The sequence below is a fragment of the Pinus tabuliformis genome, chromosome J, assembly GCF_031772625.1.
Source record: "Pinus tabuliformis cultivar Carrire ecotype Pingquan chromosome J, CPIR1, whole genome shotgun sequence".
Classification (NCBI taxonomy): Eukaryota; Viridiplantae; Streptophyta; class Pinopsida; order Pinales; family Pinaceae; genus Pinus; species Pinus tabuliformis.
In genome coordinates, this window is record NC_142295.1 from 956250682 (window position 1) to 956322770 (window position 72089).

The 72089-nt window shown below is 39.3% G+C and overlaps 1 protein-coding gene across 1 annotated transcript; it reads left to right on the top strand.

Moving 5' to 3' along the window:
• Positions 1-22248: 22248 nt before the first annotated feature.
• On the top strand, positions 22249-23264 carry LOC149229994 (uncharacterized). Its single transcript, XM_089378806.1, has one exon. The coding sequence runs from the start codon at positions 22446-22448 to the stop codon at positions 22812-22814; it is 369 nt and encodes a 122-aa protein (XP_089234932.1). The 5' UTR covers positions 22249-22445; the 3' UTR covers positions 22815-23264.
• Positions 23265-72089: the final 48825 nt, after the last annotated feature.

Genomic DNA, 72089 nt, shown 5'->3' on the forward strand with positions numbered 1-72089 from the left:
ATGACAAAGCTTCTAAAAAAGGAGCAAAGAGGTGTAATTGCACAATTATGTTCGCTAGATGTTTCCACATTGGAATCATCTATTTCTCCAGATCTCCAAAAAGTCCTGGACAATCATTCCAAGGTATTTGAGACTCCCAAAGGTCTCCCACCTATGCGTGATCATGATCATGCTATTCATCTGATTCCAGGAAGTGTTCCTCCAAACATCAGGCCGTACAGATATCCCTATGTCCAAAAAAGTGAAATTGAACGTATGGTTGCAGAAATGCTAGAGGCTGGTATAATTCAACCAAGTCAAAGTTCTTTCTCAGCTCCAGTAGTATTGGTGCACAAGAAGGATGGATCATGGCGCATGTGTCCGGATTATAGGGAGCTCAACAAGCTCACTATTAAAGATAAGTTCCCCATTCCTGTTATTGATGAATTACTGGATGAATTGCATGGATCAATTTACTTCACCAAGTTGGATCTTCGTTCGGGATATCATCAAATCAGAATGAAGATTGAAGACATTCCGAAAACGGCATTTAGAACTCATGAGGGTCATTATGAATTTTTGGTCATGCCTTTTGGCCTTACCAATGCACCTTCAACATTTCAAGGTTTGATGAATTCAATTTTCAAACCATTCCTTAGAAAATTTGTGTTAGTATTTTTTGATGATATACTAATCTACAGCAAGTCTTGGAAGGATCATGTTGAACATGTTGACAGGGTGCTACAACTATTGGAGGAGAAACAATTATATGCAAAAAGATCCAAATGTTTCTTTGGAGTCCAGGAGGTGGAATATTTGGGTCATATTGTATCTCATGAAGGAGTTAAGGTAGACCCTAGCAAAATTAAAGCCATTAAGGAATGGAAAATCCCCACATCCATAAAGCATCTGCGAGGATTTCTTGGGTTGACAGGGTATTATCGCAAGTTTGTTAAGAATTATGGGAGAATAGCAGCACCTCTAACAACATTATTGAAGAAAGATTCATTTTCATGGACTCCGGAAGCAACAAAGGCCTTTGAACATCTTAAAGAGGCAATGTGCCAAGCACCGGTCTTAGCTACACCGGACTTCACAAAAACCTTTATTGTGGAATGTGATGCTTCAGGAAATGGAATTGGTGTTGTTCTAATGCAAGATGAAAGACCCATTGCTTTTGAAAGTCGTCCAATCAAGGGAAAGTTTTTAAGAAAAGCTATTTATGAGAAGGAAATGTTGGCAATACTCCATGCACTTAAGAAATGGCGACCCTACCTAATGGGAAGACACTTCAAGGTAAAAACGGATCATGATAGCCTTAAATACTTTTTAGAACAAAGATTATCCTCTGAAGAGCAACAAAAGTGGGTCACAAAGATGTTGGGTTATGACTTTGAAATCATCTACAAAAAAGGGAAGCAAAATGTGGTGGCAGATGCACTCTCAAGAAAGGATGAGGATGTGGAAGCATTGTTGTGTGCCATTTCTATTATCCAACCAGATTGGATAAACGAAGCAAGGGAGGAATGGAAGAATGACGAAGAAGTGTGGGCACTTATTCGAAAGCTACAACAAGATTCCAGTACTTCTGATACATTTAGCTGGCAAAATGATTCGTTATGGTACAAAGATCGCTTATACCTCTGTAAGAATTCCCAGCTAAAACAAAAGATTCTTATGGAATTGCACACTTCTCCCTTAGGAGGGCACTCAGGATTTTTAAAAACTTACCACAGGGTTAAGAAGGAATTTTTTTGGGATGGCCTTAAATCAGATATTCAAAAGTTTGTGGCGGAATGTTTGGTTTGCCAGCAAAATAAAGTTGAAACAATTAAGACACCGGGTCTATTACAACCTTTATCCATTCCAAGCCAACGTTGGGAGGAGGTTTCAATGGATTTTATCACAGGTTTACCCAAGTCTGAGGGAAAGAGTGTCATCATGGTGGTAGTTGACAGACTTACCAAGTATGCACACTTTTGTGCATTATCACATCCATTTAAAGCCAGTACAGTTTCTACTGCATTTATGGAAACAGTTCAAAAGCTACATGGAAACCCAAAGATTATTGTAAGTGACAGAGATCCCATTTTCACTGGAAATTTTTGGACAGAATTATTTTCTTGTCTTGGTACTCAGTTAGCTCATAGCTCATCTTATCATCCTCAATCTGATGGGCAAACTGAGATAGTAAACAAATGTTTGGAAGGATATCTTCGTTGCTTTGTATCTGATAAACAGACACAATGGGTCAAATGGTTGCCTCTGGCTGAATGGTGGTATAACACTTCCTTCCATACAGCAACAAAAATGACCCCATTTATGGCACTTTATGGGTATCAACCACCATCCATCACATCATATTTAAGAGAAAATTCTAAGGTTCAGGCAGTGGAACATCACATCGAACATCAACAACAAGTCCTCCAACTCTTAAAGGATAACCTCGTGTTGGCACAAAATAGAATGAAACAACAGGCAGATCAACATCGCAGTGAAAGAAGTTTTGATGTAGGTGATTGGGTATTCCTACGGCTACAACCATATAAGCAAATGTCCCTAAAGCAAGCTAAGAAGGATAATAAATTATCACCAAAGTATTATGGTCCGTACAAGGTGTTGCAAAAGATTGGTACTATGGCATACAAATTGGAGCTTCCTGCAGCTTCTCGATTGCACCCAGTTTTCCATGTTTCATGTTTAAAGAAGGTTATAGGTGACAAGCTCCCAATTCAAACAATATTGCCAGAACTTGACGAGGAAGGAAAAATTATATTGGAACCGGAAGCAGTCACAGAAACAAGAACTCGACAGCTACGAAATCGATCAATTTCAGAGTATCTTATCAAGTGGAAGAACTTATCCGCTGAAGATTCCACATGGGAGGATGAGAATTTTATGCAGAAGTATCCAGAACTACTCAAGCGTTGAGGACAACACTTTTTTGAAGGAGAGGGGCATGTTGGGTCCCTATAATACTAGTGATTACCCCATTACTATTGTAGTTATACCCCTTATTTATATTTTTGTGCCCCTATTACCCCCATATTGTTATTTCTGTGCCCCATAGAATCCCTCTATTGTTATTTTTGTGGCTTTATATTATTATTGTTAGGTCGACTGGATTATATTGTGACTCCTTAGACTCCTATATATAGAAAGGAGGTTTTGTCATTTGTTTCATCGAAGAATTGTTCATTTATGTAATGTAAAGGAGGTTGCCCCCTCGAAGAGGCTGAATTCTAAGGCGTTGATCTATCTTTTCTATCTTTTCTTGAGCTGGTTTCATAACACATTATGTTCCCCTAAGTATGGACTTCATGTGCCTTGAAGACATCTCCTGCAGAATATCCTTAAAAAGTCCCCTTTTTCCATTAGCGCAGATCCACAGTGTATCACCCGCGCCAATGGGGGAAATTCTCCAAAGAGGGCGTGCCAGTTGGCACTCTGCCTCAGAGTCTTACCCGCGCCAACCAAGTTTGGAAAAATTTTTTAACAAACGCACGCCCGGAAGTTTTTTCCTTTCGACTCAAGAGGCTTTTCAAGGATAATGCCAATCTCATAGATGTCGAGATTCATCGTATCTCTATCCATAATAGCTTTTCAAGGATAATGCTTATCCCATGGATGTCTGGATTCATTATATCTCTTCCTCCTCCTCCATCTATAAAAGCTTGTTCTGGTGCATTTGACAAGCTAGTTTTGAGGATAGGGAGAATGATATTGTCAGAAGTCTGAGAGATTGTTGTAAGAGTCTTCTTTGCATTCATAATCAAAGAGAGAGAGAGGCTTGTTCCCGATCCCGACAAGCTTTGCAAGACATATGTAGCTGATCACCCAGCCAAAGGAGGATTTGACGTCAGAACTATGGTTGTATACTCCTTTGTTGATTATCAATAATAGATGACTATCATTATGGTTCCATTCTTGTCGTTCATTGTGATGATGTTTGAGTTATATCTTTTCTGACCGATATATAATTGCATTTATTGGATTTTATGCTTGTATCCGTGTCGTTCTTTGCATGTGCAGGTGTCCATTCACGGAGATCGTGAGGATCGTGACCGGCCGAAGCAAAGGAACGGGAGTGTCAACTCTTCTACAACACTAGCGTTGGAATCCAAGTAGGTTCTCATAATCCGCCTTTGATTTGCAATTAGGAACTTGCGTGATAGCATTGTTTGATTGTTGCTAGACCCATTTTGGGCTAGTGGGATCGCCTCTGTCCGCAGAGGGGATTTACCTCTCTAACACTTCTCAATTTTAGTTCAAGGACTAACTAAAATTGGAATCCATCTCAAAATGCTATTTATAGCAATGTTATTTTTAGCACTTCCATTTTTCATTCCTTGTTGCTATGTCCAACACTGGTACTCGAACTGCTATTTATAGCAATGTTATTTTTAGGATTTCTATTTTTAGCATTTCTTGTTGCCATTTTTAACATTTGTCAATATATTTGCTACATGTTCGTCAGTGGAGATTAACCGTAGCTTCACGATCCCATCCTGCACAAGCTTCAAATGTAGTGATACTTGATATTAATGTGCTTTGTACTTGCATGGAAAACCAAGTCCTCTTTCAACCTTATTCAACTTTAGTTGTCACAACATATAATGGTAGAATCCAAAGGTCCTTCAAAAAAATTGCAAGCAACTTCCGTAGCCAAACTACTTCTCGACCAACTTCATTGGTTGTTATATATTCATATTTAGCACTACTCAATGCAATTGAGTCTTTTTTTATACTCATCCATGAAACCATAGAGGATCCCAAATAAAAACATCCACCTATAGTACTGTTTGGATCTACATCACTGCCTAACCAATCAGAATTTGTGTAGCCCAATAACTGAATCTTATTTCCTATGGTGTATCTCAAAAATGATGTATAATTCCATGAAGATATCTCAAAATGTGTTTTCCTGCCATCTAATGATCATGCCTTGGCTCCATCTCAAATTGGCTAAGAATGTTTACTACAAAACATATATATGGTCGGGTGTTTGCAAGATACATCAAGAAACCAATCAACTATCGGTAGGAAGTTGGATTAACAAAACTTGAGTTTGAACTTTTTAACTTCTTCAAATTGGTGATCATAGGAGTTGTCATCGATTGACTATCCATCATACCAAATTTATGTAAAATCTTGATCACATATTTTCCTTGACCAAGATAAATCTCACCAAGTTTTTGCCACACTTCGAGTCCCAAGTAATAGTGCATTAGTCCAAGATCTTTCTTATCGGATTCAAGTACTAGTTCATTCTTGCATTTACAAATATGATGTTCCAAGTGTATTATTAGTAAGTCATCCACATAAAGTAATATGATTATGGGTTCATTCTTTACCGCCTAGATGTAGAGATTTGGATCTGCAGTACTTTTGATGAAACCAAGTCTTGGTAGATAAGCATCCTTTATGGCATACCATGCTCTAGGGGCTTGTTTCAAGCCATGTAGAGCCTTATTTAACCTACAAACATGTTGTTTCCTTGCCATGTACTTTGAATCCTTGAGGTTGCTCCATGAAGACTTCTTCATTAATCGTCCCATTTAGAAAGGATGTCTTTATGTCCATTTAATCAATGTTTGATCCCCTAGTAGATGCAACAGAAATGAGGGATCTAATGGTTGCGTATTCGACCATTGGAGCAAAACTTTATTTGTAATAAATTCCTTCTTGTTGAGAGAATCCTCTTGCCACAAATCTTGCTTTATATTTGTTAATACTCCCATCAACTACATGCTTGATTTTGTACACCCACTTGGAAGTCACAACTAATTTTCCTTTTGGTCTAGGAAGAATTTCCCAAACATCATTCTTCATTATAGATTAGTATTCTTCTAACATTGCATTTTTCCATACTTGATATTTAACTGCTTTTTCATAAGAGGTAGGTTATGCTTCAATGAGTTTGGTCATGTATGTTGCATAGCTTGAATATCACTTGGGTTTCTTCTGAATGTCCATTTTGTTGTTGCATGTCCTCCAGCTTCTTCTAGAGTTGATCTTAACCAATCTAGTCTTTTCCAAGTTTTTGGAATGATGACTAGTTGTACTAGTTCATTTGGTCCTTCTGGTTCTTCATGATGATTAATTGTAGGTTCTGGAGGATTTTCTTGCCTTGAATTTTCTTCATTGGGAAATATAAGTTATTCTTCTTCTTCAGAGTCAATGAGGGTATCCTTGTACTTCTTGTATGCAATGCTTTCATCAAATGTAACATCTTTACTTACTTCAATTCAATGTTCTTCCTTCATGTAGACTCTATATCCTTTGGATGAGGTGCTATACCCAACAAAGATACCTTTCATACCTGCCAGGTCCAACTTCTTCCTTTTGTCCTTTGGAACGTGAATGTAAACATGACACCCGAAATTTTTGAGGTGATCAACATTCAAATTCTTTCTTGTAAATGTTTCAAATAGGGTTATGTTGTCAAGAATTCATTGAGGAATTCTATTTTGCATGTAGAATGTTGTCACAAAGACTTTTCCCTATAAGAATTTGGGAAGGTCTTGGTCATGTAGCATTACTCTCACACATACTTCAATGGATCAATTCTTCCTTTCAACCACACCATTCTGTTGAGGATTTTAAGGAATAATTAGCTCCGTCTTAAATTCCTGCTTCTTTATAAAAGGCCACAAGTTCTTTAGAAGTATATTCCCCACCATTATCTAATCTTCGGGTTTTGACCTTCTTTTCCGTCATATTTTCCACTTCTGCCTTGAAATCTTGGAACTTCTCGAATACTTCATCTTTAAACTTTAAGATATATATCCAAGCTTTCTGGAATAATAATCAATAAATGTTACATAGTATTGATGACCACCAAGGGAATTTTCTGACATGGATCCACAAACATCAAATGGTATTAGGTCCAATATTTCCTTGGATATTGTGTCACTATTAGTGAATGGTTTCTTCACATTCTTACCAAGGGCACATCCCTTACAAACTCCTTCTTTTTCTTCTTTTAATTGGGTTATACCAATAACCATTTGATTCAATGACGACAATACTTTGTAATCGAGATGACCATACATTTTGTGCCATAGACGAGGATTGATGTTTAAATGTATTAGAGCTTGAGGAGGAGGAGTTAGAAGTCTATACAACCTCCCCTCATGAATCCCAATAGTCCTTACATTTTATATACTAGATCCCTTTGCCCAAATAATAACTTTGCCATCAACAAATGCTACCTTATCTCCTTTATCTCTTAAGCAAGAAATAGAAAGCAAATTCTTTTTCAAATTTGGAACATGGAGGATGTTGTTCAAATGAATGTTACCACTGGATTCCAGCTATAAGGAGGTAGATCCAATCCCTTTGACCGAGTAGCTATTCTTGTCTCCAAGTTCAACTGTGTGAGAAGAGTTTCCTTTTCATAGAGTGTTGAGAAATGAACTTGATGATGCATCCTTTAATGGATTCAAAGAGATTCCTAAGAGTCTTGAGACCTTCCTTCATGTATCTTTCCATTGGAAAGGGGGAGAGATGATAGCTGCAACAAGAATGTCTTCAAACAAGAGTGCCAAAAAGATGTGATCTTTAAGCTTCCTTCCTTCACCTTAGCTTTGATACCATGTTGAGAAACCAAATGCAAGTGGATAATGATGATTTCTCTTAAGTTGATAATTACTTGTGAATGTGTGTAGACTTCTTTTTAAATATTGTATTCTCTTCATCAAGCAATTGCCAAAAACATAAAGATCACAAATAGACAAAGGACACCAAAAAATAGGCTCCAAGCTAGGGAAAAAACCCCACAAGGGGGAAAACCCAAAATCATCTTCTTATAGAATCAGATCAAAGTGAGATATCCAAGAACCAAGACCAAGACCAATATTGTCACAAAGTTCCCAAGTCAACTCTCCTCCAAGTCTCCTCAAACAAATTCAAAGTCAACAAAGTCAATGTTGGTCAAAATTTGTCAAATATGTTCAAATCACATAATTTCGAACCTATAGTTTGGACTTGAAGTTTCAAACCTGTAATTTCATAGAGCCGCCTTAGAACCTTCGCATGTGTGAACAAACAAGCTATGAAATCCAAATTTTTCTTTCTCCTTTGAATTCTCTCTCTCTCCCCTTTGACTTCGCTCCTTTTTCTTGTATTTTGGCACACAAATTGATGTGATGAGTGAGTGAGTGAATGAGGTCGAATTACCTTGTATTTATAATTGTCTAGGAGGGTCAAATGGTTGCCACATAGACTAACTTATCCAATGAGGGGCCAACTTGGTCTTGTGTTGACTTTTTGACTTGTCGACTCAAGACAAAAATAAATTTCCTTTTCTTACAAAAAGTCCAAATGGGACTTTGACTCAATTACATTTCTTTGACTCATAATAAATTCTATTTTGACTCAATTGACCCTATAAGCATGAAGAACATGCTTTGACTAGAAATAAAATAATAATGATGAATATAATAAATAAATATAATAAGTACATCAATGATATATTTGTATCACATTATGAAGACTGACACTAATTACATGATTTTCAACACGACCAAGGCTACCCCTTTGCTCTACTAGGATGCCACTACACATTGGCAACAAACTCCTTCCCTCAATGGTTTTTATTCCAACCAGGTTAAGACTGCAACTGCTGACAATTGGCTAGGAATTACCATCCATGACTAAATCACATAAGCTTAAAAATCCTCGAAGTAGAAGATAAAGCACAACGTGCTTGGAACCTCGCCAATCACTGACTCCAACTTCTAGTCGAGGCCTTGTGGATTCCAGACCAGACTTCCATAAACCCAATAAATAGACCATACAATATAATCCCCCCCTAACCAAGCAAAAAGATTGTCCTAAGAAGGTCACATGGACAATCAAAGATGTTTACCAGAATACCAAAAATGGAAAACTAATGTTGAAATGCCCCTTCAGCTATCGAATCCTGTGTGTTTCTTTCCTTTACAAAATTCTTCCAGCGACACAACAAACCCCAACTCTTCACCTCTTGAGGATCCCAAACCTGACACAATTTGACCCCTGTAGCACCACCCGTAATTCTCCAATTTCCCTCAAAAATCAGAAATGCAGAGAACCAAAGAGGAAGGGGAATGCACATGTTGACAACCAATGCATACTCTTCACATTCAAATCCCCCCTCCCAACCGCCCATAACCAAGCTTGCACTCTTCCAACCTACACTCGCCAACCTGCTAATAAACCTTTCATTTGACACCTCGAAGGTTCCATGCACAAGTACATGCTGTCAACTTGCCATTTCTAACTCATATCAATGCATTGGAGGGAATAATTCCCCTCCCCTATCCTCCTTATGCATGCATTCTTCCACCCCTATGGGGGATGATAAATATGTTATTTACTTGAGTATAAGTTATTTTCAAAATTTTTATTTTTGAATGGTTTTCATGTGAAGCTTAAGAATAAAAATTCACCACACAAATATCAAAAGTCATGCATGAATATTGCAAGCATATCCATAAATTATGGCATAAAATATGCAAGGCAATTATCCACATGAAATTATATTGTGCATGCAATAAGACCTTCAAGTTATGGTCCAATCAAATGTTTGAAATTTTTTATTTATTTTTTAACAATATTGAAAAGCAAATGTTTATTTTTCAAAGTTAAACATTATAATTTACATTGGTCAATGCTAAACTAATAGTAATCAACAAACATATCGATTGTTAGAGTCATGTCTTAGCAGGGACTAATAATTATTCCATAACCACATTGAAATTTAATTAATAAGCACATAAAAACTTAATACTTACTATAAACTTACAATATAACAAGCTTCTTAACCAATGATATCCACCTCCACTTTACCATGGATATTATTAACTTGTAAATATGTTTTGTTACAATACCATGACTTATCAATACCACATGCCCAAAAATCATAACTCATTTCACAATAAAAAATTAAAATGTAAAATATATTAGACATTACATATGTCATTGATTACATAGAGTGACAATTCTCGATCATATGAAGAGAGAGAGGGGGGAGGGGGAAGGAGAGAAAGAAAGAGGGATACATAGATATGGAGGGTGGAGAGAGAGGATGAGAGAGAGAGGGAGATAGTGACAGAGTTGGAGGGTAGAGAGAGAGAGAGAGAGAGAGATGGAGTTGGAGGGGGCGATAGAGAGAGAGGGGGAAGGATAAACATAAAGAGATAGATGTGGAGAGAGAAAATGAGTGACAAGGGAGAGGTGGAGAGAGAGTGAGTAGAGGAGAGGAGGGAAGAGAGAGAGAAGGAGAGGAGAGAGAGACATGGAGATGGATGAGGGAGAAAACATGAGAGAGAGAAGGAGTTAGGGAGGGATATAGTGAAAAAGTTGGAGAGAGAGAGAGAGTGATGGGGGGAGACAAAGGGAGGTGGGAGAGAAAGGGAGAGAGAGGAATTGATAGAGAGAAGGAGAGAGGGAGGGAAAAAGAAATACGTAGAGAGCAAGGTGTAGAGAGAGAGGGTGACAAGGGAGAGATGGAGAGAGAGTGAGAGAGAGAGTAAGAGCCGGAAGGAAGAGAGAAGGAGAGAGAGATAGGGAGATATGGATTCAACCTAGATATGGTATGTGTGCACATTAAAATCATCATAGATCCATCTTAACCTTGGATATATCAAGCATCGAGAGGGATCAAATCTCTCCAGGTGCAAACCTATTTTTTGAGGGCAAAACTTGAGGAAAGGTTTGCACCTTGAGATATTTGACCCATCTCAGCTCTTGATAGATCCAGGATTAAGATGGATTTAGGTTGGTTTAATTGAGCGACACATAAATGTTTACAAATCCTTTGTCTTATAAATTGAACATATTAATATTAATTGAACATATTGAGCCGACAAATAAAAATGTTTACATACTTTCTTACATTGCACCTATACATTTCCCATATACTGGAGCGCCTCTTGACCCAACAACTTAATATTATGGTTCTTAAAAATCTCTATCAAATTATAGACAAAATTAACTAAAAAAACTGTTTCGAAACTGACCATTTTATCTATTAATTAGACTACTCAATTACTAATTAACTAAGAGATAATTACAATTTCGACCTAATTACACCGAAGGTGTTCTTGTGGAGCGTGGAGGAGAGAAAGAGAGAGGGATACATAGATATGGAGGGTGGAGAGAGAGGAGGAGAGAGAGAGGGAGATAGTGACAAAGTTGGAGGGTAGAGAGAGAGAGAGAGAGAGAGATGGGGGGAGAGACAAAGGGAGGTGGGAGAGAGAAGAAGCAGGAGAGAAAGGACTTGGGAGAGAGGGAGGGAGAGAGAGAGAGATGGAGTTGGAGGGGGCGAGAGAGAGAGAGAGGGAAGGATAGACATAGAGATAATTAATTAGACTACTCAATTAATAATTAACTAAGAGATAATTACAATTTCGACCTAATTACACCGAAGGTGTTCCTATGATGGGTTTCGTTGGGCAGATTTAGCCAATCACATCTTTCGATTTTTGTCCTCCTCTGCCTAATCATTTTTTACCACATGGTGTCACTCAGATTCGAGTCTCCGCTTTTGTGGACTCTTCGTAGTTGTCGGGGTAGAATTTCTAAATTAAATATATTAAATTGTGTAAGAGCATATAGTCTTCTAGCAAATCTCTCATTGCCAGTTGGAAAAAGTTCCAACGCGTAGAATCCACGATAAATAGTTATGCTGAAGGTGTCATGTGATTTTATTCGCAGACGGACTATCTCAATATAGATTCTCCCAAGTTGTGCATTTCTCTGCCTTCACCAGGGTTGGATTGAAGGATCTAGTTGGTAATCTTTGTGGGTGTTTTGTAAGTGAGAGAAGTGTGAAAAATGGTTGTGAAGAAGATGGTGAAGGATGTGTTTGTGGTTGGGCTTGTAGTTATAATGATGAATGTGTGGGCTGTTGTGAGTGTTGAAGGTGCCATAACATGCAACCAAGTAGTGAGTGTTATGACTCCATGTGCTACTTACCTCATAGGAAATGCAACAACCCCTGCTGCCATTTGTTGTCCTTCCATTTGTGGGTTGGATTCACAAGTGAAAGCTACCCCTGACAGTCACGCTGTTTGTAGCTTCCTCAAGACCCAAGCAAAGTCGTATGAGGTCAAGTTGGGGAAGGCTGCCAATATCCCATGTCTTTGCGAGGTGACCGACCTCAACATGCCTATCAACCTAATGTTTTTTTTTTTATCGGTAAAACTAGCTACTTATATATTAATATGTACAGCAAAATAATTTACATCTTGATATGCTGGCTGCCCATGGCCACAGGCGTAACCATGGGTGACATTGACCGTTTCATGGAATTGCCGCGCAGGGCAATGTTGACAAAAGAAACAAAATACTTGACCCTGAGAGCTATTCTAAAAACACTTTGATGGCCTGCCCAGGGGCATCTAACACCATAATTATAGCCCGAGACACACTGTGACAGAAATTGACAAAGACTCGAAACATTACCACGCGCCTGCTGCGTTAGTGGAAACCGCCCGCAGGACTTGGCTCCTAGACACAAGATTAACATAACAGAAACATGAGATTGAAAATTAACCTGACACCCGAACCCAGCATGAAAGGACTCGACCTGAGCAAATAAGACAAGAACAGGAGAGCGATGGTGTGATTTAATCCTTGGTCTCTTCCTCCATACTTCTGCTGCCTCCGTCTCCTTCAGCCTCGCTATCTCCCGTGGCTGGTGTGCTTTGCGAAGGGGATGACAGAATGTGATATGGAGATTGGGGGTGAGGCGGCAGATAAGCACCTCCAGAAGTGCCCACAGCAGTGGATGACTCCCCCAACACAGCTTTTCCTTTACCCTTCTTCGAGGGGGCTCCCATCGTTGACGACTCCCCCAGAGGGAGTTTCCCCTTCTCCTGCCCTGCGACTTTCCCCATAAGAACCAGCGAAGACCCATTATCATCCACCTCAGGAGAATTGGTGAAAAGCACAGAGATGTGTGCGTTGACCCCTGCAGAGCCCTCAGAGCTGCCCAGCGAAAACACAACCGAACCAAAAGCTGGAAGACTGGGTGCCATCTCAACAGAATTACCAACTTCCAGAATTTGCCTTGCAGGAATTGGGTTGGCACCCCCCCGGCGATGGCAATAAACACAACAGCAGTGATGCTGTAAGTTTGCTGCGGGTGGGCGGGGGAATTGGCCATTCCCACTTCCCCTCCTGCACGGCATTCTTTCCCGAACCATCGTGACTCCAACTCCCCTAAACAGTAGGCGAACACCCTCCGTCTCTTGCCACTTCCTCGATACAGCCAGACAGAGCTCCGGAGAGCGTATACACAGGCAAAGGTGCTCAGGGGGGGACCTGATTTCACCCCTGCACTTCGCCACTCTAATGAAACATGAACAATAGACGCTCCCTGAACCACAATGCAATTCCTTTGCCGGCCAGCATTCATATTTATTCTCTTGCCCATCTCTTGATAAGATAACCACATTGAATGCCTTACGCAGGCCTGCCATCGTCCTCAGCTGCTCCATTAAGGATGCTCTGGGGCGGCTCGCTTGAACCAGAAATCCGCCGGCTTGAGTATTTAATACCCTCGTCCTCTTCACGTGGCATAGAGTGCTTGTCATGTGGCACCATGCCGTCAACCTTCAAGGCACCCGCATCCGGGAACTGAGCCTCTGCAAAGATGAGGTTTTGACACTCCTGTAACTGCTGTCTGTTAGTTATGATACTTGTATCCCCTGATAGGAGCGGCTTATTCGTTTCGGTTCCTATGTTGGCCAGGAGGTCCGCAACTTTGTTGCCCTCCCGTTTAGTATGAGTGAAGGAGATGGCTCTAAAATTGTTGATCCTCTGTGCTACCTCATTCATCCTTGCCTCAAGCCTCCAACTTGGCGCCACTTTTCTCGCATTCGAGCCGTTCTGTAGTCTGGTGGCTAAGTTGATCAGAATCTGGGAGTCCCCTTCGACAATCAAGGATTGAAGATTGAGAGTCTCTGCTTGCACCAAACCTTGCAAAAGGCCTTCCAACTCTGCGGAATTGTTGGTGTCCCACCCAAGATTTCCAAAATAGATCCTAATGGCTTGGCCTGTAGAATCTCGAATTAGTCCGCCGTAACCAGCTACCCCGGGGTTCCCTTTGGAGGCCCCATCGAAGTTTATCTTGAAGGTATTTTTGGGGGGAGCTTTCCACTGACTGTCGTCCCTGATGGTTGGGGAGGGAGAGTTGCTATTGAGAGAGTCAGGGGAGAGTTGTAGCTGCCAGTTGCCTAATATGTTGCGCTCGTTGTCAGTGGAGGGGAAGTCTTCCTTGGTCCAGTTCTGAAGAGCCATAGTTTCCTGAATGTTTTTATGAATTCTTCTCCAGATTTCTTCTGATGGTGAATGCTTATTTCTGAAGATTCGCTGGTTGCGTTCCTTCCAGATGTTCCAGAGAATTATGCCCGGTAAAATGATCCATAGATGGTTTAGGATCTTGCAGTTGAAGGGCTGCATTGGCCAGAGTCTTAAGGAATTGACTATATCGTCCTCTCCCTTACATCTTTTTTGGCATCGGAAGCTGGCCTTGTCCCATAGACACTTGGCCAAAGGGCAGGTATCCAGGAGATGGTTGAGAGTTTCTTCATTCTGAGCGCAATTCATACATATTGAAGGGCCACTAAAATTCCGTTTCCGGAGCTTATCCCAGGTGAGAATTTTTTTGTGACTTACCAACCACAGAAAGCAGGCAATCTTTGGCCAAGGTCCCAGCTTCCAGATCTTGCTCCACACAGGGTCAGGGGGAAAGGGAAAGTGACACAACAACCTGTAAGCTTCTGAAGTGGAGTAAGCCCCTTTAGGCAAGTAGCCCCATCTAAGAATATCCCTTCCATTATCTTGCCTTATCCTTCTTTTATTAAGTTCAGTAGTGAGTTCCTCTTGCCGCTGAGCGCCTTGGTGGTGGAGAATCAGGTCACTTCCCTTCCATTTCCGAAAATTGTGCTCCATCTCTGTGGCCCAGAATTGATGAACTGTTTTATGAAGTTGGTTTGGTTCATCAGGGATGAGGTCCGGGTGCAGATTGTCTTGAAGTTTGGGCTGCTGGTTCCAGGCATCAGTCCAAAAACGAGCTGAACGGCCATTCCTAATTTCCCAAAAGCTATGCTTTTGAATTAGCTGATAGTGTTGCTTCGCCGCATTCCATATGGTGGAACCCTTTTCAGTGGGGATGAAGCGAATGAGCTCCTCTTGGGGGCGGCCTTCTGCATATTTGGCTGTCCAGACTTTCCCCCAAGGCTTTTCTGGGCAGGTGATCCATTGCCACCATATCTTGGCGTTCATTATAGAGTTGCTGTGTTCAGGATCCCGCAATCCTATGCCGCCCTTATCCTTGGGCATGCAGGCAGTGGACCACTTGACTAATGCCCATTTACGGTTAGTGGCAGCGCTGCTCCAGAGGAAATTTCGCTGCAGATTTCTGATGCTTTTTAGCACCCATTTGGGCGCTGCTAAAATAGAAAACAAATACAGAGGCATAGCCTGCAAGACAGATTTAATGAGGACAATTCGTCCAGCCAAGTTAAGGGATCTGTAAGTCCATTGAGAGAGACGATTTTCCAGCTTCTCGAGCAGGGATCGCCAAGCTGGGAGTTTAAGGGCGGAGGCTGAGAGGGGAGCACCTAAGTATTTAGAGGGCAGAGAGGCTACAGGGAAGCCCAAAATGCGGGAGACGGCAGTTTTGACTGAGGATGGCGTGTGAAAAAAGTAAATCTGCGATTTTGCGTTGTTTATACACATTCCAGAGGCTTCCGAGAAGGCTTGAAGGAGGGATTTGAGGCGACGGGCTTCTTGGACCGAGGGGTATCCAAAAAGCATTGTGTCGTCCACAAACTGATGATGGGAGGTGGCTGGGGAATTATGAACAGAGATGCCTTTTATCTGATGCGAGTGGAGAGCATGCTTGATGAGCCTTCCCAGTCCTTCCGCCATTAGAACGAAAAGGAAGGGGGAGAGGGGGTCGCCTTGGCGAATACCTCTAGAAGGATTGAAGGGACGGGAGGGGAAGCCATTGACAAGAATAGAGAAATGTGTGGAGGTGATCATATTCATGATCCAACGAATCCAGGGGGCGCAGAAGCCAAAGGCCTTTAGCATCTCCTGTATATAATTCCAATTTAATTTGTCAAATGCCTTGGAGAGGTCAAGCTTGAGAAGCATACCTGATTGCTTTGAGTGCTTGAGGGAGTGTATAATTTCGTGAGAAAGCAGAATGCCGTCCATAATATGCCGCCCCTCCACATACCCTGACTGTTCCGGGGAGATGAGCCCGGGGAGAAGAGGTTTCAGGCGATTTGCTATCACTTTTGAAATGACTTTGTATATAACATTGCAAAGCGCAATGGGCCTGAATTTGTCCGGAGTGATGGAATCCTCCTCCTTGGGAATGAGCGTTATGAAGGTAGCATTGAGTGAGGGCAAGAGCCAGCGCGTTGCCCTGGATTCTTCAACTATCTGCCAGACCTCCTCCCTTAACATATCCCAGAAGGCGTGAAAGAAGGTGGTGGAGAAGCCGTCTGGTCCTGGGGCCTTGCCTTCCTTTAGCTGCCTCATTGCATCGTCTACTTCCTGAGGTAGAATGGGCCGCATGAGGTGCTCGTTTTGCTCCTCTGAGATAAGTTTTGGTATATGGTCCGTGATTTTGCTGATGGCCCTTCGCCTATCTTCTTTTTCGTCCTTATGAATCTGCTTGAAATGGTTCAGGAGTACCTCTTCAACCCCCTCATGCGTTTCCACTTTCTCTCCTGACGGTTTTTGGATGAAAGGGATTTTGTTGTGGATTCTTCTTTGCACCGTAGTTTTGTGAAAGAATTTAGTGTTGCGCTCTCCCTCCTTTAACCATCTGACCCGTGACTTTTGTTTCCAATAAATCTCCTCCTGCTTTCTTCTGTTGTCCAGCTGACTATGTATATGGCGTTCCTGTTCCAAGCTGGCATCAGTGTGCCCTTCCTTTATAACCTGTTGGTGAAGAGTCTCCAGGTCCTGAGTGAGCTTTTGCTGGTCCTGGAAGATGTTGCCGAAGGTTTCCTTGTTCCATCGTTTTAGATGGTCTTTAAGAAAGCGAAGCTTTTGTTGAAATTGATACATCTTGGAACCTTCGGGGGGAATGAAGGTGTCCCAGATGGATTTCACAAAATTTTTGAAGGAGGGATGCGTGAGCCAAAAACCTTCAAAACGAAAGGGACGTTTGAGAGTGTTACCTGGCCGTTGCCATTGAAGGGCGATTGGCCAATGGTCCGATCCCGAGTGAGCAAGGATTGCTGCAGAGAAATCCCCGCCTAGGTGGACTGCATTGTCCGAAAGGAGGAATCGATCCAGCTTTGAGGCGATTTGATATTTGCCTGATCTTCGATTACTCCATGTGAAGGTACCGTTACAGAAAGGCATGTCGATAAGAGAGGAGGCTTGAATGAAGTTCCGGAAGTGACAGTCTTCTGGCTCCAATCTGCTCCTGCCTCCTAGCTTCTCATTCGTCTTCGTAATCATGTTGAAGTCCCCTGCCACCATCCAAAGCGGGTGTCTTCTACTGTTACTGAGGGCTTCTATTGTATCAAGAAGCGCTATCTTGCTTCCTGCTTCTTGTGGGAAGTAAACATTTGACAGATTACCATAGACATTGGTACCCAAGATGTGAAACGTTGCCTGGATGAGGTGATGTGAAGCATGGAAGTCTGAGAGGGATACCGCTTGCGAGTTCCAAGCAATCGCCAGGCCCCCAGAAGCACCTGAGGCATCAACAGCTACCGATCGACAACCGGGCCAGGCTTTTGAGAGAATGCTGCCTAGCGTTTCACTGTTGCACTTTGTTTCTTGGAGAAAGCACATTTGTGGTTTTTCCATTCTAATCATATGTTTGATCATCCTGAGTTTTCCGGGGCTGTTGAGCCCTCTTACATTCCATGAAACTAGCTTCATCATTAACAATTGATGGAGGGTTTGAAGTACTTTGTAAGCTGAGCACATCTACCTGAATCTACCAGGATCTTACCTATCTCTATTGTCCTTTGCAGATCTGTTTTTCTGCCTCTTTTCTTAGGATTCTTCAAGTGCTGACTTCCATCCCATTGGCTGTCAGGTTGTATTCCCAGTTGACTTTGGTAATAGGCTCGAGAGATAACCATTTCGAGCTTGTTGAGCGTGAGTTCTGGTATCTTGTCAAAAGCTTGTTTTTTACACGCTATTTCCAGCTCTATAATGTCTAATCCATGCAGATCGAAACTCTCTGGTTCCTCTTCCATTTTTTGCACCTGATCTCCTTCTGCCTCAGGGTTTTCAAGGTTCTGAGGGCGCTCCCGCTCCGCTTCGTCTTCCATTGCTTTACCGGTGGCAGAGGATTCTTTCCTACTCCGCTGGTGCGAGGAGGGGGATAGGACATGCGAGGGGAAATGGGGGGGTTAGATCTGGAAGGAGAAGACGAGGAGGACGGATTATTTGGCTGGGTCATGGATTCATGCAAGGGGTTCTCTGGATCTTTGCCCAAAATGTCAAAACTGTTCTTGGTTACTGGGCCATGGGGCTTGGAGACTTGGGTGTGAGGCCCATTGGGGGGTTTTTTGTGAGGGCGCCTTCTGCTGGTGACTTTTGTGAAGCCGTCCTGAGCAGAGGAATCAGAAGAGCTAGGGTTACTGGATTGGGCATTTTGGGGACAGTCTCTAAATAAATGCCCTAGGGAGTGGCATTTACGACATCTGAAAGGAACATGCTCGTAATCAAGAGGCTGGATACACTCCTCATCCCGATGGGAGAGAGTGACTGAGTCAGGAAGGGCTTCGTTGAGGCGGATAAACACACAGATACGGGCATAGGAAATGTACTTGCGGGTCTTGGTTTCATCGGATGATCTGATATATTCTCCCACCCCATCTCCTATCCTTTTGAGAGAGTCCTCCTCCCAGTATTCATCTGGGAGGGAGTATAACCTGATCCAGACAGGTGCCAGGGTTAGGTCTTCTTTGTTTGGGTTGAATCGAGGGATCCAATCCCTCAGATAGAGCCCAGCCGCGTTAAAGAAGTAAGGTCCTCCCACTAGAATACGGTGCTTGTCCTCCAGGCAATAGAAGATGGCTGTGAAGAAACCTTTTGGTCCCAGCTGGAGCGTGACATCCCCTTTCGGTTTCCATTTCGCCTTTATCCATCCGGATAGGGCTTTCTCCGTGGGCCAGAACCCTATGAACTTCCCTATGAGGGCATGATCTTGCATGAACTGTATTCTTGCTTCTATTTTGTCTCCTGGTAGTTCTATGCGTGGTCTTTCCTTGGCCACCGGTCTGCAAGTGGAAGAGATTACCTTCTGCCCTTTTTCAGGCATGTCAGAACCATTCTGATCGTTCCTCTCCCCCCTTTCATCATTTTCGTTACCCGTGGTATCCTTTCGAATATTATTTCGTGTGTGCAGAATCTCACTATCCACAGATCCGAAGACAACCCCATGCTCCGGATCGAGCTGTGACGGGGAGGGCACTGACGCCCCCCCCAGCGGATGAGCCATATTAAGGGCCTGGTGCAGCGCAGTTTCGCACACCTGGAAAGAGTCTGTTACTGCGCCGAAGAGCTTAGCTGAAGCGCAGACGGCGCCGTTGAAGAAAGACTCTGAACGCTAGCAAACCCTAGCCCGAAATCCCCCAGCGTCAAGTTCTCGGAAACACTATGTCCACTGTGATTGACCCACATGGAAATCTTCTTGATGAGTTTGTTATAGGCTACTTCACCTATCAACCTAATGTTGATTGTTCTAAGGTTCACTAATAAACTTTGATGACAATGGAATTTGGGTTGGTTATCATAGTTCTATACTATTAGGTATAGGTGGTGACTGTAGTTAGTTTATGAACTAATGTGTTTTGTAACGATGGAATCTGGGCTAGTTTTCTTAGTTCTATAATATTAGGTATAGGTGGTGACCGTAGTTATACTATGAACGAATGTGTTTTGTGATTATCGTAGCAATGATGCACTGTTTTCTGTGTATTAGTTACTTATGTGAGCACCCACATTCTGTGCTTTTGTAATGCATTTGAATAAATAAATGATGATGCCAGCCGGTTTTAGTAGTGATTATTGTTGCACTCAATATAGATTCTCTTGTCGACCCAAATGTTTCCAGCCTCTATACATATAGCCAGACTGACCTTTCAAAGTTGCTAATGACATTGAGCAATGCAAGATACCTTTCTCTCTCTGTTAAATTTTAAATACACTTGTGAATTGACAAGTCAATGAGAGCTTACAAAGAACCCAAAGAAGCATATTGAGTGCAATGCTCTGAAAGATTGATATACACATCAAGTTTCTGTTCTACAATTTGCTTCACAATGGGATCAAGGTGAAATTACAATGTTAGCTCATTGTGCTCGTATTGTAGGGAAATGCTCACTTAACCTGGTCAAAATCACATAAATTTGTCACAAGTACACTTGCAAAAGGTCCATGTGCATCTTCTCAGGTTCAAAATCCTAGGCTTCCTCAGAACTCAATTACTTCTTCAAAGGGAGTCTCAAAGGTTGCAACAAAAAATGGCATGGATACGATTGGAAAGCAGAAGAATAATCACCATCAAGATTCCCAGATTGAAGGCACAAAAGTCACATCTCCTGCTTCAAATGGTTCACTTCCTTTATCAGCTAACCATGTGACTGCTCAGTCAAATTGCATTGTTCCACAACCCTTTTCCCTTGCAACTAATAAGAGATCTTCCACTGGAGTGCAAACTTCTGATGGTAATGCAGCTAGACGCATGAGCACAACTAGTGCCACATCCTCCTCAACTACCAAAAAGCAACAGGTAAGGTTGTGAAATATATTAGCTCCCTTGAGCTCCTGATTTTTTATAGATGTTTAAGTGTAGTGTGGACCCTTATAGGGGACGATGGCCTAGATGAACTTCACTATTTGAGTTCTGAAAATTCAAAGTGTGCCCTTAGGTGTTTACTATTTACTATTTTGTGATGTCAACAAAAAGTTGGTTTTTAATACTCCTTACTTGAGCAGGTAGCCACGAAATCTGCCTCAATACGAGCATATACAAAGTTTTCATGCTCTAATAACATGAAGTAAATCATTCATTAATCTCGTTGTTATTAGCGGTGAGCTGAATATTTTCCTTCCATTGGCTTAAAAATGTAGTTATTCTATAAAGTTGAATTCTTCTAAGCATGAGGAAAACTTATTAATCATCTGTTGTAGATCCAATATCCAAAATGAGAAACCTTTCATGCAAGACAAAATGAAGGAGAAGTATGAAGATACTCGTTCAATTACCTCATCATATCTTTTGACTAGCATGTGATTAATTTAAAGGAGCATGAAATAATAGACCAATTTAGTTTAACAAGTATTTCATTATGGTGTTACATGTTTTCTTTATGAATACTTAATTTTGTTCTATACTCATAATTTTCAGAATAAATGCACTTGAGATCCTTAATTATTCCTAGGACTTCCACTGCCATAGGTTCTAAAGCAAGACCAGGCAGTGCTTCTTCTGCTTTTGGTTTCAATTTTAGATGCAATGAACGAACGAAGAAGCGAAAAGAGGTAATGCATTTTTCTAGGATTTTGTTTCAATTTTATGTGCCTTTCCAGTATTGTCACTTAAAAAATTATCTATTTGACTGTTAAGTTGTAGAGTACTATGTTGATGGTTGTTCTCTGCACTTGTTCAATTTTTCTCAAAGCTAGAGGAAAAGATTCAAGCAAGGGAGATGGAAAAAAGCCATTTGAAGGCCAAGTCAAATGTCTTCTTAATAATGCATGAGTAGACTCCATAACAACATAGAAATCTGGGGTAGGGATCACCATGTGCTAGAAAACACAGATAACCAGGTGTGTCACACCTAGAGCAAAGTCGATCAACACTTTGTACTCACGCATAGGTTTTGAGTAATTGGTTTGCCTTGTGCCGCTTCCATTGGAAGGTTTGACAAACCTTATATACATGTATTCAACCATGAACCCGGTTCGTGGCGAGATGATCTTCCCAACTCTTCTATTCCTTCAATATACCTTCACACTTTAAGGAACAATGACTAGCTTCAACGATAAGGAAAGAAAAACATGTACGTATCCTCATTGAACTTGGAAAAGACTTCATGCATATCTCCATCACTGATCCCCTGGCTGTTTGCCACGTGGATAATTGATATCGACAAAGCATGCAATGTCAAAAGATTAATTCAAAAGATCAAGGAAATCCAAATCACAAGGCATCTGACGTGGCAAAACGGTAATCCAACGCACAGGGGGAGATACCGATGATTATATATACGAGGACACCGCTTTTGAAGGACCTTGCATTCCTATTATACAGCCGTCCTCCTTCAACCCTCTGAGATCAAAGGAAGGAAATATTACCTCATTCCATTCCATCCTTCAAATCTCAAAGGCGTCCTCCTTCAACCCTCTGAGATTAAAGGAGGAAATATTCCCTCATTCCATTCCATCCTTCAAAATCTAAAAGGCGTGTTAAACAGGCGATGGCGATTGCGGCCATTGGAAAATCATCAAGCCTCTTGCTGAGTATTCATATTCTCCGTTCACCTCAGATTCTTCATGATATTATTGTTCGTCACTCTGCAACGAACTCCACCAGAAGAAGGAACATATCCTCACTCTCTATGGAAGACTCTCTGATCAAACGCCTGACCGAGGAGTTGAAGGAATTGGCGGAGGAGCGACGTGTTAGAAAGGCTGCTCCTGATTGGCTGCCTTTCCGCCCTGGGTCCTCCTATTGGCTGCCGGGCAGCAGACACCTTGGCTATGAGGATTCCGAGAGGTCTCTTGAGATGCAAGATGATAGGGAAAATATGGTACTGTTCGACTCATCTTTGGACTCTGAGAATTAAATCTGGGTTTCTCAAGGGCGCTACTTCTGTTTTGTGAATATGATGTATTTATCTGGACTTTCGTGGTCATGGCCTTGTAATCTTGGATTTTTGATACCCATTTGAATGAAACCTCGATCCGAGGTATGCTTGCCTTTTATTTGCATAAATAGGTACCGTGATAGAGCCATTGTAACCTGGTATTTTTAAGCACCGAGAAAATTCACATCCTACGTATTTTTATCTCTTCCGGACTTAATAGATCTCGGGTGGATTTTCCTTCTAGGGTTCCAAGGGCCTGAAGATCGGGGTTTCAACAGATCTAGGTGATGAAAGATGTATGGCATTTTAAAAGCTCCAAGAATTGTTATAGTCATTTATACACACTGGTTTGGAGCACATATATGTCAGATATGTAAATGCATTGTACTTCAAATTTCAACACCGGAATGCAACTTGTTTCTTGTATTATCTACTATCATTTATTAATAGAATTGGACGATCCTGTGGTAAATGGGTGCTAGGGTTTCTCCACTGAACCAGGTCTTAATATCTGATGCCTTTGCATCTTACTTCAGGAATTTTCGTATGGGTCAGTTTTGGTGGTAAACAATTCATCAACTCTCGCCCAACAACAAGGGGTGTTACTTTTAAAGGTTAACTTTTATGGGGTTCTTCTGGTTTCATATGATTGGTTTCTTGCCAGTTGTTCTTTTGGTTCTAGATAGTTACCATAGTTTTTCCATTTTTTTTTATGAGTGTCCTTTTAGTGGTTCTAGATAATTATCATAATTTTTTCCATTTTTTTTAATGAGAGTCCTTTTAGTTGGCTATTGACTTAGTTCATAACATTATCTCTAATTCATTATCTGAATTTTACACTTATAATTTGGATGCTCTTTGGAATGTTGCATTCTTGATTTCTCTGGAGTAATTCTGGTGATCATTTGTCTCTGTTTTTATTGGTTTATACTGTGGTTTGTTGCACTTGGAGAAGCCCAGTGCTCTACAGCCTAGATGGGGACTGATGTATGTTGTACATTGTGTTTGTGCAATGCCTTTACCCAGCCAAAAATGCGTGTAGCTCTATTTTTTTATAATCTTAGAAGTGTTTATAAATGTGGGATTAAGATGGATTTATTTGTTTGTGAGTAACATAAGTTAGCATTTTATGGAATATTTCATGGGGTTCTTCATCTGGTTTCATATTATAATTAGTTTGTTTCTGGTTGCTCATTGGTTCCAAATAATTACCATTTTTTTCATTGTTTCCAATGAGAGATGCTTTTTAGTCGACTATTGAGTTAGTTTATAATATACTTTTTCAATTAATTACCTGGATTTTATACTTATAATTTGGATACCCTTTAGGATGTTGCATTCTTAATTTCTCTGGAGTAATTCTGGTGAGCATTTGTCTCTGTTTTTATTGGTGCATACTCTGGATGGTACTTGTGCTTGGAAAGTGCAGTTCTCTGCAGCCAAGATGGGGGCTGATCTCTGTTATACACAATGTTTTAAGACTCCGACTCTGACTCCGACTCGGCCGAGGATCAACTCCGACTCCGACTCTGACTCTGAAACGGTAATGACTCGGCCGGCTCGATTTCAATGACTCGGTCGTTGTAAAAAATACATTAAATATTTATTTTTTTTATAAAAAAACATAATTTCAAAGATTTTAAACATAATTTTAGAGGTTTTCATTCATGTTTCCAAACACACAGCATTATAATATAGATGGAAGACAACATATGATCAAAGTAGGCTCATGAACCAATCCATTATATCAAAATGGTACCCAATGGCAATACATAGTCCACTGTCATACATGATCAAAGACTCAAAACAAAAAACACATAACCAAGGAGGCTAGAAATGGCCTCTACAACAAAAGTAAACTATGACCAGACTCCAATACTAGTACTACAGCTACTGGCTAGTAGCTACTGCCAGAGGAGCCAAGATCATGTCGATCAATCTCTGGATCATCATCAGAGTCAGACAGGGGGTCCATGGCTCCTCCTCCTCATCATCATCTCCAACTGCAGCTGTAGAAGTGGTACCACTAGCAGGCTGTGCAACTGCAGCAGATGCAAGCTAAGATAGAGTAGATATGCGGCTGCGCTTCTGTCGTGGCTGAGTAGAGGAAGCACCTACAACTGGAGTCCTTGCTGGCTATGAGACTGAGGCTGGTGGATTGGGATCTGCATTCAACTGAACAACATGTTCAAGTTCAATTGATGTCTCGATATCTAAATCTAAATCAAGATCCTCATCAAGATCAAACTCTGCTGGACGACTCTCCACTACCCAATCTGATGTTGGATCAATGTCTTCCAACAGAATGGGATCTGAATCAGGGCTTTTGTTCAGCAAATGGTTTCGTTTGAGCCGGAGGTTGTATTGGACATAAACTAGATCATTTAACCGTTTTTTGATCCAAACGGTTTCTCTTCTTTGTGTTACTTGGGAGCAGGGGCGAAAATGGGAGCGGGAGCGACATTTTTAGAAGCTCCTGGTTTGGGAGTGAATCCCAGAGGAGTTCGACAACCAATGTCACTAACATCAAGGTACATAGAGGGATTGGTGCTCTTGATTAAATACGAGTTCCATACCCTAATACATGACAAAATTCAATGGAAACATTGCAATCCTCCAATCCTGAAATCCTGAAAAACTGATAAGTCTGCTGGATTTTGAATGAAATCTAAAATTCTACTTTCTCCATATGAAATCCAATGAGGCCGAAACCACTCTCAAACATCCTGAGTCATTTCATGGTAATGTTAAAATTTAAGTAAAATGATGAAAATGAAGATTAAGGAGAATGTCACTTTTACTTTAAGAATTTAACATTACCATGAAATTTGAATAGCATATCAATAGTAGAGAGCATTTGAGTGTGTTAAATAAGGTTTGGGAGGGGGAAATGGACCCCAAATGACATTTAGCAAATTCATATAACACCTTGGAGTCCAAACCAATCAGAAATCACCTTAAAAATCCATTAAAAAAATATTAAATCGCTGTTTAACGTGTTCTGGGCCGGCTTTTTGTGACTCGGCCGAGTCATAACGGAAACGGCCGAGTTGGCCGAGTCAGCCATGACTCGGCCGAGTCATTCAATGACTCGGCCGAGTCATGGCTGACTCGGCCAAACGTACCATTTCAAAGGCCGAGTCATAGCTGAGGGTATTGGCTCGGATCAACTCGGCCGTTTCGGTATCGAAACGGCCGTTTTTTAAAACAATGGTTATACATTGTGTTTTAATGTAATGCTAGTTTTTTATTTTATTCTTAGAAGTGTTTAAAAGATGTGTGGGATTAAGACCGATTTATTCTAGTTGTGTGTAATATAAATTAGCATGCTATGGCTAGCTGATAATTCCTGTTGCAACATCTTTCAATAATATGTTAATTTTTGGGATAAAACTGCTTTTCGTTAATCTATTTTTAGTAGTCTCTAGTATCTACCTTTGGTGTATCCGATGCAAGTGGATGCACGTATCAACCTGGAAGTGAGATTCATACGGTTGTTCATTTATATGGTTTGAAGAAATGCACTTGTAAAATCACCTTGAGAACTACATTACAACTTGCATTAATTTACTCTGTTGCAGATATTTTAATTTAGTTTACTTAGACAGGCAGTACCTCCCAAGCGATGGAGATGTGGGTGTCTAAAATGTTGTTGAGTTTGGGCTCAAAACAGAGAAAAAGTAGTGAGGAGAAGAGAGCCTGAAGCTCTAGAGGAGGAACAGAATTCCGACAGCTTGCTGGGTTGGATTGTGCAGAAGTGAAGAAGTTAGAGGGGAAAGAAGAACTTGGGTCCAGCAGTAGTACTCAGCAGAACCAGTTTCTGAGAGCAAGAAAGGCAGTGCCAGTGTCTCTGCTGGGTTGAACTCTAAAGTGACAGCAGAAGAGCCTTAGCCTTTGGGTCCAGCAGTAGTACTCGGCAGAACCAATTTCTGAGAGCAAGAAAGGCAGTGCCAGTGTTTCCGCTGGGTTGAACTCTAAAGTGACAGCAGAAGAGCCTCGGCCTTTGGAGAAGAAACTGGCAGCAAGAACCGATGGCTGTGAGAAAATAAAGTAAATTGTTGCTCTAACTTGATTGGGAAACCCCTTGTGAATTTTGGGTGATGATTGTAAGGCTCAACCAATATGTAGACTGGCAGGTTTTTTTATGAGCAAGAGCTTGGCTTAGTTGTTTTTAATGGTTGTTGTTTTAAGTTTTAATTGCTGTAGCATCAAGGGCCCTTGGAGGCTGCAATCACCATAAAATTCCATTTCCAGGAATTTTATAAAAAGGAAAACCTGTTATGGTTATTAGTTTTTTGTGTGCATGCATGAACTTGTTTGAGCTTCCACTGAGCTGTGTTTGATGAGGTTGTAGCAAGGAGAGTTGTGAGGTTGTTATCAACCCTGCACGTATTAGAGTTTATTCTTATAAATTACAACTCCAACAAACATGAGGAAGACTGCACAAATGTTTTTGAAAACAGTTCACAAGTGTGTGCTGGGTAGAGTTGTAGAGAAAAGGGAAATGAACAGCTTCAACCAGCAGCTCGGTAAAATGCTGTCAAGAAGTTGAAATTGCAGAGTGAGGTGGAGAAGTGGTGGGCAGATCTTTGATCAATGTATTCTTGGTAAAGGGCCTCTGAGCCTTGATTTTTCTGTGCAAAGGACCTAGTGAGGGTTGCAAGATTGAAAGACAGATCAAAGAAGTTGTTGGGTAGAGTTGTTAAGAGAAACCTGTGAGAAAAGAAATTAAATTGTTGCTCTAATTTGATTGGGAAACCCATTGTGAATTTTGGGTGATGATTGTAAGGCTCAGCCAGTACACTGGCAGGTTTTTTTATTAGCAAGAGCTTGGCTTAGTTGTTTTTAATGGTTGTTGTTGTTTTAAGTTTTAATTGCTGTAGCATCAAGGGCCCTTGGAGGCTGCAATCACCATAAAATTCCATTTCCAGGAACTTTATAAAAAGGAAGACCTGTTATTATGTGTGCATGCATGAACTTGTTTGAGCTTCCACTGAGCTGTGTTTGATGAGGTTGTAGCAAGGAGGGTTGTGAGGTTGTTTTCAACCCTGCACTGTTCGGTATTAGAGTTTATTCTTGTTATAGATTGCAACTCCAACAATCATAAGAAAGACTGTATAGATGTTTTTGAAAACAGTTCACAAGTATTTGCTGGGTAGAGTTGTAAAGAAAAGGGAAATGAATGGCTCCAACCAGCAGCTGTCAAGAAGTTGAAATTGCGGAGTGAGGTGGAGAAGTGGTGGGCATATCTTTGATCTATGTATTCTTGGTAAAGGGTCTCTAAGCCTTGATTTTTCTGTCCAAAGGACATAGAGAGGGTTGGAAGATTAAAAGACAGATCCATGAAGTTGTTAGGTAGAGTTGTTAAGAGAAGCCTAAGGAAAGCAGTGCCAGGCAAGTGAGCTGGGGAGAATTGTTGTAAGGTGTTTCAGTGAAGAAAGCCAACAAAAAGCAAGGAGAGCTCGAACCATTCAATGAGTAGGGTAGAATTGCAAAATCAAGTCAGGAAGCTACATACTGCAAGTGCAGAGATGGCATGCAGAGGAAATGCAAACGTTGGGAGCACTAGTATAAGAAGTTCCTATGAGGAAGATATCTTACAGGAGTTAGGAAGGTTAATGGTTATGTCAGAATCCTTAGAAGCAAGTTGCAACCCAAGGAAAGGGCGAAAGAAGTTGGTTAAGGAGAAGACCTTTCACATGGGCAAAGCTTTGAAGATTTTGAAGGGGGAGCAGAGGACCTCGTGGAGTGGAGGAGGTTATGGCAGCATTGAAGCGAATGCTGGAGAGAATGAATGCTTTGGAGCAATCTGAAATAACTTTCTAGACATTTGAGGTGGACGATGATCTCTAACCAGTGGAGATGCGGGAAAATGATGAGCAGTAGGTTTCTAATGCCTGCTGGTCCCGGGCTGTTAAGAGGAGGATGATAATGTTTAAGTCGTCATTTGTGCATTTGACAGTAGAGAGTCCCTAGAGAACATGTCCATTAGAGCGTTTGATTTAACTGATACATTTGAAGTTGTGAATGTGCAGCTACTAGTTTTCATTGTGAAAGTCGAGACTCCTACGTCCAAAAGGAGCATGAAAATGACAAAAAGGTCCATAGGGATGATGGACATGAAAATGATGATGCTGCCATAGTAGCACCAACGTGAGCGATGGGAGAGACAACAATCCTAGAAGTTGCAAATGCAATGGTCAAAGCTTTGGAAGAGATAGAAGAGGGTCTATAATGAAACATTGTGTCTTTTGACAATATATTTGTTTATGCGTATGCAGGTATAAACACTAGCATCGAGGCTGCAAGAGAAGAGAAGGAAGAGCAGCATGTATAAAGAAGAAAAGAAAGATGATGAAAACAAGCTTAGTTTAAAATCAACAGAAATAGAAAAAGACCCTTGTTCTTATGCAGAAGTAGTTGAAGAGGGTGAGGGGCGTAGCATTCAATGCATGCTGGAAGAAGATGGCGATGATGATGATGTGGAGGAAATTGCAGCAGTAAGCATGCAAGAGATTAGTTGACCTGTAGGGAATTTTGGCGTTCATATGTGCATATTTAATATGGTGGAAGAGATGGGGAATGAACTTCACTCTATGCATGCAAGGGGACTTTTGCGGCCAACAAAGCAGTATAGAAAGCACCAGCGAAAGAGTTGCCCATGGAATTTGTCAGCTGCTTTGATTCCCTTTGTGCTTTGATCGCATTGAAGATTGAATAACAAGATGGAGTGGCCAAGGAAGCATTACCTGAATAGAATTGTGAAAACCCTTGTTTTTCTTAACACATGCACTGTACTTTGAATGCAAGGATAGGAGGCATGTGCAATGCTGCACATACAGGGGATAAGCCTATTGTAGCTGAAAAGTTTGATAAGAATAGGATGCAGCAGTGGGAAATGGTGCAGCAAAGATGAAGGATGCAGTTTTGGTTATAGCACTCATAAAAGAGAAGAGATACTTAGAACTGTGCATGCCTTGGAGCACCAAGGAGATTGCCATCAACAGATGGTTAAGTGGAAGGAGGTCATTTGTAGAAATTATGTCAATGATGGAGCAAGCTAAAGAGAACTACAGGAGTGACCTCATTGTGTCAACGAAGCATCTAGAGGAAATGATGCTTGTTGCGTTAGTGACCAAAAGAGAAGAGGGCATTGCACTTGCAAGTGAGAGGAAAGATGAAAGGCATGAGTGGCTGTGCATAGTTGGGTATGGAGCCATTCCACTGCATGAGAAATTTATTTGTGAGAGAAATGGGCTCGATGAGTTTGTGAGAAGGCCTCTAGAAGCAAGGTGCGAGACCAGGAGTGGTTCAAGGTGTGTAGTTCGAGGAAGAAACAAAAGGGGCACAAATTTCATTTTGTTCATGTCAAAATGGCATTTACTGTGATGGTACAACAGCAGAGTTTTAGCAGCACGCTGTGGACTTACCTAGATTAGTGGGCATACCTTGTGAGCTCAATTGATGAATTTATTGCTCTTGCATAGAAGAAGTGCAAGTTTTGAAACTCTTCCTCCTATATAGTAAACGATTTAAAAGGAAATCTCACTCTTTCGTGGAAAACAATTCAAAATTGATGGATGCACATTCAACTTGTGGTGTGGGTGCTTTGATCATCAATATTTCAATATTTAACTCCTACAAGTTCAAATTTAGATTTAATATTCATTTCAAAACCATTTGTAGACCATGCACAATATTTGATGTGTTTGTAAAACCTTTTTTGTTAGTTTATTAGACAAAGGTGTCTCCTTACTGTGGTTGTATATCTGCAAAAAGGTTGTGATATTGACATTGGTTTGCGTAAACCACTTGTCTTACTAAATTGCTGCATTGATATTTCCCAGATCCTTTGCTCTTTTCCTGGAAGCTTAGTTTCATGGTTACACTGCATTTTGGATACATTTTTCACGTTGAAATACCCAATTTGGATTCGACCCTATGATCAGTTGTATTGCTGAGCATTAGGAGAATGGTTTACAATCGTCATTGGAGGGATGGGATGGAGATAGAGATGGATTTGACATCCAGTGCCATTGCCTGCATAATTCCTCTTTCCATGAATATGAGAGTTGTTGTTTCTCTGACGGCAGTGAGCAATTAGGGTTGTCTATGTCCGGCGTTTATTCCTGCGAATTGTTCTTTGCTTTCAACACTTCAATTTGGGTTTTTCCTATGTTGTCGGGAGACAAAAATAACCAATTACACAGTTGTGCATTCAAAATTGAAGCGATAACGAGCGAGTTGTAAGGAGGATGATGTGTGGATGGGAAAAGCCTTTGCTCAGGATTACATTGATGAGCTGCCAGAAAACTGCTAGCAGACTCGACTGTTTTTCAGTTCATGCAAAAAAAGTTGAGTTACATCGTTATGATGTCCTCGTGATTCGCAAAACATGAAGCGAGTTCCTTGTTTTCTTTGACCTTTTTTTGTCATTTTATGTTGATTTTTGAGCATTTGGTGTCATGCATCAACGATTTTTAGCGTTAATTCACATTGTTGAAATGAGTCTGCATGATTATCTGGAGTATCATAGCTTTTATGCGTCTGGATTCTTTGCTTGCTAACAAATTTTGACAGGACAAAACATGGATGTGGAGATGGAAACAGATGATATGTTGGTCTTTTTATGATTTTAATCAAAATCGATTCCAAAGTTGATGCTCATTAAATTGTTGCCATAGCCCATATGCAGCCGTGCATTAAAGTCTTGGTCAAAATGTTACATTCTTGATTTCGCTGGAGAAATTCCGGTGAGTATGTCTCCATATTTATTGGTGTATACTCTGGCACTTTTTTGCCACTCTACAGCCTACGTTGGGGAGATGTCTGTTACTTTTTCAGAGAGAAAATCATCATGGATTATATTAAGAGAATATAAAGTTCTGAATACATACAAGACCGTCCCATCCTGGAACAAATTCAGAAAAGGTCGAAACAGCAGATTATACAGATACTTCCACAAAAAATATGACTGTCCAGATACTTTGCGTTAGTGTAATATGCCTACCCGGCCGAGAGGTTTTCATCTCTTGTTTTTTTTTGTTTCTTTCATGGAGTGCTTAGTAGCTGGCAATTATTTGGATCTATGTTACTTATATTTAATATAAGTATTCTATTGCTGGTTGATGAGTCCCATTGAATAATCTTTCAGCAATGCGTTTACTTTTTGGGATAAAGGATATGGGTTTCCTTGGTCTATCATTGTTACCCTTTGCAACATTTGTAGCCTGTATACTTAGCATTTCCCCATGTAAGTATAGGTTCTGCAAGCCTGGTTAAAGGACTTTGCCTTAACTCCTTGAGCCACTTTCCTAGGAACGCCTCTTCTCCACATCAACCTAGAATTGAGATTCATATGGTCGCGCATTTATGTGATTTGAACAAATTCACTTCTCTATAAAGCAACAGTCATTTGTATTTTAACAAATTTCTAACTTGTTCCACAATCCCAAGAAACTTGCCTTTTTGACATTTGAAAATTTATCTTCTTCATCATTTATATGTTATACTGTTCCTCTAGCTTTCCTTTCCTATATTGTTTTCTCATAAAGGCCAATAATGTAGTTATACATTCTCCCTTACATAAATTCAGTTCAGTCATACCATAATCTGGCTTTTTCGCACTGGATTTTTACATTCTGTTTATTAAGTCAGCTAAAATATGACTAAATACTTGTATGTTGATCCTCTCTAGTTGAGATACATTAAGTCATTACAATTGTAATTTGAAGTAGATCGCAACTTGCATTTATTTTAGAACTATAAGACGAGGCCACAAGTGGGACCTCAAAAGTCATGAAAAAGGTGGGCACATTGTGGTGTTGAGTTTGAGCCCAGAGCTTTGTGTTAAACGTGAAGCTGTAATGAAGACGTCCACGCCGACTCTCTAACAGTCACGCCTACGCCAAACCTGACACACCGACTGCCGACCATCGTGACTGACTTTCTGGCTTCACTGTGCAACCATGAATTTCACATGAGGAACTCTTCTCCCATCTATAAATTTGTAATCCTTTGTAATCTTGCCTCTGCCTGTGCAATCCAAGCAAGGCCAAGGTCTGCCCTGAAGTGCGATTTTTGTTCTCCATTGAGTAATGTCTTCTTGTTTTTAAGATCTCTGGTGTTGTCTCTCAATTTAGTGTTTTTAAGATCTCTGTTGTCTGCGCTGTAACCCCAGCAACTGGTATCAGAGCCAAGTTCTCTCCTTGTCAGGTGCCTGCAAAATTGTTATTCCGCCTCTCGGCCACTGCAATTCATCTACTGTTTCGAGTCCTCCTGCGGAGACCCCTGCTATCATGGGCTTTTTGTATTAGCAGAATATCTAATCTGCTCTCATGAGAATCGGATGAGCTCCTGTGCATAAAAATAATATATTCTGTTTGATTTTCCAAGAAAGATTGTATGGTTGCAAATGATCCAACGATGACCCGTGGCATTGTGTTTGTCGTATAGCTGCTGCTGACAACATAAAGTCTTTATGGAGGTAGTAAGATGCAGTGAGTAAAGCGATGATACTTATTTTGGCATGCCGCAAGGGTTTAATGCCTTTCCTATTTTACTTAATGTTTTTCAACCTTTATTAAGAAGTGAAATAGACTCGTAGATTTTATAATTATATATTATATATGTTTTATATTTATTATGAAACATATATAATTATATATGTTCTGTAATTATGGTCTATTAGTTAAGTTTGGATATTTTAGTTTGGATATTTTAAAAAGGAAAATGGGGAAAGGTCTTTATGTTAGATAAATTTTTAAAAGAGATGAATTTGGCCTTTTATTTAAAGGTGCAGTAATTAAAGTTTTCCATCCTAAGTAGTGATAAAAAGGTGTAGTAATTAAAGTTTTTCATCATAAGTAATTAAAGTTTTTCATCCTAAGTAGTGATAAAAAGATGTAGTAATTAAAGTTTTTCATCATAAGTAGTGTTTTGATATTTTGGGGTGTGAATTTGATTGAGAATGGAGACAACAACATTAACTGACATGGAGAAGTTGAGGGGGGGCAATTTTGCCTTACGGGAATAACAAATGGAGGATGTATTGATTTTAAAGGATGATATTAGCTGATTGAGGGTGTGGCAAAGAAACCCTCAACGAAAACAAATCAAGAATGGACTAAGCTAGATAGAAAGACGATTGCAACAATCCGCAAATATGTAGCAAATAATGTTTATTTTAATGTGTTTGGAGAAAATATGGCAAAGGGATTATGGAAGAAGCTCCATGATCTATATGAGAAGAACACAACATCAAACAAAGTGTTATTGATGAATAAGCTTTACAATCTCAAGATGGAGGGGGTGCTTCAGTTGCTGCGCACTTGAATGAATTCAATATTATTACTAGTAAGCTTACCTCTGTAAAAATAATTTTAGATGATGAAATTAGAGCTATTTTGTTAATGTGTTCAATGTTAGACAAGTGAGAAAATTTAATTGTAGTTATGAGCACTTCAGCACTGGCAGGAACCTTGGAGTTTGATGATGTCAGCAATAGTGTAATGAATGAGGAGTTGCGACACAAATCAATTGTGGAAAACCAAGGAGGAGAAGCTCTAGCTCTAGTTGATCGTGGTAGGAGAATTGATCGAGGCCAACAAGGACATTCAAGATCGAGAGGTCGATCGAAATCAAGGAGGGGCAGTATCACTTGCTTTCATTGTGGCAAACCTGGGCACATAAAAAAAGAATGCCGAGTATGGAAGAAAGGACAAAAGGATCAGAGATTGGCTAGTACAAATCACAAGTCATCCAACTCAAATGAAGGTGAGACTATTGCTGTAGTCATAGATGGTGATGTGTTGTTTATTGTTTCAGTAGAGGATGCATGTTTATATACATCTAGCAGTAGCTTTGATTGGATCCTTGACTCTGGATCATCTCACCATTTAACCCCATGCAAATATAGTTTTGTTGCATATAATCCTGGTGATTGTGGTAGAGTGCATTTGGGGAATAATCATTTTTGTAGTATTGTTGGATTGGGAGATGTCCAGATCAAGATGAAGGATGGACAAGATATATTGTTGAAACAGGTCAAACATGTACCAAAAATGCGCATGAGTTTGATCTCTATGGGATTATTGAATGATGAAGGTTATTCCACAAGCTTTGGGAAAGGAGGTTGGAAAATTAGCAAAGGAGTATTGGTCATGGCCAGAGGACCGAAGACAAGAACATTATATACATTGAAGGCAATGATAGGGAAATTAGATTTGGCTCTTGTCACAAAAGAACGAAATTCGGTAGATCTGTGGCATAAGCGCTTGGGTCACTTGAATGAGAATGGCTTAAAAATCCTTGTTGGTAAAAATTGACTACTAGGTTTGAAATCCTATAATCTTGATCTTTGTGAGCATTGTATATATGGTAGATAAAGAAGGGTTTCATTTCTTAGAGGTGGCCATGACAAAAAGAAAAAAATGTTAGAATTGATACACTTAGATGTGTTTGGGCTTGTTAACATCAAGTCATTAGGAGGATCATCATATTTTGTAACATTTATAGATGATGCATCCAGGAAGGTTTTGGCATACCCTATGAAAAGTAAAAGTGAAGTGTTTGAAATATTTCAAAAATTCCATGTTGCTGTTGAAAGAGAGACTAACAAATTGCTCAAGTGCCTAAGAACAAATAATGGTGGATAATATTACTCAAATGCATTCAAGGAATATTGTAACAAGTTTGGCATAAAACATGAGAAGATTGTCCCTGGTACTCCTCAACATAATGGTGTCACAGAAAGGATGAATCACACCATTATGGAGAAAGTGAGGAGTATGTTGTCAAATTTTGGTTTGGAGAAGCATTTTTGGGCAGAGGCTGTAAGGACAACTTGCTATCTTATAAATCGATCTCCTACTACAACCTTGGATGGTGGCATCCCTGAAGAAGTTTGGATTGGTAAGAAGTTGAATTATTCTCATTTGAAAATCTTTGGATGTGAAGCATTTGTACATATTCCCAAAGAAAATAGAACTAAGCTAGATGATAAATCTATGAAATGCATTTTTCTGGGATATGTGGATGAAGAATTTGGTTATCGTTTATGGGATCCAGTCAAACATAAAGTTATTAGAAGCAAGGATGTTATATTTAATGAGTCAGAAATGTTTAAGAGGTCTATAAATGAGTTGGAAATCAAGAAAGTTATTGATAGGTTTGAAGAACAACATGAAAACATCCCACCAATGCAAGAAAATGGACAACAAATTCAAGAGCAGGAAGGACAAGAAGTGGAAAATGATGAACACCAAGAAGAAGGAACCTTGCAGGAACCTTTATAGGAGATTCAACCTAATAATGCACCACCATGTTTTGTTCACAGATCTTCTAGGCCTCATAAGCCTTCACAAAGGTATCCTCCAAATTATATCCTATTAATTGATGAAGGTGAGCCTAATTGTTTTCAAGAGGCTTGTAAAGTTGAACACAATAAAGAATGGAAGAAAGCAATGGAGGAAGAAATGAACTCTTTGCTGGAAAATAAAACTTGGGAGTTGGTAAAGCTCCCAAAAGGTAGAAAGACCTTACAAAACAAATGGGTATACATGATTAAGCATGAAGGTGACAAAAAGGAGAGGTATAAAGCAAGGCTGATGGTGAAAGGATTTGCCCAAAAAAGAAGGTATTGACTTCACTGAAATTTTCTCACCTATTGTCAAAATGTCACCCATCAGAGTCATTCTTGGTCTTGTTGCTACTTTAGGCTTAGAACCTGAACATTTAGATGTAAAATCAACTTTCCTTCATGGTGAATTAGAGGAAGAAATTTATATGAAGCAGCCAAAAGGCTTCATAGAAAAAGGCAAAGAAGACCTAGTTTGCAGGTTGAAGAAGAGCCTCTATGGGTTGAAACAGACACCTCGACAATGATATAAGAAATTTGATTCATTCATGTTGGAACATAGTTTTCACAGGTTGGATGCTGACCATTATGTTTATATCAAGGTATGATCAAGGAAAGTATATTATATTATTGTTATATGTGGATGACATGTTGATTGTTGGACATGATAAAAATATGATCAATAGGTTGAAGAAAGATTTGGGCAACAAATTTGCAATGAAGGATTTGGGTCTAGCACAACAAATATTGGGCATGAGGATCATGTGTGACAGGAAAAACAAAGGGTTGTGGTTGTCACAAGAAAAATATATCAAGAAGGTGCTTGACAGGGTTAATATGAAGGAGATACCAAGTCAGTTGATACACCCTTTGCAACTCACTTCAAGTTGAGTACTAAGTTATGTCCTAGTGATGACAAGGAGAAGGAAGAGATGAGCAAGATTCCTTATGCTTCAACAATTGACAACTTGATGTATGCCATGGTATGTATACAACCATACATTGCATATTCAATGGGAGTAGTGAGCAGGTTCTTTGCCAATCCAGGTAAACAACATTGGCAAGCGGTAAAATGGATTTTGAGGTATCTCAAGGGTACTTGTCATTACTGTTTATGTTTTGGTCAAAATGAGATTGTGCTTGAAGGATTTACATATGCAAATATGGCTAGAGATATGGACACCAAAAGTCCACTACAGGTTATTTGTATACATTTGCAGGGGCAACAATATCTTGGGTGTCAAGGCTACAAAGAATAGTAGCTCTCTATACAACAAAGACATAGTACATAGTTGCGACAAAGGCTTGTAAAGAGATGTTGTTGATACAACGATTCCTGAGAGAGAGGAATAAAGCAGGATAAGTATGTGCTATATTGTGATAGTCAGAGTGCCATTCACTTGGCGAAAAACCCAACCTTTCACTAAAAAACCAAGCACATTGACCTAAGGTACCTTTGGATCCAAAATGTGTTGGAGGAAGGGTAGTTATCCTTGGAAAAGATCCATATAGATAAGAACCTTGTTGATATGCTCACTAAGATTCTACCAAGAAATAAGCATGAGTTATGTAGAGGCATGGTAGGACTCAGTATGACTTGATTCAAGATTCTTCAATCTGCTTCAAGTGGGAGAATGTTAAACGTGAAGTCATAATGAAGACGTCGACACCGACTCTGTGACAATCACACCTACGTTGAATCTAACCCATCGACCGCTGCTCATTGTGACTGACTTTTTGGCTTCATTGTGCAATCATGAATTCCACATGAGGAGAAATATAGAACTCTTCTCCCATCTATAAATTTGTAATCTTGCCTCTGCTTGTGCAATCCAAGCAAGGACAAGGTCTATCCTGTGTAATAGAAGTATGATCTATGTTCTCTATTGAGTAATGTCTTTTCATTTTTTAAGATCTCTGGCGCTGTCTCTCAATTTAGTGTTTTTAAGATCACGGCTATGTAACACCATCACTTTGCAACTAAAATTGAAAAAATAAATTTACGAGGAGATATGGGTTTGAGCAAATGGTAATTTGTCTTATCTAAGGGGATGTGATATTCATGGGTTAGACAACAACATCAAAAATACTTATAACATAACAAAATCATGTAAAAAAATAGGTGCATTTTCTTGCGGGAAAGAGTAAACACATTGAATTTCGCAGACTACTGATGGGCAGGTATATTTGCCAGATATATTCTTATGGGAGAGATGATCATGGTCATTGGAATGGGAAAAAAAATTGGAAACACAGTTCTGCTAAGGGTTGCATGTGGAAGTTGCCATTTTGTTGTTATGCATCAGAAGAGCAGAAAAAAGTTGAACAATAAAAAAAATAGAATCTCATTATAGCAGAATGCGGAGACATAAGCATAACTACAAATGGAAAGGATTCCCATAAAGTATATGCTTGGACAATTATGTTAAATAGGATTCACATTAACTATATGCTTGGACAATTATGATAAATTTCTAATACCAAGTATATTTATTTTCTCACGACAATCTAATCTATCCCCAATAGTTTATTTATTTACCCAAATAATTATGAATCGCTGAAAAATAAAATCATTGACATTTTTAACTTCTAGAATTAAAAGTATGCAATAGAAATAAATAGAAAGATCAACCACACATTGCAAAATAAAATCACCTGCAACACTTCTCTGTTATTTCATTATCTAGAAAATTTGGGTTTTCTGATTCACATGGATACAATGAAAAATACTTCACCCCAAAACTTGTAACATGGTTCCCTTAGAATGAATTCAGCCCAAGGTAACTTGACCTCAAGGAAATTCGCCTCTGGATGAAATTTCCATGGAGAATTCAGCCCAACTACTCTACCAACAACTCAACCTACACCCTCCTTGCATGCTATTGATGCACACTAGGGAAAACTCAACCCTCTAGCAACTTAGCCTCCTTCAGATAAATTAAATCTCTTTCTAGCAACTCGACCTTGCAATCCTCTCTTACTCTACCCTCTTGGATTTGCACAAACTCACTCACACTTCTCCTTATCCGCGTAGTGGTCCTTTGAGCCACTCACACTTGGAGAAATCACTTTCTTTGAATAATGAATCACTCACACAAATTGTTCTCTTCATGTGTCTTCATCTCCTCTCTAGGCTTCCTTTAGAATGTTCATTGAGTCCAAATCCCTAACCCCAATCTCCCTTCTAGAACCATCTTGGAGATCAACGATTGAGATTATTTTTAAGTCACTTAAATAATTAAACTACTTGTCCTTAGAAAATAACTCAATAGTTTGTAAGTACTTTTCCTAAGACTTAGGAAAGAATACATAAATCATTGACAGATGCAAATAATGTCTTCTATATGCTAAAGACACCAAGCTTATGTAGAAGACCTTCCGAAGCTATCGCTCACATCAACACTCCCTCGTAGCAAGGAAGAGATTCTCCACCACCCCCAACTTATCTCAATACTTCACAACCCTTTCATTAGAGGTTTAGTGAGAACATTTGCCACCTGCTCCTCTGTAGAAATATATTGCAATCTCACAACACCCATTTGGACTTTGTCTTTGATGAAGTGACATCTGATCTTGATATGCTTGGACTGATCATGAAACATAGGATTTTTAGGGAGCTTAATGCAACTCTAATTATCATAGTGGATCATCATTGGCTCCATATGCAGATCAAATAATCTTGCAAACATCTTGCGACGCCATATTGTCTCACAACTCACCATACTTGCTGCCATGTACTCCGCCTCTACTAAATTGAGTGCCATTGATTGGCGCCTCTTGTTGAACCATGAGATCATGGTTGATCCCAAATTGAAACAACATCTAGATGTGGGCTTTTTTTCCACCACACTCCCTGCCCAATCAGAATCCATGTACACCTGCAACTCCACTCCAACTTTGAAATACCAGTTCAATGTCTACTGTTCCACACATGTATCTCAGAGCATGTTTCGCTGCCTTCCAATGAACCTGTTTCAGCTCCACCATAGATTGGTTGAGTGTGTTTACAGTAAAACATATATCTGACCTAGTGTTGATCAGATACATCAAAGAACCTATCAACAACCTATATAGTGTGAGATCTTCTCATTCACCTTCAAAAGCACTCAACTTCTTTAGGTTACTGATCATAGGTGTAGACATAGGCTTGCAATCCTCCATCTTGAATCTTCTCAAGATCTCCACTGCATACTTGATCTACCCAAGGAAGATCTTTCTTGGTTGTTGCCACACCTGCAATCCCAAAAAGTAATGCTTCAAGCTGATGTCCTTCATGTCGAATTCTGAAGCAAGACCCTTTGAGCACATCCCTATGAACTTCTTTGATCCTATCAAGAATAAATCGTCAACATATAATACCAAGATGAGTGGTTCACCCTCAACGAGCACAAAGTACAAGTTGGAATCCACCTCACTCTTGGTGAAGCCTAAACTAATAAAGCATCCATCGATCCCAACATACAATACGCGCGGAGCTTGCATTAGCCCATAAAGTGTTAGTATTGTTGGGATTGTTGTCAAATGGTTATGAAGGATTATGAAGCCCAACATATCTAATTGATGGTTTCAATATTGACTTAGATTCAAAAAGAAGTGACTTGACAACAATATAAACTCAAATCAATAATTTATTGTCATCAAATTACAATATGCTATATGTTGAGTTAACATTTACAAGAAGTGCACTTTCTTGGCTTATATCCAAGCCATGAACTCTTTGATTAGTATCCATCTTGCAACTTAATTCACATGATCATGTTGTTGTTGCTGACGCTGTTGCAGAGATACTTGAAGTTGTTGAAGGTGAAGTTGTTGCAGATCTGAGAGAACTTTGGATTTTCTCCATTTCAAGGAACAAACACATATTAAATCTTATCTATCTATGTTTGGAGCCTAGATTGTTCGAGGAAAATCGATGTCCACAAACCGGATTACCAATGGGTAATCAACGTTTGAGTCCTGTAGCATGGATAAAGAAAATTCTGGGTTGGCTTATGCAATCATTATTGTTGGCTTATGTTACTCCATTTTTTTTTAAATTATGAGGTCCATTTTTCTTGACTTGATCTTCAAATATGGAAATGAATAGGTGGACTACAAAGAGATAGCTGTGGAATACAAAGATACAACTTTTCACTTCAAATCTCTGCATTGGAATACAAACCATTACCGAGCTATGTATATAAAAGATGCATGTTTGGATGATAAAGCAACTAGTGAACTGAGCTATGTGAGAACAAGTTCTTGAATTGCCTGGTGAAGATAGAAAGAGGAAGAGGAGCAGAAGTGAAGCATAATTGAGGAAGAGGAGATAAACAACTGTAAAGGGAGTAGAGTCAAAGTGTAGAACAAAGCCAAAGAAAAAGAAGAACTCAGAATTCAAGGACCAAGTAAACTAGTAAATTTGTAATCTTGCAAAGGGATTGGTGTCTCCTTTTAGGTAGTAGCTTGAAAAGAATAGGTTGGACTCTGTAAGGAGTGGGTGTTCCCATCAAGTTGTAGCTTGCAAAAGAAATGAGAGGTTGAAGCCTATAAAATTGATGTAAAAGAGGGAGTGGGTGCTTACCTTTACATCAAATCGAAATTCATGGTTTTCTCCTTTATGGGTTTCCACTTAAATCGAGTGTCTACATGTGTTGAATGTGTTTCTTGTGTGTTTGCTTTTGAATTCATGGTTAATTGTTGAAAACTTATATAATTCCGCTAATTGTAAAAAAAAAGGGTTTAAAGGTCGTTAAAATAGTTTGAAATTGGTCATTTAATCACTGATTCACCCCCCCAGTGATTGCCTAGTTTTCAACAACTGATATCAGAATAGGTTCCCTTTGTATTGACCTAACAGCTGAAAGGAAGATCTAGTTAATAAGAATGGCTAGTTAGGAAGGATGTTCAACAAATTAAACTCTTTTGTTTAATGGTACTAGTTATACCTTTTGAAAAGTAAGAATGAGGACATATTTAATGCCCTTTGTGTTGAGAAATCAATGTACTTGTAGATTAGGGTTGATTCCTCTTATTTGATAATTACTTGTGAGTATTTGTTGGTTTTTATTATTTAATTATATATTCTTCATCAAGTAATTACCAAAACATAAAATACATGAAGATCACAAGATCACAAGAACCAAGAAAATAAGATATAGGCTCCAAGCCCGGGCAGAACCCCACAAGTGGGAAAAGCAAAACAACTTCATTTCTTATAGAATCAGATCAAAGTGAGACATCTAAGACCCAAAGACCAAGACCAAGACCTCAAACCCCAAGTTAGCCCTCCTTTTGAACCTTCCTCAAACAAGTCAAATATCACAAAGTCAACACCGGTCAAACTTCACCAAATCTGGTCCAACTCAGAATTTAGGCCTTGTAACTCAAATCTACAGTTCAGACTTGAAATTTGTAGAAAAACACTAGAACTCTCGTACATGTGGGCAAGAAAACAATAAAATTTGGCCTTTTTCTCTCTCCTTGTACTTTTTCTCTTCCTTCTTTGACTTTCGCTACAAATCTTCTTCTTGCTTAGAGATCGAATTTGTGAGTGAGAGTATGCAAATGAGGACGAAATCTCTTCCTTTTATAGTCTTTCATGTGGTCGAATTAGACCTCTTATAGACTGACTTGGTCTTGGAGGTCAAAAAGACAATTTTAGACTTAAAGAAACAATAATTTTCTTTTATTACAAAATGTCCAAATAGGACTTTGACACATGACAATATTTCTTCTTGACTGTAAGGTCCCACCTTACCAACCATCAGTATTATACTAAGGCTGATTCAAAATGTGATATTATTTTATTTTAAAACATAAAAGTTAATGCAAGGTCACAAACACACACACATATATATTTGGTATTCTTTACACTATACACTAATTTCTACTAACTAACTAACCCATGGTAATTTTAATCTTCTCATCAAATCTACAGGGTAATGGTGCGTCAAGATCCAAAACTTACAACCATAAGTCTTAAAATCACATTTAAATGATAGTATTTAGTGGGATAAATACTATTAATCTTTACAAACCATAATTTACAATAAGCTAATTGTTCATTCTATTGCCATTAAATGTGTTTAAGAGTGACTAATTTGATTTTGTTCTAAATATTACGCCTATGAATTCTTTGGTAAAACAAAGGAAAGAAAAACAAGATAGTTCAACTTTTAAAGGAGTGGTTTCCAATGATTATGAATTCATATGTGAGCTAACAATTACAACAATTTACCTACCCAATTTGAATTCCATAGATTTTTAATTCAATGGAATCATCATGCTTATTCATTGAGATATTTCCAAAAACACCTTGGTTGCAAATCCTAAATTCACTTAGCCATATTTATAGACAATTCATAGATGTAATTAGCTACAACCATTGAAGCATTATGTCAAACAGTTTGCAAACATGAAATGTACAACCATTGAGGCATTTTGTCAAACACTTACAACCATAACCCTTAAGGCGATTTCACCACAATTAACTAACATGAATCTAAGATTACATAACTTATTTTTCATTGCCAGTAATGCCAATAAGTGAACCTAATACATAAGTAGAACTATCATCCATCTTCATTGCTGCATATACAAAACTTTAGGCACATAAATGACTATAAACATTTAAGGAATTTTACAAATAGCTCGCAGCAATGTAGCTACAACCATTGGAGAATTTTGAACAACGGTTAGCAGTCACAAAACAAGTTGCTAACTATTAAACTATCAAACAAGCAGTCACAAGTTATTTAAACTATCAATGTATTAACCATTGAGACTTTAAAACAAGAATTCCAAGTTTATATAACAAGTTGGTTTCATAAATAGAGATTACCAGGTAAGTCACAACTAAAAGAAAAAAAAACAGTGAAACAAACCACCAGGCAACAACAACAAATCTGTAAAATATAACAGCGTAAAGAACCAGATTCTGAAACTCTGTTTTTTGAAATCAAAGTTGGGTGACATGGCCATAAGGCACAGATACCCCCTGAAGTTAAAATGAATCGAAACAGAAATGTCCAAAAATGCGTTTCTTTTTGTTTTTCCGGGGAAAATAGAGTTCGTAATTTCTATTAAAAAGAAAATAGAGATTACATGTTGTAGATGCCAAAGCATATGCAGTACTGTGGTAAAAAACCACTTACAATAACCAATACTTCTGGGAAGTATGCTGATACAGCCCTCAGACAGGGCCTCCAGAAACAGGGTCAGAAAGTGGGTATGTAAACCCCAACAGGGGTGAAACCCTACCCATACAAGCTAAATAAATAACAGAAAGTATAAACAGTAAATATACGAAGCTCCTATGAAATGAGCAGAAATAGTTCGAAACGACAGCCAAAAATAGAGGAGAGAGGCACGAAATGGTTGAGAGCAGCCGAGGAAGCCACACCTCCTCCATCCCCTCGACTCTCCACCTACATCCTCAGAACCCAGTGGAAGAAAACCACCCAAAATCCATAGAAGTCAGAAGAGAAGCTATCCAGCAGCAGCCAAAGAAAAGCGGCACGAATCGATGTAGCTCAGATCCCTCAACACTCGCCTTGGCTGCTTTGGTAGCGTGCAAAAAACCAAAAAAAACCCATGCATCAGCAAGGGAGTCTCCCGATCAGAGCCGAGGCGGGCCGGTTCCGGGGGCAGAGGCGGCTAGGCCAGCCACCTCGCCCCCATGAAAAAAATCAGGAGGTCCGAAATCCCAGTCCCCGTTCAACAGGACAGCACAGTGTAGGGCCAAAAACCTAGTTGAAGCCGGCAAGACTGAGGGTCTGGAGGTGCAGAAAGCCACCGATGAACCAGAGAAAAGACTCCGCCGCCGCGCTGCTTAATACACTAAGAAAAACTCCGGAACACCGCCGATGATGGGCAGAGGTTCGTGCAGACAGCCGCCCCGGGAACACCAGTCGAGGCACGAGTCCCGCAGAGGAAGTAGAAGTTAGACACAGCGCAGGGGAATAGGGGAGCCGAGGCCGAACCAACCGGATCCGCCCACCCGAAGCAGCGTGTCCCTGCACCGAAAACAAAGAAGGTGCTGGCCGCCCGACGAAGAAGCAAAGGCACCTGATGGCAGCCGGAAGGCCCCCAGGACCCCCACCAGCGGAAGCCCCGCCGCCGCAAACTCAGGCAAAAACCAGGGCCGAGGAAACCCTAGGTTCTCCGCCGCGTCGCTCCATGGTCAACAGTCAGCCCAAAAATGCGTTTCTTTAAAACCACAACCAAAAACAAATTCCTACTATCTCATTTATCACTTTTGTCAAACATATAATGGGCAAACTTATCTACAATTGTAAAAATATAAGGAAAACCAAAATTATGCTATCAATATGTTTTCATATACTCATGGCATCCTGAATGCTTCAGCCATTAAGACATGATGCCAATCAACTTGCAACGAAACTGTACAAAAAGAAAACTTACATAAAATAATCTACAATTATTGCAAAATTCCTTTAACTTTTAGTATGCAACATTTGATACACATCTAAGTTTCAGTCAACAACCAAATAAGCAAAAGCCATGTAATGAACTACAAAAAAAAACACAATATAATGTTGTCAACATACCTCGCTGCGAATTTATAAAACTCAAAAAGGTGGGAGTATGCTCTAGCTCTATGAGAGTATGCTCCAGCTCCAATATCCTTACCAACTCATTGTCAACCACCCAGTTTTCCTCCCAACCATATCCAGGAAGAACTTCTCCCCCTGGAACCCCCGAGCTGCAAAAGCTCACAAGCAGTACCAAAAAACAACAGTAGAGAGATTTGCAAGGAAAACTAAGGAAACAAATTTTCACTTCCTCTCAATACCACTCATGGCCAACCTCAATAGCTAGAGATATCAAGATTTTAGTAAGGATTTCAGAATTATTTTGGAAGCAATAGGTTAATCTCCATATCTCTTCCTCTCACCATTTTCATCAAGTCTCTTCCACTCTTGGCATCATAATCTCCCCCCTCAAGTGAGAATACATGAGACTCATATATAGGAGGAGCAACCAATTCTTATAATAAAGGAGTAATATAGATGCATTGCATTCCATTTAGAGGAGTGTAACTTATGCCATTAAGGAGAGGTATGCATGCCTTAGTTAAGGAGAGTGTAACATATGCATTAAAGAGAGCATAAGAGGAATATTTTATGACATATTTTTAATGAGTGAAAATGAATATGTCATTCTTTGATGAGTGCATAAAATAGAGTGTAACGCATTATTTAAAAGAGAGAAAGAGAGTTACATAGAGCAATGAGAATCATGAAGGAGAGGTGTGAATTGATTGAGGAGATGGAGTTGACTTGTAATTCCATTTTAATAATAATATCATAGTCTCATAAAAGATAATAATAATATTAATAATATTGAGGATTCAGTCAAGATTGAACTATTAGGATTGATTAATGGTGAGTTAAGTGGTTTTTCTTCAACTATGCTTGATTATCAATTTATGCAAGGCAATTTACTATTTTTGGAAAGTCATGCTTGAGATGCTCGACATGACTTTCTATTGTTGAATTGAGGCTTTTGTGATCCATATCAAATTTATGAGAAAATGTTTTTCGGCGTAAATCATCTAATGTTTCATTTGTCGACGCATTTCGAACCAACGAGTGTGGTTCATCGTCTGAGATGAACCAGGTGTTTGACAGCGAAAACCAGTGTTGGATTTAAGCAAACCATGGTTACTCATAATTGACTGTGATAGCTTTGCTGGCATATCACCTCCATGAAATGAAGAAGTGATGCAATGCAATCCATTGATTGGATCAGGGTGACCGAAATGGAGCGTATCCTCGTGCGATGGTACTGAGGAGCTCAGCGTGGTATAAACCCTTATGCTGGGCTCGAAAGAAGAAAGACCATCCATTGAGATGAGACCAGATTGTTCAACATTCATAGCCAAGCAGAACGTATTACTGGAGAATAGGAATCTGAATTAGAAGAAGACTGGAGCGGATTGAGGGGACCAGAGGAGATGGCCTTTGTGTCTGAAATCACTGAGTTTTATTTAACCGACAGCGGTGGGGAAAAATCAGAAACCCCTGAAGAACCACACTCGTTGGTTTGAAATGTGTTGACAAATGAAATATCAGGTGATTTATGCCGAAAAACATTTTCTCATAAACACGACTTTCTATTTTTAGAAGGTCATTCCAGAATTGTGAAAATGAAATTTTATTTAATGAAATTCATCCATGAGCGGTATTTTTCTTCTGGAGAATAGGGATTCCGCACCCCTATTTCATGCATCTTTGTGCCTTAGTAGATTGAGGACTCCGTGCCCCGATCTACTCCAAAGATACAAGATTCCACAACTTGATCTTTTTAAATATTCAGGACCTCGCGCCCTAAATATACAAGACTCCACGTCTTTATCTTTCTTGGATTTAGGACTCCATGCCCTAATTTCCATGCCCTCTCATCTACTGTGCTTTGAAACTCTGCATTTCTCCTTATGGTACTGATTGTGAGCTTTTACCCATTTGATGGTTCGTTGGTAAGGCCTTGTTCAAAGACCTGCACACATTACAATCTCATAGATCAAAGGAATCAAATGAATTTCATAATGAAATTAACTTAATCACATTTTACCGAGAATTATGCATGTTTTTCACAATAATTTTGGTTTTGAAGAAATGACTTCCACAGTCATTCATAATTGAACATCCTTGTTGGGAAATGACTAGGTACCCTACCACATCCCGCTTAGTACAATATTAGACATATATAATCACACAAATCATGTATCATCCATAAATCATAATTAACCATCTATTCCACATAACCATGAGCATCCATGGGTATATGTGTCTTAATCTTGGATCACCATCCATGTCATACACCTACTTCATAAATCAGATGCAAAAAGAGAAACATATGTATAACATTTACTTGATCAAAACCATCTAATACATATAATCAAAGACACCACACGTAAGAGGAAATATAACTATATAAAACATCTTTCCCTAATCTAGTGATCAATATGGTATACATAAACATAAAAGGAAATATAACTATATATATAAAACATTATTCCTCAATCAAGTGATCAATCTGTCATATATATAACTCATCAAAAATCACCCTTGGTAGGAGTGACAAAACTATACTAGGAAAAAAATAGGACACTACATTGAATCAAATAAACCCTAGAAGCATGAATAAACTTAACTAGAAAAATAATAACATTTTATTTTTTTATTTTTCATGAAGTATACAATGGTCTAAATACACAAATAATTATGAAGGCCGAACCTAATTACGTTTTTCAACACTCCCTCTTAACTAGAGAAGTATTCATAACTCCACAACAAGGTACAAGGATACCCAAATTGAAATATTCTCATAAGATGAGTTCGATTGATAAGCCATCATCAAACATCAACATCATAACCAACTTTGTTAAATTGCAATATAGCAAGGCCTTGACTTGACAAGCTCTAACTCTCCACGAGATTAGATTACAATGTTGGGAGGCATACAAATGGACACCAACACCAAAATGTCTTCAAGGCACATACCCCATCCAGATGTTCACCAGATATGTCCTTCTAGGACTATTCTTGTCTTGGATTTCCAATCCTAAAAGAATATCAGTCCTCTTCGAATACTCTCATATTGGATGCCCTACCTCATCCTCAAAGAGTATCAGTTCATGAGACTACTTCTATATTGGATTCCCAAATTTCCTCAAGAAGTATCAGTCCTGGATGCATATCGAATCCTCCATTCTTCCTCCCAGTGCCTTCACTAGATTTATGGTTGTTAGTCTTGGCCTAGTGCATGACACATGGAGAATATGGTGTCCCTCATCACTCCCTTTCAACTAGGGAGGAGATATCTACAAGTCCAAGGTTTTCTCTCAAATACTCAAGCTTCTTATTCGGAAGAGACTTCGTGAATATATCAACTACTTGTTCGTTTGTGGAGATGCACTATAGCATCACAACCCCATCCTGAACCAAACTTTGAATATAGTGATACTCATTATTGTATGATTTGTCCTAACATGAGATACTAGGTCCTCAGTCAATCTTATACTACCCTGATTATCACAACATATAATGGTAGGGTTCAATGATCCTTCAAACAAATCTGATAGAAGATTTCTAAGCCAAATAACTTCTCTACCAACTTCACTTGTTGCAATATACTCGACTTTAACACTACTCAAAGCAACTAAATCTTGTTTCCTAATCATCCATGATATCATAGAGGATCCCATGCTAAAACATCCACCAACAATTTTTTCTTCCATCTGTCTCACTTCTCCCCAATTTGAATCTATATAGCCTAATAACTATATCTCATTACCAACATATCTCAGGAAGTGATGTACAATCCCACGAAGATATATCAGAATATGTTTAAATGCTATCTAATGACCATGCCTTAGCTCCATCTGGAATTGACTAAGAACATTCACTGCAAAGCATATGTTAGGCCAAGTATTCACAAGGTACATCAAGAATCCAATCAATCGTCAATATGATGTTGGATAAACAAGACTTGAGTATGAACTCCTTAACTTCTTCAAATTAGTGATCATTGGAGTTCTCATTGGTTTACTACCCATCATACCAAACTTCTGCAAGATCTTGATCACATATTTCCCTTGACCAAGATAGTTCTCACCAGGTTTCTTCCATACTTCCAATCCCAAGTAATAGTGCATAAGCCCAAGATCCTTCAAATCAAATTATGATATCGACAATGTCTTGCATTTTTGAATATTACGATGCTCTACACCTATAACAAGTAAGTCATCCGCATATAGTAGTATAATCAGAGGCTCATTCTTAACTACCTTGACGTAGAGATCAGGATCTGCAAAAATCTTGACAAAACCAAGTGTCAATAGATATGCACCCATCCTAGTGTACCAAGCTCTAGGAGCTTGCTTCAAGCCATATAGAGCCTTCTTCAATATGAAAATGTGTGTTTCCTTATCATGGACTTCAAATCCATGAGACTTCTCAATGTAAACCTCTTCATCAGTTGTTCCATTCAAGAAGGTTTTTTTAACATTCGTTTGATGAATGTTCCATCCCATAGTAGCAACTAGAGAGACAACTGATCTAATAGTGGTATATCTCTCTATCAGAGCAAAAGTTTTTTCATAATCGATTTTTCCTTTTGAGAAAAACCTCTTGCCACAAATCTTGCTTTATACTTATCAAGGCTTCCATAAGCTGCATGTTTGATCTTGTATACCCATTTGGAAGTGACAACAAACTCATCCTTAGGTCTAAGAAAATTTTCCCATACATCATTCTTCGTTATAGATTGGTATTCTTCTTGCATTACATTCCTCCATTCTTGATGTTCGGATCCCTTCTCATAAGAGGTGGGTTCTTCTTCAATAATATTAGTCATATAAGTTTCATAACCTGAATATATTTTAGGCTTCTTGTTTTCTTTGAAAATTCACTCTGCTTTTGTATGCCCTTTGACATCTTGTAGAGTTTTCCTCAAACAAGCTGACCTCTTATGATTTTCTGGATGATGACTTGTTTCACGTGTTCACTTGGTCCTTCAACTTCTTCATGAATATGTTCTTGAATACTGTCATGCCTTGAAATTTCTTGAAAGATGGGTTCTTCTTCCTCATAAGAATCAATAGGAATGTCCTTTAAATTCTTGTATGCAATGCTTCCATCAAAGATAACATCTCTACTTCAATTTGCCAACCTTCCTTGATGTAGACTCTATCAGCTTTTGATGAAGTACCATATCCAACAAAGATGACTCTTATACTTGAACTATCCAATTTATTCCTTTTGTCCTTGGAAATGTGAATATATATGGGACATCCAACTATTCAAAGATGGTCAACACTTGGCTTATTTCTTGTGAAAGCTTCTTCCAGGATCATGTCATTGAGAATTCTACGAGGGAATCGATTTTGTATATATAATGTTGTTACAATTGCTTATCCCCATAGGAACTTGGATAGGTCTTGGTCATGTAGCATGACTCTAACACATTCTTAATTGGCCGGTTCTTCCTTTTAGCAACACCATTCCATTGAGGATTGGAGGGAACTATTAGCTCCCTCTTAATTCTCGGTTCCTTGCAAAAAGCCACAATTTCTTTGAAAGTGTATTCTCCACCACTACCTGATCTTAGGGTTTTGATTTCCTTTCTATAATATTTTCTATTTATGTCTTGAACTCTTGAAATTTCTCAAACACTTGATCCTTAGATTTTAGGAGTTATATCCACGTCTTTCTAGAATTATCATCAATGAATGCCACATAGTATTGATGACCTCCAAAAGGATTCTTTGCCATTGGTCAACAAACATCTATAAGATCCAAAATTTCCTTGGATCTAGTATCACTACTTGCAAAGGGTTTTTTTTTTCTTCAAGAGAACGTCCCTTACAAAATCCATGCTCTTCTTTCAGTTTGGGGATACCAGTAACCATATGATTCAATGATGACAATATCTTATAATGAAGGTGACCATACCTTCTATGTCATAACTCAAAGGGGTTAATATCTAAATGCACTAGAGCTTGAGGAAGATGTGTTGGAAGCCTATACAACCTCTCCTCACGAATCCCGATAGTCTTAGCATCTTCAATACTATATCCCTTACCCTGTATGATAACCTTTCCATCAACAAATGCAACCCTATCACCTTTATCTTCTAAACAAGAAATAAAGATCAAATTCTTTTTCGAACCTGTAACATAGATTATATTGTTGAGATGAATGTTTCCATTGTTTTTCAGCTCAAAATAAGTAGACCCCATTCCTTTGACTGGGTAGCTCTTCTTGTGTCCAAGTTCAATTGAATGAGAAGAGACTCCTTTAGATAGGATTTCGTGTTGACTGGATTCCTCTGTCATATGCCTTGAGGCTCCACTGTCGATTACCCATATACTATCATCTTCAAAAGTACGTATAAGAGTGGAAAATAGACTTCCATCTATGACTTCTTTAGATAGCTTGGAGATGAGCTTGATGATACAAACTTTGATAGTTTCAAAGATAATTCTAAGAGTCTTAAGGAATTTCTTCATATAGCTTGCCATTGAAGAGAGAGAGAGAGAATAGACAACTGCTGCAAGAGTCTGCAGGAAGAGTGCCAACAAGAGTGCGATCTTCATACTTACTTCCTTCACTTTAAGCTTTGATACCATGTTGAGAAATCAATGTACTTGTAGATTAGGGTTGATTCTCTTACTTGATAATTACTTGTGAGTATTTGTTGGCTTTTATTACTTAATTGTATATTCTTCATCAAGCAATTATCGAAACATAAAATACATGAAGATCACATGAACACAAAGCATACAAGATATAGGCTCCAAGCAACTTCTTTTCTTGTAGAATCAGATCAAAGTGAGAGATCCAAAACCCAAATACCATGACCATGACCTCCTCAAGCCCCAAGTCATCCCTCCTTCAAAACCTTCCTCAAACAATTCAAAGCTCACAAAGTCAACGCTAGTCAAACTTCACCAAATTTGGTCCAACTCAAAATTTTTTCCCTGCAACTTGGATCTGCAGTTCAAACCTACAACTTTGGTCCTAGAATTCACAGAAAAACCCTAGAACTCCCGCACGTGTGGGAAAAAGCTAGAAATTTCGGCCTTTTTCTCTTCCTTTTTTAACTTTCACTACAAATATTCTTCTTCTTACTCAGAGATCAAACTTGTGAGTGAGAGTATGAAAATGAGGATTAAGTCACTTCCTTTTATAGCCTTTCACATGGGCGAAATAGGCCTCTTCTAGGTTGACTTCTCTTGGTAGGGCCGACTTGGTCTTGGAGGTAAAAAAGACTATTATAGACTCAAAAATAATATTTTTCTTTTATTACAAAATGTCCAAATAAAACTTTGACATGTGAAATTTTTTCTTCTTAACTCAAATAAACCCTAGAAGCATGAATAACATGCTTAACTAGAAAAATAATAATAATTTTTCTTTTTCTTCTTTTTGCTTTTTCATGAAGTATACATTGATATAAGTACAAAAATAATTATGAAGGCCGAACCTAGTTATATTTTTCAACACCTTGGTGTAGATGTTTGGGGTGCAATGGAGAATGGCTATGAAGATCCATCTGTAATAGGTAACAAATATGACAAGCTTGAATTTTCATTCAATGCCAAAGCCATGAATCCTATCCTCAGTGGGTTCGCTGAGTCATATTTTGTAAAAGTAATGCATTGTAAGATTTCTAAAGAAACATGGGACAAATTAGAGAACATTCATGAAGGATATGGTACCGTGAATTTGGCCAAATTACAAGTTTACAAAATGCAGTTTGAGTCCTTGAGAAAGAACGATGGTGAAGACATTGCTAAGTTCTTTCTATGAGTTGATGAAATTGTTAATGTTATGAAGTGTTTGGGTGAAAAAATTAAGGAGTCTACAATAGTCCAAAAAGTGTTGAGATCACTCCCCGCCAAGTTTAATGTTAAATTATTAGCTATGGAAGAAATGTCTAATGTTGGAGAGCTAACAATTGATCAATTGCTTGGTGTCGGAAAATGTAAAGTGGTAGCTTATTAATTTTATTTTCTTTAACCTTAATATTTTCTTGTGAATTTAGTGAATCTTCTTCTATTCTTTAGTTAGATCTTTTCATCAAACAAATATCAAGAACAAAAAAAACAAGAAAGGACAAAGAAATTAGGCTCTCAGTGAGGGAAAAACCCCTCCAAGGGGAATATCCGATAAATTTGTCTCTTCTTATAAATCTTCTTCAAGATGAGACAAAAAGACCTAAACCATAGACCAAGTCCTTCTCCAAGTACCGAGTCAACTCGCCAACAAGTCTCTCCCTGATTCTGCAACAACCAACGTTAATACTTCAACTTCGACCTACCAGATTCACTAGTGCAATTCATACTGCTACTTTGATCCTACAATTTTGGCCTTGCAACTTCTATGGAAACACTAATTTTGCCTCCTCCTAAGACCTTCCTAGAGAAAGACAACTCTTCCCAAGGTCAACGAGGTCAAGGTCGGGTATTATTCCTTCTAGGTATAGGATTCTGCACTTCGTCCTACTGTAACTCGGACCTGCAACTTCAGCTTCCTTCTGCAACACCAGAAACCATATAACTTTACACGTGTGAGAGAGATAAAGCCCAAAAATAAGATATTTCGTCCTTAATTCTTCTCCTAGACCTTCACTCTTGTTTTTTTCTTCTCCCAGCTTTAGATCTAACTTGTGGATGAGTGAGTGCTAAATGAGGTCAAACTGCTTCTTTATATAGCCTTCTCAAGGGGTTGAATTCCATCTTTTAGGTTGACTTGTACTTTTGGAGCTTCCAAGAATTTCTAGACTCAAAATTAATTATTTTTACAATTACATTTTGCTCGTAAGGGTCTTATAAACATGATGCTGACTTCTTTGACTCGTGACAATAAATTATAAGATGTAACAAACCTTAGGAGCATGAAGAACATGGTTTTACCTAGAAGACCATTAATAAAGAGCATTAAATCCATGCTTTAATAATAATAGTTTTTTATTTTCTTCGCATGTTTGTTACTAGGATACATATTGAAATGAGTACAAAAGTAATTATGAAGACCAAAACTAGTTACATTTTTTAACACTTGTCTCCCTAATAACATAGGAAATGAGAATTATAAAAGGAAAATATACATCAAGAGATGCAACATTTAAAGCGGATAAGAAATTCACAGAAGACCAAGATTGCTCATGTTCAAACTCAGGTGAAGAAGAAGAAAAGTTTGTGAGAAGACTGGAGAAAGGGACTGATAAGTATAAAATCTAACTTCCTTTTAAGCACTTTAATTGTGGAAGAGCAGGGCATTATGCCTCAAAATGCCCATTTAAGAAGGAAGAGAATAATTTTAAAGGTAAAGAAAAGAACAAATATAACAACGTGAAGAAAGAGAAAAATATTCAAAAAGAAAGCTTTTATACACAAGAAGATAGTAAGTTGTTTGAAGACACAAATGAATCTTCTGATGAAGAGGGAATAAGTGAATTCATACTTATGGCCCTAGAGACTCAATCTAAAAATAATAATGAGTGTAAGTTAAATGAAGAAGAAGAAGGTTAAGTTGATCTTGAGGGGGAGCTAATTAGTGCTCTAGAAGAAATTGGCATAATCATACAAAACAGAAAACAAAAAAAAACTCTAATGAAATATCTTAAAGAAGAGCCCAAGTCTAAAGAACTTATCCAGTTAAAAGATGAATTATAAGAGGCCAAAAATGTGGAAGCCATCTTGTTATAATAGTTAAAAGAGAGACAAAGAATGTGAGAAGTTGGAAGTAGTTTCTCTAAGAAAGAAACTAGAGAAAACACAGGGTGAGTTAAATATGAATCTTAAACACATTAAAGGGTATGAAAAGGTGTATGAGATGTTGAATTAACAAAGATATCCTCTTATTAAAGTTGGTTTGGCCCTATGAAATAGAAATCACTGAGAAGAAGACAGAGGATAAAAAAACCATTATTTTTGTAAAAGTTGTCACAAGAGATAATGGCAACTATCAACAACTAAAGAATAAGGATGTCAACAGTAAACCTCAACAAAAAGCAAGGTAACAATGCATCTTAAAAACAACAAAGGAACAAAGCCACTCAAAAACAACAAAATATAAATCCCACACATGGGCAACAAATGAAAAATCCTACTCGACAACAATAGAGAAGAATATTTGACAAACAAACAATAAGATACTAGAAGACTTATTTTTCAAAAGACAAAACTATCAGATGTCAAGGAGACCAAATTCACAAGCACCATTCTTCCCTAGGTATGAAAACTTATTCTATGGATATTGTCATTTATGTATAAATTTTGGCGATAAGGCTGTGAACTACAGAGCATATATAAGAAGGAATGAAAAAATAAGTCATAAAATAAATTAGTTCAACAATAGATTTGTAAATGCAAGAAAAACATAAGAAAGAACAATAATACGCTTACCCTACTCTCTAATGTCACTGAATGTTTTTATTACCACAATTTTGGACACAATTCTTATGAATGTCAACTCAAAAAATTTACGCAAAATTCTTAGGACAATCATAGGACATAGGAGCCCATATTGTGGAAAAAGAAAAGGAAAGAGAAGAAAACCAGTAAGTGTGGTCTAGTTCTTTATGCTCAAAACCAAAATAATCAGTGGTATGTGGACAATGGTTGCTCCAGACATATGACAAGAGACAAGAGAAACTTCTTGACTCTAAATCAAAACAAACCCAGGAATGTCACCTTTGGTAATGATGCACTAGGAAAATAATAGGAAAAGTTACAATAAGCTTGAATAATGGATGTTGGAAATATTGAGAGGGGGGGTGAATTAGTATTTCAATTCAATCAGTTGATTTTAATTTAAAATAACATTGATTATCATTATCAATAGATTAAAAAAATAAGTTAACATCACATCACATGAACATATAGCAACACCATTCAATAATGAAAAACATCCAAGACAATAGATGCGTTTTTTAGGTGGAAACACTTCCGGGATAAAAACCACCTAACACTTCTTAATATAGGTCTTCAAAATTTACATCAATAGGAAGCTTTGAATTCCAAGATTTTTTAACATCAACTGAAGGAGGCTCCAACCCCTTGGTTTACAAGCTCAAACCTAAAGGTAGCTCAAAATCCCTGATTTTACAGCTCTGGTAACTGGAAGGATGCTCCAATGCCTTGATTTACGAACTCCAACTGGAAGGGTGTTCCAACGCTTTGATATACCAAATCCAACTGGAATGAAGCCCCAACTCCCTACACCGGCTCTGACCTGGCCTAGCACAACCCTGCCACCCTTAAGTGTTCTCAGGCCTCAACCTGAAAGGGACTCTAATCTCATTCCTTGCACCACCCTGCCACCCTCAAATTCACCACAATAGACAATGTTTCACAATTTTCAGACTAGATCCACTTGTGCTCAAATATAAAAATAAACTGCAATATAGTCTCTACTCAATTAAATCTTCTTTTTCACATCAAATACTAGCTTGGTTTAATTCTACTCAAGTTACATCAAATTGTCATCAATCATTCATATTGTAAACCCTAGCTTATCAATTCAATATCATACTTTCACTGGCCAAAACAATGCATAATATGATCAACAACACACAAAGGCAACCATATAACCATACTCCAACATTCTGTCAATCAACACATTCAACTAATAATGCTACTTAGTGACACACATCAAACCTCAACAATTTCACTGTAGCAGACCCACATATATATACTCTTCATAAGCCAACAATTATGCACCTTTGTTATACTTATCAATGAAGGCTCTCATAAGCCCTAGATTCTAGAGTCGTAGCAACTTAGTATCTCAACAGTCAACTATACAAGCTATCAATATCAATTTGTCCTTGGCACACATTATCAAGCTCATCCAATACCCACTTAATACAAATGTACACTTCAGATATGCAATGAAGAATCAAGATTGTTAACCTTCAACCTCTCAATGATTATGGTGGGATCTATTCATACCTCTATTGATGCCTTCACAAACCTGCTACAAAAACCACTTCAACAAATGCTACTATTTAGGATGCCTTTGAAGATGAATGCACTTTTTTCGTAGTAGATATGAATCTAGGACAAATCTGAATGCTTTCCTTTAAACTGCTTCGATACAACTTCGATGCATCCTTAGGAACAAACTTGAATTTGTGTCATATATATACTTCAAAATCCACTAAGGTACATAACCTCTAAAGCCAAAATAGATCAACAATAATTTCTATGAAACATGTTTTCCACAATGATTAGGTTATCTCAATACAATCTCGATCTACCATGTCTCTAATTAGGGCTTGGACCCGTGCCTTGATTATAAGAGAACTTCTATAAAAAACAATAATTTTAAACATTTGACATAAAAATACACATTTTGAATATAGATATAACAAAAAAATACACATTTTAAGACTTTTTTGCTAATAATGACATGTCAAATAAACAATTTTTATGGGAAAATTTAGCAAAAACAATTTAAAAAATAATATTTTTTTTATGAATTTTAAATAAATAAAAGAATAATAATCACATTTTTTTCCAAAAAATAATGATTTATATAAAAATTATTGTGAAAATCACATAATACAAATTTAAACATATAACAACAATAATTTAATACTTATTATTCTCATAAAATCTCAAAGTCAAAACATTACAAGTATAACTATTGAATAGTTCAAAAAAATGAGCTTGATTTGCAAACATAACTAAAATTAAATCAATAATATCATAAAATCCATTCTCATCATCTTATAAAATTTCACTATCGTCTTTTTCCATAATATTTTGTGCTTCAATTCGATCATTTTCCTCTTTTGATGGATCTTTGATGTTTGTAAATCTCGCCCGCACTCGCTAGGGCCCGCAGACGAAGGTGGATTATGGGAAACAACCATGGGCGCCCATGACCCTTGGGTTGTAGGCGTGGGCAGGGACACCTTGCCCGTCCCTGCCCAAGCCCAGAGCACAAGAGCCCTGGGCCATAGGCCTGGGCAGGGGCACCTCACCCGTCACCGCCCAAGCCCACAATGCAGGGGCCCTGGGCTGTAGGCCTTGCTCGCCCCTGCCTAGTCCCATGACCTAGAGCTGTTGGGCCACGAGCCTAGGTGGGGGTGGGTGAGGCGCCCCCGTCTAGGCCTACAACCTAAGGGCCCTAGGCGCATAGGGTCGTTTTAGGGAATTGACCCTGGGCACCCAAGGCCCCTTAGCTGCGGGCCTGGGAGGGGATAGGTGAGGCGCCCTCGCCCAGCCCCGTGACTTAGGGGCGATTCCTGTAATCAATCCTGGCCCTAGTCACCCAAGGGCGATTCTTGAAATCAACCCTAGCGATTCCCAAAGTCGACCTTCGGCAATTCTCGGAATCAAACTTGGGTGATTCTCAGAATCGACCCTACGTGATTCTCAAAATTGACATTGGACTTGGGCGTCCAGGTGCGATTCTCAGAATTGACCCTGGGTGATTCTCAGAATTGGACATGGGCATGCAAGGGTGATTCCCGGAATCAACCTTGACCCTGGGTGTCCAGGGGCAATTCTCGGAATCGACCCTGGCCTTAGGCGCTTAGGTGCGATTCCCCAAATTAACCCTGGGCGATTCCTGGAATCAACCCTTAACGATTCCTAGAATCATCCCTAGGCACCCAGGGGTGATTCCCATAATTGACCCTGGCCGATTCTCGAAATCAACCTTGGGCTAATCCAGAAATCGACCCTGAACGGTTCTCGGAATCCACCCTGGCCCTGGGTGATTCCTGGAATCGACCCTAGGAGATTCCAAGAATCAACCTTAGCCCTAGGCCAAAATAAATATATGGGTTTATACCCTGGGCGATTCCTAGAATCAACCATGGTCTTAGGAGCCCATGGGAAATTCTCGAAATCAACCTTGGGCGATTCCCATAATTGGTCCTCGGCGCCCAAAGTTGTGGGCTTGGATGGGGGCGCTTCGCCTACCCCTGCCTATGCCTACAACCCAGGGTCGATTTCGAGGATCGGCCCTGGACACCCCAGGCCTTTAGGTTGCGGGCCTGGGCAGGGGCACCTCGCTCACCCTAGTCCAAGCCTACGGTCTAGGGGCCTTAGATGCCAAGGGTCAATTCATGGAATCGGCCCTAGGCACTTGGGGCCCCTGGGCCATGGGCCTCGGCGGGGGCAGACGGGTGAGGTGCCCCCTCCCAGGGCCATGACCTAGTGTCCCTTTGTGATTCCTAGAATCCACCCTGGGGCGATTCCCGGAATCGACCCTAGGCGAACCCAAGAATCGACCTTGGCCCTAGGTGCCCAGGGGTGATTCCCATCATTGAGCTTGGTCCTGAGAACCAAGGGGCGATTCCCGAAATCGAGATTGGACGCTTCACATATTTGACCCTGGGTGCTTCCCAGAATTGACCTTGGGCCTGGGCGCCCAAGGGCGATTTATGGAATTGACCCTGGGCGATACCTGGAATCGACCCTGGGTGATACCTGGAATCGACATTGGGCGATTCTCGGAATTGACCCTGGGTGATTCCCAGAATTGATACACTGGACGATACTCGAAATTTACCCTGGGTGATTCTTGGAATCGACCCTGGGCGATACTGTAGGCGATTCTCAGAATTGACCCTGGGTGATTCTTGGAATTGACCCTGGCCTTGGGTGCTTAGGGGAGGTTCCCATAATCCACCCTGGCCTTGGGCCCAGAATTTACCTTGGGCGATACCGTGACTGCTTCTTGGAATCGACTATGGGAAATTCTTGAAATCGACCCTAGGCAATTCTCAGAATTGACCCTAGCCCTCGGTGCCCAAGGGAAATTTCTAGAATCAATACCCTGGGCGATACCCTAGTAGATTCCTATAATTGACCCTGGGTGGTTCCTTGAATCGACCCTGGGTGATACCTCGGGTGCTAAGGGACGATTATTGGAATCAACCTTAGGATATTGCTGGAATCAACCCTGTGTGATAGTCGAATTCAACCATGGGTGATTCCAAAAATCGACCTTGGGTGATTCTCGGAATTGAACATGGGAAATTCCCAGAAATGACCCTAGGTGATTCCCAGAATTGAACATGGGAAATTCCCAGAATCGATAACTTAGGAAATTCCTGGAATCGACCCTAAGAAATTCTCAGGCTCAACGCTGAGCGATTCCCAAAATCAAGCTTGGTTCGGGGTGCCCAGGGGTGATTCTCACAATCGACCCTGGTCGCCCAAGGCTGATTCTAGGAATTGAACCTAGGCGCATAGGGTTAATTATGGGAACCAAACTTGGGCACCTAAGTCCCTTGGGCCACGAGCTTGGCCGGGGGTTCCTTCCCCGCCCCCACCTAGGCCCGTAGACAAGGGACCTTGGGTGCCCAAGTTTGATTTTGGGAATCGGCCCTAGGCGCTGCTGGCCTGACAGTGGGTGCCTCGCTCACCCTCCCCTAGGCCTGGAACCCAAGGGCCCTGAATGCCCAGGTTCCATGGGCTATAGGACTACCCCCACTGAGGCCCACAACCTAGCGTCCCTTAGCGCCAAGGCCCCTGTGTCGTGGGCCTAGGCCGGGGTGCCTTGCCCACCCCCACTGAGGGTTGATTCTGGTAATTTTCCCTAGGTTCCCAAGGCCCTTGGGCTGCATGCCTAGGTAGGGGTGCCTCATCCGCCCCCACCCATGCTTGGGACACCCAGGGCTGATTATGAGAATCGACCCTGGGCGTCTAGGGCCCCTATGTCACAGGCCTAGGTGGGGGTGCCTTACCCCCCTACACTGAGGCCTGCGACCCAAGGTTACTGGGAGCCTAGGGTTAATTTTGGGAATCGACCCTAGGTGCCTGTTGAAGCCTCGAAAATCATTGCCTCAACATGGGGGAAAACCACCCGGTCTAGACCTCGGTTGGAAACTCCTTTTCCATTTGGAGTAGTGGCTCCCACTGGGGATAATGGGACCAGTTTCCCATTCTGTTTAATGCTTGTGCTAAATGGGGTGATGTGTGATGTTTTAGAGTAATGTTTAAGCTAATAGTAATCTAGTCTAAACTAATCAATCACAAATGCATTTAACTTCTAATTTTAAAAACTATCTAATCATAATATACTCAGGATAAACTTGATATATGCGATCTACAATAATTTCTAAAAGCAATTGGTAATAAAGATCATTCAATTATGATTAGAAGTGAATCTATTTTATCAATAATTGTTTCATATAAAAAGTTAGCCAAAATGATTGTGAGAAATATATCGCATAAAGAGTTATTCATATATTCATCATAAAATAAAGATCAACATCATATAGAAGTGCAATAATGTTAATCAAAATTTAGACCTGCATACATAAATAATTCAGAAAGAAATGATTGCTTAATGCATAAGTAAAAAGGATTACGAGATAAAAGTACCATTTATAATACGTCCTACTCATGTGTTTCAACAATATTGATATATCTTCAATCCATTCAACATCATCTAATATTACAAAAGTGCAATTTCAGTAGAAGATGATAAATCAAATAAAAATAAATCCCGTTCCATATATTTCACCAAAATTTCCTCAAAGGAACAAAAGTGCATGTTTTGAATAGAGTTTCTGATAAAATTCTAGACCCCTCTCTAAATTCATGAGAGGGGTTTAAATACTAAAACTATAAAACTAAAAATAGATTATTACAAAAATAGTTGAGGAGGTTTAAACGACCTGCCTCAATTTATGCAAAAATAAAATCAAAATTAAGGTAAACAAGGTGACTAACTATGTTGCATTTGATCCTTCAGATCGCAAATATCCACCATAGGCTTCAACTGTGTAGGCTGGCTGACTTCAACTTTCAACTGTCCATTGAATATGGCATCAGTCAGTGTTGGCGCCATTTTCTCGGCAGAAGTGGTTAGGCATCGCAGGGTCATCCATTGGCTGTGAGGCTTGACCAAATGTTGCCAATATGCCTCCTAGTCTAGCCTGGTCATTTTCCTTATCACTTCTGCTTTTTCTTCTGCTGCCTATTTCCATTGTTGTTCAAGCTTTTTTGCATCTGGAGGGAACCCTGGAATGAACTCTGCCACTAGATTGGCACCATGCAAATTCTCATTGATATTTTATATGATAATGTTTGCTGCTGCTGCCGTGTCTGCTGTTGCCTTTTTTGCTTCTTTAAGCCGAGAATCCCAGATTGCAAACATAATTTCCTTATGTGATTCTTCTAGCTTGGGCAGGTCGGCTTTTATCCCCTCCTCTGTATTTTTCCAGACGATGAAATTAGAGACCTTTTTAAAGATCTCATCATATTCAAGTCGCATTTCTATGACTTGACTTGTTAGTTTATCACTTGTTTTGCAATAATATTTCCAGTGTGAAATCTTCTGGCACAATAATTCTTTCTGATGTGTCAACTAGGAAATACGTCCGAGTGCTTTGGTAATAAAATGATCAATTTTTGGATCGTCTTTATGTAGATCAGTTATTGCCTGCACCTGTGCTTCCTTCTCGGCTAAGCTGGTTCGATGTTCTATTTGCATCTATCCAAATACCTATTGAAGCTTGGCCAAATGTATATCTGCCTGCTGGTCGGATTTGACTTGCTGTAATTGATGCTCAAGCGACGCTATTTTATTTTCCTTTTCTCTAGGCAACATTTGGACTTCTGTTGCTTTGTCTATGGTCGCTGTAGCATAAGCACCTGCAAATTGCGAGAGTCTAGTTAGGTTGGCAGATGGATCGACAGGCGAGTCCTTCCATAGAACATCCATTAGTTCATTTTGAGGGGTAGTAACAGCTATAAAGTCCAATTTTATTTTCTTTCTTTGCATTTTCACCATGGCCTTACGCTGTGGGCTATAGAATACATTTAGAGGGAGTATTTATTCTATTCTCAAAATTATTTTGGAGTGGGGGTAACAGGGATATGCTCTACTTCTTGTTCATTTGCAGTTTCTTCCACTGTAATTTCCAGAGCTGTTTTTTGTTGTGGAGTTTGAAACTCTGGCACCTGTTCCTCTATATTGAGACTTTTATTAAAATTATTCCACTCTTTCTCTAAGTCAATTACTATGGGTTTTATTGGTTGTGCAGAGGTAGTAGGGATTTCAACATGCTTTCTAGTTGAAGCTTCTTCAGCTATGTTCTTTGTAGATTGGGCCGTATCCTTTATTGACTCAATGCTTCTGCTTCTGTCATTTTGTGATGACCGTCACGATTCCCCGATAGATTTCTCTTGAGAATCTGCCCCAGAATCGGATTTGGAATTTTCTTTGGAGTCACCTTCTATAGTCACAATGGGAGTAGGCTCCCTTATTGGTTCAATTAATAATTGGTCCAATGGGACCATTTCCAGCCTTCTTTCTCTCCAACTGTAAAACTTTTCCAGATCTTCATGGTAAAAAAGTAGTTGTGCCATATGCTTCACCTATGTAAAGGTGTTTTTCTGCAAAAAGATATCATCAAAAACATCCTCCTCATTATTGAATACTTTTATTTTCACCAAAGTGGTGAAATTCTTGACAGTGCCAAATGGGTCATACTACCATCCAGGGAATTTGACTAATTGCAGAGATAACATGTTCTATGCTTCTTTGAATGCGTGTCCCAGGTCATGTAGTGAAAATTCTTCACACTGTACAGGGAATGCATGCCAAATGGACTTTTTTGACTCTTTCAGTGTATGGCTCATTCCTTCCTCACTAGATGTCTAATAGGCTATCTCCCTAGCCATCAATTTATCTAGAACATAGTATGGGAGGATATGGTGGGAGGTGATGCTACCAAAAACTCTGATATATGTAAATGTTTCCTCCTCGAACCATCTAGCCACCGAGAGGATGTAAACTTCAGGGAAAACCTGGGGGCATCTCGATTATAAAGCCGCTTGTGAATAGGGAGCATAACTCCATGGCAAATCTTGAAAAAATGTGGTTGAAAATTGGATTCCCACATGACCTTGTGGTACATGTGAATGGGAAGTGGATTTCGAATAGTCCATTTCCATCCCATGATGGGGAACTTTGAACTAAAACAAATAACATCCATAACATAGGCGCTCATAAAAAATGGAGGGTAAACCATCGAAGCAATACATATTCTACTTCTATACTCGATAATTATTTTTGCTAAATTTTCTGACAAGATTTGGACTGAATTCATTATAGTTGCGTTAACAACTGCGTCTATTAATGACAACCACTCTGGGGATAACTTAGTACTATCCGGTCTACCAAACAGTCTACATAACATAACCGCTACAAAACTATAAGGGGGACAAATAGATGCAGTAGTGTACATACCAATTTTGTCTTTCTTGATTTTCTCTTCATTATTCGACCAGGCGTGGGTGCAATCCGCTGGGTCGCTGTTCTCTTTAGAAAAATTCTCTACGAATTGCCTGTTGTAGATGACCTGTGGCTCTAGTAGGTGGTACATAAGCCGTAGGTTGTCCGGGGTAAAAGATCTGATGACCTCTTGGCTTCTCATCTTGAATTCTCTGTCTAAGATGTCGACTTCATCGATAACCCATTTTACCATGTCGGTATAAGGGATTATCTTCGGCCGAGCGGCTATGCGGTGCAAAAATGAGCAAGCCATCTCTAGCATGGAAGCGTATGAGGAATCTCATCTGTCAACTGTAACGTTTGTTTCCATAATCCTCGGCTGTTCCTCCTCCAGTATGTTGTACATAGCCTCCCATGTAGAGGTTCCTCCCTCTCTGCTGCATGTGGTATTTGTGAATAGGGGAGTCATCTCTGTCTTCTTAGAGGCTACAACCTTGCCTTTCTTCCCCATTGTTCTCAATGCTCTACTCAATGAGTTTTTCATGAAATGAAGAACAACAGTTATCAGACACACAAAGATGAACGTAAAAATCAAATAATGCAGATATCTTGTAAAGGTGGTAAAAGAAGCATTATTTGAACACACGTAACAAGATATCATTTCAAGCTAATTGCCTTTTCACACATAAATGTAGTTATTTCCCACTAATGATTTGTTATCCCTTAGCTTTATTACTCATAAATGTTTGCGTCGTAAAACAGGATGAAAGCTTCTAGGGTGGCGAGCCATTGTACTGTGATGATAACGATTGTGCGATTTGCGAAGCAATATCACAGATCGCAATATCGCAAGATGTGCCTTTTAGCATTCTTACCTCCTGTTGTGTGTCTGCGAGATGCGGGATGCAAGCTTTCCATTAGCTATTTGACGTATAGCTAATCACCAGGTTTATCCTATGCAATAGACTTGATGAACTCGAAATATTTACTTTTAATATTCTAAGGTGTGGGTTTGGGCGCTAATCACATTTCGCAATATCGGTTGGTGGTAAGTGCAAAGCGTTTGCTTGAATGCCCTAAACGCGATGCGATAAAAGTCAAAGCGCCATCGCAGTTTCGCATCTCACAAATTTCGCTATATCCCTTTTAAGAGAGTTCTTTATAAGTAGTGATATGTGATGCAAGACTTAGGCTTAAAAAGCTTAAGGACTTTTGTTTTCATCGGATTTTATGATAATTTAGACCATGGAGCCCTTATTTAACCATTTTTCTTGATTTTGGAGGTTTTTTAGAAAGGTCCTTTGGTGGGTTTTAGACATGCTATATATGAAAAGGTAAGTCCTTAGTAGTTCCCAAAAAGGTTTTGATTGTTATCTTTGCTTTATTAAAAAAATAAAAGAAATGACTAAATGCTAAGTTTTGTTTTTTGGATGAAACTTTTTAAAGGGTACCCATTTATAAATGTAACATTAACTACTATTATTAACATGGGGAGTTATTGAATACCACAACAATTGGTGATTCACTTGGAAGAACCAGTTATCTCTGAGAGTTTTTGAAATTTCTAAAAATTCCAAAATAAAGATAGTTTTGAAAATAAAACAAATTATATGGAATACAAGGTAAGAAATATTGCTTTTGTAATAAAACAATCATCTGCCTAACTACCACTCTTTTGACTATTATTTTCTTATAAAAAGCAACTTTTTCTACATCAATGTTTACTTGGTTTTTTAAAGATAAAAGCCACGAGTCTCTCCCCAGATTGGTTTTTGGTTTACTCCGTTGTCGTAGATAGAGCCTCTACTGCTAGCAGGGATTCATAGCCTTGACAGGGTTACCTTTTAACCAATAATGACCAAATATTCCATTTAAATTAGATTGCGATTTTAAAGATAAGCTCGTAAATATACTTATTTCTTTCTTTATTTTCTGAAGTAATTCATTTGTTGCTTCAAATTTTCATCTCTATTTCCCGAAGGACAATGTCTTGGTTTGGTGACCAACATTGACAATGCCATTCACTTGATTCATAGCTTAACTAAACAAGTTGGCTCGTGATGAGACCCCTTGCCTTTTGATTATTATAATCATAAGCCATTACCCTGTTTTGATATGCAGTTTTGGTAATGTCAGTTTAGTTATAATCTTATGATCATGGTAAGCTAGCTCTTGATGAGACCTCTTATCCTTTAAGTTTAGGTATATTTTAGAATTACACTCTAAAAATGAAAACTAACTAAGTGGGGAGGATCATTGGCCCCCTAAGAGCTTCTGGACGAAAGTTGTAGAGTTTTTAGAGATGCCTTTCTAGAGAGAGACTTTGCTTTGTATAGATTCTTTTCTAGACTGATATAAAAGGAGCAGTTTCTCTATTAAAGTTAAGTTTCATCAAAATCAGATAATTAAGGAGGAAGATAGTCAATTTAAGAGCAATAAAACTTAACTATACATTTCATATGTGAAGATTACTTTCATAAAAATATTTACTTATACAAGCGAAAAATCAAAATTGAAAAGAGACTATCCTTTGTAAAACCAAAAGTAAATGCTTTTGAATTGGTATTATTATTTCTAAAGGAAAATTTTAACTATGGGCAATAATATACAGTGAACAAAAGAGATCATCTTCTATGGAAAGTATTTCTTTAGGACCTGCCCATTAACAGGTAGAGATTCTCTCTTACCTAATAAATCCTGTAGCAGAAAAGTTGACAGTCTAACTGTTCCACAATCTGAAATGGGCCCAACCACATTTGTTGGAACTTGGTATGCTTACCTTTCTCTTCATGGGTTTTATCCCATTTTAATACTACGTCTCCAAGTTGGAAAGATTTTGAAGCTACAAAATTTGAATCAAAGGAGGCTTTGACTAACTACCGATGATGTTGTGATGCAGGCAAGTTCCCTCTGCGGACAGAGGCAACCCCTCTAGCCCTAGAGTGGGTCTAGTCACAACAAAGACAATGCCAAAGCAAATTTCCATAGAAAGTTGATGCCATGAAGGCCTACATTCAAATCTTTGTTCGATGAAGTCCCTGTTGTGTTGCTCCAGCTCTCGTTCTTCTAATCACTTGTACCTGAAAACAACATACTGAGCACAACCATGAACATAATAGAGTATGACAAAAACGATCTACTTAAAGAGGTAAGGAGCTTTAAGCTATCAATATGCAATTCGACATAAGATATAGGAAATAAGCTATTGATTTGTATTAATGTGAACTAAAGTAGAACTTACAACCAAGCCTTGACGTCGTAAGCCTCCTTGAAGGGTATTGTCAACATGTCTCCACAAGCATTCACTCTTGAATTGTCTCCCAAAAGGATGAATAACTCTCTCTCCTACCCCAAAGGCTAGTGCTAGAACATTCTTACAATCAAGCCAACTCCACTCAAAACCATCCCAAGCTAAGTTAATAAGAGGCTACTTCCACACTCTAACAAAACTTTGAACTTTTACTATTAAACTCTTGAACTCTGAAGCTGCCAAGCTAGCTCATCTCAGCCATGGAGGAGGTATTTATAGGAGGAGGAGATTCCATAAGAGATGGGAGAAAGAGCTTATCCCTTTGAGAGGTTGCACAAAAGGTGGAACAACCATCCCAAAGGAGAGAGGCAAGCTCTTCTGATCCAACAACCAACCCTAAGACTACCCATGAAGCTTTTACACTTCGAAGCTTCGATAGTTTGTTTAGAAAACTTGCGAAAAGTAGCTCGGTGCGAGTGCAACGCAGAGACAGAGCGAAAACTTCACTAGGGCTAGTGCAATCTTGGCCATCTTCATGGGTGGAACAATTGCTGACCCGCGATGACCCAAAAACATAGGTAAAAAGGGGTCTGCTCCAGGAGTAGTGAACTGAGGTATTCTTCCTTAGATGACAAGGAAGACATTGACACATAATTTGCAACATGACACAAGGCAGATTTCAATAACATGGACCAACAATGTCTGGGATAAGGGAATGCGGGGTCAGTGAAAAATTACTATGTAACAGATGCCCCCTAAAGCATGAAGGCCGAGAGAGTGGGAGGGGTGAAATGTTTTACGAATCCATAACTGAAACAAAACACGATCCCGGAGAACTTGCAAACGTAAGTACAACTGATATCTCTGATACATGAGTACACAGTGAAAGGAAATACATGTGCATAATGCATGGGCACAACCATCCAGAAGATAAACATAAATGATCTGTGGTATGGATGCAACCATCCAATCAAAAGGACCATATGAAATACTCAGGTATGGTCGCAACCATCCAATCAAAAGAGTCATGTATACAATCATGAATCAATCCGCGTAACCTGGACTTGTGTAATCTAAGCCCAGGGTCTTGAATCCCAACCCGATCATGGTACAAATTCTAATCTGCGAATAGATGTGCTGAAGTCGAGCATACTAGAAAATCGCTTGATTACTGGTCAATGATATAAATCATTAACAAGAGTGAGAGAGACCACCAGTAATGTCAATGGTTCTCAAGGTACCTCTAGTACAATCCACGAAGTGTGAAGAATGGGCTGAAGTTGAACACCTATGAAATCATCCGATCAAAGGCCAATAATGAAAGCATGTTGTCAAATGAGAAGATCTTGCCATTAAGGCATGCAAGCTCCAAGGTACCAGAAAGGAGTCTCTAGATCAACTTCCCAGATAATGAGCTGAAGTCAACAGGAAGCGATCGGTCAAAGGAGGGCTATAATGTTTGCCACATCAACGATGCGAGACAAAGGAACAAGATGAATGTGGATGAGACAGAGATTTTGAGGAATGTGTGTAAGGATACAAACAACAGAAGGATTAAGCTCTTGAACATATCAGCGACACAGCTCCGGAGTTTGGAAGCATTTTGGTACCAAGGGATTAGAGGTCATGATGATGCAAAAAGGATTAGATGGAATGAGGAAAAATGGATAACCCAAAACCCAGAAGGCCAACGATAAAGTGAGGATATCCCAACCTGGCGAGAAGCAGAAAGAGTGTCGATGTTCAAGAGCAACAAGCTATTGTAATAATTAATACAACCAACAGAATACTTCCAAATTTCCCCCACCATTTCTGGTGAGTACCCGAATTATTTTTGAAACACAAGCTTGAAGGGGATAGCATATGCTTGTAATGTAAGTTTGTCCTTCGGAAAAATCTGACCTAGTAAGTTTTAACGAGCCCTAGGAAAGAGAAGCTCAGTCTCGTCATGATGACAAGTCCAATGTCATTAGGGTTTAACGAGTTCGACATAGGTAAAAATCAGAGTCTTTTTCATATTTAGAGAGTTTGAAAAAAACACAGAAAATAAAACTCCAAAGGTCCCCTTTCGTAAATTTGTCCCTCAAGCCCGAATAGGTAGAAAACAATACTTGAGAGAACATCTTGACCATTTCAGCCAAGGAGTACCTTTTTCGTAAATAGTGCCTCCAAGCCTTAAAAAGGGGTAAATTTATACTGGGTGCACGATGTTTTGCATCCATTAATGAGTTTGAAACGACAAGGGCTCGACCATCTTTTTGTTTTTAAAGGGTCGGAAAAGAGCTGAAAGCGGACTCCCATATTTATTCTCTTTAACGAGTCAAAAAGGGAAAAAATACTTGGCAATATTTTCATCTTTTATAAGTCAGAAAATATCTTAAAGGTGACTTGTCCTGGAGGAACGAGTGGTATAAAGGGTAACAACTGGTTCTAGCAATGGTGGAACTGCTCAAAACATGTAATGGTCAAGAGGCTGGCTAATAAAACCACTCATCACTGTGGTCCCTCAGGAAAGGACAAACAATCAGGGGAAAGCACATGATTGGCCAAAGAGATGGTGGGGATGGAATGAAACAATCAAGGCTCATCTAGTAGAAATAGTAGATAAAAATGACGATCACGAGGGTTAAAATTTGGCATGGATTCATTTTACACAAGCTTGAACCATGGAGAACTCTGCTTGGATTCGGTTTCATGTTTACACAAGCTTGAAATGAAAAATTATGCTTGCTATAAGTTTGCACGCCCCCGGTATAATGACTCAATCGAGGTACATGCCCCGCAAGCTTCATTTCAGTCAACTAGGTGAATGGAATGAAGGTTCACTTCCGAGATCTTGGAAAGACTCGACTGGGATTTTACGAGATCTTAATCAAAGACTCGATTTGGAAATGAGAGTTGTTTCATTTTTTAATGAGGTTGACACAATAAAAGAACTATCCTCAAGACTGTTGTTTCATTTTTTAATGAGCTTAACACAAGACAAAGAACTATGCTCACACTCCTTGATTCATTTTTTAACGAGGTTGACACAAGAAAATGAACCATCCTCATACTCCTTGTTTCATTTTTTAACGAGATCAACACAAGACAAAAACTATGCTCACAGTGTTTGGTTCATTTTTTAACGAGGTTGACACAAGAACAAACTATCCTCGAACATCTTGATTCATTTTTTAACGAGGTTGACATAGGAACAAACTATCCTTGGACATCTTGATTCATTTTTTAATGAGGTTGACACAAGATAAGGAACCATCCTCTTTAACCCTTGTTTCATTTTTTAATGAGGTTGACACAAGAAAATAATTGTCCTCATCAGTCCTCTGTTTCATTTTTTAACAAGGTTGACACAAGAAAAGAACTGTCCTCATCACATCTGTTCATGGACCATACGAGAACATGACTCCCAAGAGATACTCACTGTATGGAAGAACCATGATCTGGGAGGAATACATGTCATTTGGTACCAAAGACAGATCGGGTTCCAATGCCCCCAATACATAATGTACTATACCATCTGTGTGATCATCAACAAATGTGGAGACGGAACTGGTAGCCACATAATTGACCCATGGCGGGGAAGGTAATGCTTGCAAACAAGAGCTGATAGGGGATGATGGTTGCAAAGGAGGCGCTTGGTGACCAATGAATGACAGTTGATCAATAGTCACAATTCTTCCTTCGTGCGGAAAAAAAACCACACGGAAAAGCGAAGAAACAAGAGCTCCCATGACATAAACATAGTCGCATCCAAGGAGAAGATTGTAATCTAACGGACCTTGGACTACCATCATCTCTATGTAGATGGTCTTTCCTCCCAAAGTAATAGGGAACTGTGGAAGGATCCCTAAGGGTTGACTGGTTCCTCAGTTGAAAGCCAACAGAACCTAGGTGACAGGCACAAGCTGTGGGGAGCC

What these genes read in the sequence shown, in the direction of transcription:
- LOC149229994 (XM_089378806.1), top strand. Translation starts at nt 22,446, where the DNA reads ATGGCGATTGCGGCCATTGGAAAATCATCAAGCCTCTTGCTGAGTATT.